The sequence below is a fragment of the Aethalodelphis obliquidens genome, unplaced genomic scaffold, assembly GCF_003676395.1.
Source record: "Aethalodelphis obliquidens isolate GAN/ISIS:26980383/991018 unplaced genomic scaffold, ASM367639v1 scaffold72, whole genome shotgun sequence".
Classification (NCBI taxonomy): domain Eukaryota; kingdom Metazoa; phylum Chordata; class Mammalia; order Artiodactyla; family Delphinidae; genus Aethalodelphis; species Aethalodelphis obliquidens.
The window spans coordinates 13184441-13254918 of NW_020838016.1; the positions used below are offsets into that span (position 1 = coordinate 13184441).

A 70478-nucleotide genomic window follows, 5' to 3' on the forward strand; every position below is an offset into this window, starting at 1 on the left:
ATCTATCCATTGATGAAAGCGGGGTATTGAAGTCTCCTACTATTATTGTATTCCTGTCTACTTTTCCCTTTAGGTCTGCTAATATTTGCTTTATATATTTAGCTGCTACTATGTTAGGTGCACAAATATTTGCAAATGTTATATCCTCTTGTTGAATTGACCTTTTATCTTTATATAATGACCTTCTTTGTCTCTTATTACAGTCCTTGGCTTAAAGTCTGTTTTTCCTGATGTAAGTATAGACAAAAACCAGGGCTTCAGACACATACACGAGCTTCTCTGAGACATATCAGCAACCTGGAGCAAGGTGGAGAGACAGCATGAAGAAGGGGCTGCTTTCCTCCTGGTCTCTGGAGAGTATTGCACTTAGCCTGTTTATATGTGCTAAAATAGAAGTCTGCTCCTCAGGCTACAGCTATTAAGATAAGAAAATAGGCCTCTTTTATGAAAAGAGTGGTTGTGTTTTAGTCTGCTGTCTCTGCTCTGGGCCCTAGAGTTATAACCACAGTGAGTCCACACTAACATTTTAAGATCTTTCTCTGTGTTTGCTATAGCCTTGTGGGTATCGTGCATGCAAGCCACATTGGCTTTCAAAGCTGGATGTTTTGGGGGCCCATCTCTCTGGTGAAAGTATTAAAAGGTGGGGTATCAGATGTGGAGTCAAACACTTTGCTACTCAAGAAGATACAAGGAGTTGTGAGTTCCCTCCCAGTTGTGTGTAGCCAGGATGCGGGTCAGGTTTATGTGTCTCAGTATCTCCTGCCTGTTTTGATTTGGGTATTTTCTTGTTTGCCTGATATGTACGAGTCACTCATCTAGTTTCTGTATTTCTTTCAGAGGGAATTTTCACATTTATAGCTGTAGATTTGGTGTGTGTGTAGGATAACATAAGTTCAAGGGTCTCCTACATCATTACCTTGAACTGGAACCCCTCATCTTCATCTTTTTAATCATTCTATTTCAAATGTCCTCCAGTGTTCTTGAAGTTTGAAATACATTACTATAGTGTTTATAAAACCCAAGGGAGAGGATTTTTGACACATACAGTGCCATAGCTACCACCTTTGTTATAGACATTGTACTTCTGTCAAATCATCTTAGTAAGATTCTGACTTTTTAGTAGTTACTTGAGCATGTAGTTAAATAAAACCCTTGTTCTTCATTTACATGAAATGTTGGCACACTCTCCATTCTGAAAATTTGAAGATGATTTGTAATCAGGTGTGAGAATGTAGATTTAACTGTTTAAATTTTTCATTTATTCCACCACAAGAAAAGAAATACTTATTGAAATTAACTATATGCAAGGCAGTGTTCTTGGTATCACTGAGGATAAGTACAAAAATGGTTCAGAGGCAGACCCTTCCAAGAAGGAGCTCATAGTCTAGGAAAGAAGATGAATCACAGAGGATCCAGACCAAGATGGTGGAGTAGGAAGATCCTGAGTTAACCTCCTCCCATGGACACACCAAAACTACAACCACATAGAGAGAAACTATCTCTGAGAACATTCTGAAGATTAGTAGAACAGATTTTCCACAACTAAGGATATTTTTAAAAGGTCACATAGAGAAGGATAAGAGAGGCAGAAACACAGTCTACTCAGAATCCATACCAGCAGTGTGGTGACCTGTAAGTGGGAGTGATATCACAACTGTGGAGGTACCCCCTGTCGAGCAAGGGGTCCAAGCCCCATGTTGGGCTCCCCAGTCCAGGGGACCTGTACCGGAAGATGAACTCCCAAAACATCTCACTTTGAAAACCAGTGGTGCTTATATTCAGGAAAGCCAGAGGGCTGTGGGAAAGTGAGGCTCCACTGTAGGAAAACTCACACACAAACTCACTCTGAGTCCTAGTGCAGAAGCAGCAGCTTGAAAACTGCTGGGTCATGCAAGAAGGAAACTCACTGACTAATTTTAGGGTGTGCATGGGAGAGGTCTGATGGGAATTTTCTCCAGGGATGAAAGCACTGGCAGGTTCCTTCTTCCTTTTTTTTTTTTTAACTCTCCTTTCACCTAGCTGTCCTGGTGCTGCCAAGAGCCATTTTTGTCATTCTCTGTGAACATAGATAATACCATGCACCCCACCCTGACATTCCCCTGAGGATCAGCCCTGTGCAACCTGCCTGCCCTGGCTGGCCCCTCTGAAATGGCTCCCTTCCTGCCCCACCCAGCAAGGAGCAGGATCCCTCCAGAGGAAGTAGCCTCACCAACTCAGTAGCTGAGCTTGGCCTGCACTGGTACCCCACTAAAGTGGTTTCTGCTCTGGGGAGCCAGCCCTACACACCAGCATGCCCACAACACTCACAGCTAGGTCTCACAGACAGCTGGGCTGGGGATCAGACCTGTCCACTAGGACATTAACAGTAGTCATGGCTGAGCCACACATCCAACTGAGCCAGGGATCAGCCCTGCCTAACAATGTGCCTGCAGCAATTGTAACCCAACCACAAGAGGCCCATACAGCCTACATGGGGGGCACCCCTGGGGTACCTGGATCTGGTGAGCAGGGGGAAGTGTGTCAAGTGTATCATTGGGTCCCTACATAAGGCCACTCTTCCAAGATGTAGTTGATATACCTAATACGTAGAAACAAAGACAGAGAGCCAAAATGAGACAAAGGAATAACTTCTAAACAAAATAATAAAACCTCAGAAAAAGAAGTAAATGAAATGGAGGCAAGCAATTTACCAGATAAAGTGTTCAAATAGTCATAAAAATGCCACCAAACTCAGGGGAAAGATGGATAAACTCAGTGAAAACTTCAACAAAGAGGTATAAAATGTAAAAAGTAACCAATTAGAATGGGAGAATACAATAACTGAAAAGAAAAATACACTGGAGGCAATCAAAAGCACATTAGAGAATGCAGAAAAATGGATCAGTGATCTGGATGACAAGGTAGGGAATCACTTATCAAAATAGCAAAAAATTTAAAAAAAAATTTTAAATAAGGATAGTTTAAGGGTCCTGTGGAACAACATTAAGAGTACTAAACGTTTGCATTATAGAGCTCCCAGAAGGAGAAGCAAGAGAGAAAATGACAGAAAAACTATTTGAAGAAATTATTGTTGAAAACTTCCCTAATTGGTTGAAGGAAGCAGACATCCAAGTCCAGGAAGCACAGAACATCTCAAACAAGATGAACCCAAAGAGACCCACACCAAGACACATTATGATTAAAATGTCAAAAGTTAAAAAGAGGATCTTAAAAGCAGCAAGAGAAAAACAATTAGTTATATACAGGGGAACCCTCATAAGACTATCAGCTGATTTCTTAGCAGAAACTTCTCAGGTCAGAAGGGAGTGAGATGATATATTCAAAGTACTGAAAGGAAAAATTTACAGCCAATAATACACTACCCAGCAAGGTTATTATTTAGAATCAAAGGAGAGATAAAGTGTTTCCCAGGCAAGCAAAGGCTAAAGGAGTTCACCATCCCTAAACTGGCCTTAAAAGAAATGTTAAAGGGATTTCTTTCGATGACTAAGAAAAGACCATAACTAGAAAGGAGAAAACTGAAAGGAAAATACTCACTGGTAAAGGCAAACATATAGTAAAGGTAGTCAATCAACTACCTATAAAGCTTCTATGAAGATTAAAAGACAAAAGTAGTAAAAATCGTCTATATTTAAAATAGTTAAGGAATACACAAAATAAAAAGCTGTAAAATATGACATCATAAACATAAAACATGGGGGGAGCAGTAAAAGTGTAATGCTTTTAGAATGTGCTTAAATGTAAGCAACCATCAACTTAAAGTAGATATATGTATGCTATATATATAGGTTGCTATATATAAACCTCATTATAAACACAAACCAAATCTATGACAGATACACAAAAAAAGAAAGAGAAAGAAATACAAACAGCATTAAATAAAGGTATTAAATCACAAGAGAATAATATAACACTTGTAAATATATATGCAGCCAACATAGAAGCTCCTAAATATATAGAGGAAATATTAACAGACCGAAAGAGAGAAAATGACAGTAATACAATAATGTTAGGGGACTCTGACTCCCTACTTACATCAAATAATGGATCATGCAGAGAGAAAATCAGTAAGGAAACATTGTCCTTAAAGGACATATTAGACCAGATTGACTTAGTAGATATATACAAAACATTCCACTCAAAAACAGCAGAGCACACATTCTTTTCAAGTGGACATGACACATCCTCCAGGATAGATCAGATGTTAGGCCACAAAACAAGTCTCAATAAATTTAAGAAAATTGAAATCACATCAAGAATCTTTTCTGACCACAATCTTGTAAAACCAGAAATCAATTACAAGAAGAAAACTGGAAAAAATGACAAATGTGTGTAGACTAAATGATTTGCTACTAAACAACCAATGAGTCAACAAAGAAATCCAAGAGGAAATAAAAAAATACCTTGAGGTAAATAAAAATGAAAAAAAAATAATGTTCCAAAATTAATGGGATGCAACAAAAGCACTTCTAAGGGGGAAGTTTGTAGCAATATAGTCCTATCTCAGGAAACAAGAAAAATCTCAAACAATCTTACCTTACACCTAAGGGAACTGGAAAAAGAAGAACTAACAAAGTCCAAAGTTAGCAGAAGTATGGAAATAATAAAGATTGGAGAGGAAGTAAATGAACTAGAGACTAAAATAACAACAGAATAGATCAATGAGACCAAGAGCTGGTTCCCTGAATAGATAAACAAAATTGATAAGCCTTTAGCCACGTTCATCAAGAAAAAAAAGGAAAGAGGGCCAAATAAATAAAATCAGAAATAAAACAGGAGGAGTTACAAACAACACCACAGAAATTCAAAGAATCATAAGCGATTACTATGAACAATTATATTCCAACAGATTGGACAATCTAGAAGAAATGAATAAACTCTTAGAAACATATAATCTTCCAAGACCAAATCAAGAAGAAATAGAAAATCTAAACAGACTGATCACTAGCAATGAAATAGAATCAGTAATAAAAAAAAAACTTCCCACAAACAAAAATCCAAGACCAGATGGCTTCACAGGAAAATTCTACCAAACATTTATAGAAGAGTTAACAACTATCTTCTCAAACTATTCCAAAATAAGAAAGAGGTAGGAACACTTCCAAACTTATTATGTGAGGCAAGCTTTACCTTGATGCCCAAACCAGATAAAGACACTACAATAAAAGAAATTTACAGGCCAATATCCCTGATGAACATAGATGCAAAAATCCTCAAGAAAATATTAGCAAACAGAATTCAACAATACATTAAAAGGATAATACACTATGATCAAGTGGGATTTATTACAGGGATGCAAAGATGGTTCAACATCTGCAAACCAGTCAGTGTGATATACCACATTAACAAAATGAAGACTAAAAATCATATGATTATTTCAATAGATGCAGAAAAAGTATTTGACAAAATTCAACATCATTTATGATAAAAACTCTCAATAAAGTGGGTATAAAGGGAACATATCTCAACAAATAAAGGCCATATATATAACAAACACACAGCCAATATCATACTCAGTGGTGAAGAGCTGAAAGCAGTTTCCCTAAAATCAGGAACAAAACAAGGATGTTTACTCTTGCCACTTTTATTCAACATAGTACTGGAAGTCCTAGCCAGAGATCAGACAAGAAAAAGAGATAAAAGGAATACAAATTGAAAAGAGGTAAAACTGTCACTGTTTGCAAATGACATGATACTATATATAGAAAATCCTAAAGATGCTACCAAAAATCTGTTAGAACTAATAAATGAATTAGTGAAGTTTCAGGATACAAAATCATTATACAGAAATCTGCTGTGTTTCTATACACTAATAACAAACTATGAGAAAGAGAAATTAAGAAAACAGTCCCATTCACGATTTCATCCAAAAGAATAAAATACTGGAAATAAATTTAACCAAGGAAATGAGAGACCTATACTCTGAAAACTGTAAGAAACTGATGAACAAAACTGAAGATGATACAAAAAATGCAATGATATACCATGCTTATGGATTGGAAGAATTGATATTGTTAAAATGTCCATACTACCCAAAGCATTCTACAGATTCAACATGATCTCTATCAAAATACCAATGGAATTTTTCAAGGAACTGGATCAAATAATACCAAAATTTGTATGAAACCACGAAAGACCCCAAACAGCCAAAGCACTGTTAAGAAAGAACAAAGCTAGAGTTATCACGGCCCCTGATTTCAAAATATACTACAAAGCTATACTAATCAAAAACTGTTTGGTACTGGCACAGTAAACAGACACGTGGATCAATGGAACAGAATAGAGAGCCCAGAAATAAACCCATATTTGTATGGTCAATTAATTTACAACAAAGGATTGAAGAATGTACAGTGGGGAAAAGACAGTCTCTTCAATAAATAATTTTGGGAAAACTGTATAGCTACATGCAAAAGAATGAAAGTTGACTACTTTCTTGTACCATATACAAAAATTAACTCAAAATGTATATTAGAGTCAAATACTAAAGAGTTTTATGGAACCATAAAACTCCTAGAAGAAAAAATTGGCAGTATGTTCTCTGACATCAGTCTTAGTAATATTTTTTTGATCTGTCTCCTCAGACAAGGGCAACAAGAGCAAAATTAAGTGGGACTAAATCAAACTAGAAAGCCTTTGCAGAGAGGAGGAAACCAACAAAATGAAAAGGCAACCTACTAAATGGGAAAAGATACTTGCAAATGATATATCTGATTGGGGGTAATATCCAAAATATATAAAGAACTCACACATTTCAATATCAAAAAATCCCCCAAACAATCTTGATTAAAAAACAAGCAGAGGACTTGAATTTCCAAGGAATACATACAGATGACCAACAGATACATGAAAAGATGCTCAATGTCACTAATCATTGGGGAAAGGCGAGTTAAAACCACAATGAGATATCACCTCACACCTGTTAGAATGGTTATTATGAAGAGTACAGGAAAAAACATGTTGGTGAGGACGTGGAGAAAAGGAATCCCTCATGCACTGTTGGTGGGATTGTAAATTGTTGTAGCCCCTATGGAAAGCGTATGGAGATTCTTCAAACAATGATAGAACTTCTGTACAATCTAACAATTCTACTTCTGGATGTTTATCTGAATAAAATGAAAACACTAATTCAAAAAATAATATGCACTCTATGTTCATTGTAGCACTATTTTCAATAGCCAAGACATGGAAGCAACTTAAATGTCCATTGATGGATGAATTGATAAAGAAGATAGGGCATATTTATACAATGGAATATTAGACATAAAAAAAAAAGAAATCTTGCCATTTGCGACAACACTGATGAACCTAGAAGCTATTATGCTAAGACTATAAATATACATACCCTATGGTTTCACTTATATGTAGAATCTAAAAACAAACTCACAAACAAAAACAGAAACAAACACATAGATACAGAGCATAAACGGGTAGTTGCCAGAGAGGAGCGGGTTGGGGGTTGGGAAAAACAGGTTAAGGGGATTAATAGGTACAAACTTACAGTTATAAATATGTCACAGGGATATAATACAGAGGATAGGGAATATAGTCAATAATACTGCAATAACTTTGCATGGTGACAGATGGTTACTAGGCTTATCATGGTGATAAACTGGTAATGTATATAAATGTCAAATCACTATGTAGCACTCCTGGAACTAATGTAATCTTGTATGTCAACTGTACTTCAATAAAAAAAGAGAAATTAAAAATGAAAAAAATTAAAAATAAAAAAGATGACTCATAAACAGAAGATAAATACCTCTAATGTACAATAGAACATGCTAACTTCCATAATAATGTTATATTTTGACACAAAGAGAATGAAGAAAGTAATATAAACTGAACAAAAATCAGAAAAGAATTTTGAGGCAGAAGCAATTTTGGCATTAAAAAGATGACAGGCCTGTTTGGATAGGCAGAAAAATATGAAAATATGCTTGGGGGGGACAAGTATAAATAAATGTAGGGAAATAGAAGTGCTTGGAGCATAGCTGAATTTGAATGTAGCATATCACCTAAGATTATGTAAAATCTAGATATTTTCATGCTTTTTGCTTCAAAATTCATCTTGAAAAGCTTCATTATGATGTTTTAACTTTTTAACAGTGAGATTTCACTGCTTCCAGCCCTTGTGAGGCTAATAGATGTGCAGGCTTGTTTGGTTTTGGTTTTGTGTTTTTGTAATGTTCACAATGTCCCATTTGCTGTTTGAATCATTGAAGCATTCCATCCTGCCAAAAGAGTTACATTTTGGCATTCTCTGGAAGCTACAACTGGCATAAAGCATTGAGTGATAAACCCGTGTAAAAAATTTTGCATTCATAAATGTACATAGTGAACCCAATTTTATTGGCATAAACAGGTACTCTAACATGCATCTCTAATCTACTGCAATGTACATATCAAGGATAAAATTGTTTTACTTCCTACAATAGTCATAAGACATTGTAGTATAGTATTTATTTGAGTTAATCACCATATCTCTTCTTATAATTATTTAATACATGACTTTTTATCTATTATACTTTATTCTTGGTATTAATTTTTGAAAATGTATGTTAACTATAATATAAAGAAGTACAATAATGCTTTTATACAATTTGACTCATGTAATAGTTGCATAGTTCATTATAATGGTTATTAAAAACTGTAGGGTAAGGAGAGAACGTATTAATTTCCTGTAGGCTGAAAATTTTTTATAAGATACTTATTTGTTAGAATTTGGCGTTTGTTTCAGTAACATTAAAATCTAAGAGAAGAACTAGCAGTTATTTATGTGGATTATTTATATGGATTATGCATTTGTAATTTTCTTTTATGTTCTGTGAAATAATACATTAAAAATTAAACCTTTTTCTTTTTGCAATATGGCTCCTAAATTTTGTGCCAAAGTGCACATGAATGATACATTCATTAAGGAAATGTAAACAAAATTTTCAGCAAGTGATTATATACTTGGTTTATGTATAATCTATGTGTCTTTGCATACCTTTTCTCTTTTTGGTTAATGATATCTTTATTGCTGTTATTTTCCTTCATATGAGACTGAAAAGGTTTACTATTTAAAATTTGCTAATTATGCTACTTATTAGTAGTTCTAATAAATATTTCCTGGAAAGAGAGCAAAAACTCTTAAATAAAAAATTCAAAATTTTTTTCAGAACATGATACTAAGTCACAGGGGTCCCAGGAATGTAGTAATATATTATTTTCCAAGAGTTCTTTTATTTGTTTTTACAGCCTGCTGTTCTTCTTCAGTGGATGTATTGATTTTTCAAATTCCTCAACATACACTGGAGTTTTGTTTATAAGAGTTCTCTTCTGTTCCTTGGCTTATATTTGTTTCTTTTTGGTAAGTAATTCTTTATTAATTTGGTTTTTTGTTTCTCCATATATTTGGTGGTCCTTAGTTCATTCATATTTGAGAATAGAAGGCTGGTGACTTATTTCCCTCTGCTCTTGTATGCCTGTTTCTCTGCTAGCTTTCTCCCAGCTATAGGACTAGGATTGGAAGCTCAGGTGTGAACAGTGCTTGTTATCTTTAGGGCGAGTAGATGGGGAAACCACTCTTTGGATGCTAAAATGGGGAGATCTTGAGATCTTTACTCTGTGGCACTGGAGACCGTTCCAGCACCATTAGAAACGTTATGCTCATGCAGTTAATTAAATTATTTAAGAGTACTATTTTGGATGCCTGGGAGTATAATGTTGGGCTATTTTGCTCAGTGTGTGTGGAGAAAAGGGAGAGGTTAGGGTGAGGTCAGTGTGGGGCACTTGACTAGTGTAGCATTTCAGTAGACAGACTTTCAATTAACTCTGTTTTTAAACCTTCTTCCTAGTCCCACCTTGCATGACACTGTGGTCTGTGAGCCAGGTGCCTCCCTGGGATAAAGGCTTTTCTCCTTTGTAGACCATTCATGTGTACTGGCCTGCCTTTTGCTGGTTCTGTCTTATTCATTAATATCTTCATTTACTATAATTTTATTAGAGATTTAGGTGAAAGGGGAGGTCAGTTCTCACTTTTAGTTGTTTGAACTGGAAGAGATGTTTTGAGACTCTTGCTTTAAGAAGTCAACCTATCAGTTATATGGAGAATGGATTATAGGAAGGAGAGGTTTGTGCCAGGGATGTAAGTAAGGAGGTTCAGAAATAAGATAGTGACAGTAGAAAGGGAGATGAAGAGAGAGAAGAAAGGTAAAAAGAAGATAGACTTTATAACATTTGGTGACTAATTAGTTTGTCATTGGCAGTTGTGAATACACAGGAGGAAATAATTTTTTTCCTTTTGCATGGCCAATTAACATAATTTTAATATAAAAACAATATATAAAACTCCAGGACGCATGTCTCTTCAGAACTGCTTTCTAACTGTATAATTAGGTTCTAAGTAATTAAAATTTGATCTACTGACTTTAACTGATATATTTTCTGAAATCTGTCATGGAGCCATGATGTCTGGATTTATATGTAAACAGTATAGAGCAATTCACTGAAAAATTGGAAGCCATAATTCTTCATTGTTCCTCGTCTTTTACTGTCACTCCATAAAATGATATTTGAGGCTCAGCCTTTTAACTCAGACTCATCAAACGTTTATGTTCTTGATTCTGGAAGAACTACCTCACTCTTAGCAGAATAACAGATTTATCCACCTGTTTTGGGCATATTATTCTCTCAGCTTCTCTTATGTAATTTCCTACAGTGATTTTGCAGCATAATAAAATCCTCCCTGCCCAGTTAAGACCTGACATGGCCATCCTCTTCCAGATCCTTGTGATTGCTGATCTTTGTTCTTAATATTAATTGCAAGTTAGTTTTGTTACATAAAAAAAAATCTTCACTCACTTTCTGTAATCTTTCTTTTCATCATGCCCAAATGCACTAAATTAGGACCCTTAACAAAATTCATTTAATACTATTTCTCTAAGGCCTAATAATATTTGAAAGCCTAAATCCAAAGGAAATAACTAAACTCGCTGTAGCATTTTAACTCACTGTAGCATTGAATGTGGTGAATTACTACACACCTCATAGAAATGTCTTCTTTCTTAATTTCTGTATCATCATACTTTGTTGTCTGTCCTGCTAGGGTCTAGGCAGTTCTACTCTGTCCTTTGTGGACAATTCTTCCTCTTCACAGTTTTAAAGTATAGTGTCTGAAGGCTTCCCTCCACTTTTGACACTTTTCTCTTTTCATGCCATATATTTTTAGTGGGTTAAGTCATGTACTCATGGCTTCAATTCCTAAGTTTAAACCTTTGAGCTAAAGCTCTCTCCTGATCGTACCTGCCAAATTTCTTCACTTTGATGTGTCATAAACACCTCAAAGCCAGTCCAGTAAGAGATGAACTTCCCTTCCCAATTTATCTTCTGACCATTTCTTATGTGAGTGGAAAATAAACTAGTAATGAAAAAAGGTTATAATGTGTATTAATGATAAATTAGATACCAAGTGATTTAAGAGTGTAAATTTTGTCCTATTTAGTATTTTGACAGAAGGATATTCATTCTTCCCATGTTGAGTACTCATGTCCATTGATGCTATGTCAAATCTACTTCTACTAAATTATGCAAAGGGGAATATTAACAGGCTGGAATTTTAAAATGTTGGGTAGTGTCATAGAGCCCAGGAAACCTGGTACATGTTTATAGGCTGGACATTATGACAAACAAATCAATTGAAAAAATAGGAATAGATATGCATAAAAGATGGACTCATTTAGAACACAAGTGAAAATATTGGAAGTAGTCATAAAGAAAAAAGACATTATTTTTCTTAAGTTTATCCTTAATAATTGCTTTTCTATGAATTCAAAAAATGTCACAAATGTTCCCTTACGAGGCAAATCTGGATAATTGTTTTTAAAGATATTTGCACTTTAACCATTGTATGTGGGGTTGATGTGTGTGTGTGTGTGTGTGTGTGTGTGTGTGTGTATGTAGGTATGGAATGGGTTTATTGTTCAAACATTTCAGAAATATATAAAATAGTAATTTACTCCCTCCTTATGCCTGTCCCAACTCTGAAGTAATCTCTATTAAAATTTTGGAATGTATTCTTCCAGATTTTTTAATTTAAGAATATCCTATTCTGGACAAATCATGCAAGAATGTTCCTGAAATAAAAGGCAACTTGACACACTATGCACCAGGGGAAATAGGCAAAGAGTGTTCAGTACGTGCTGAGACATATTAGATGTTAAAAATAAAGACACAATCCCCTTTCCTCTTTCTCTTCCTCTTTCTTTTCCTTTTCCCTTCTAGTCAATTCAGTCCCAAAGACATTTGGTGACACCAAGCAAAACAGGCATGCATGGAGGGAGGGGAGAAAAGCAGTGGTGTTGGAGCCTCAGCAGAGTAAGGGGACATCTGGGTAGAAGAGTGCAGTGGACTGAACGTGTCCCCCGAAATTGACATGTTGAAATTCCAACGCCCAATGTGATGGTATTAGGAGGTGGGGCCTTTGGGAGGTGATTAGGTCATGAGGGTGAAGCCTTCATTAACGGGATTAGTGCCCTTGTAAATAAAAGGGACCCCAGAGAGGTCCCTCACTCTCTTTCCACATGTGAGGACACAGCAAGAAGTCAGCAGTCTGCAAACTGGAAGAGGGTCCTCACCAGAACCAACCCTGCTGATACCCTGATCTCAGATGTCCAGTCTCCAGAACTGTGAGAAATACATGTCTGTTGTTTATAGACCACTTAGTCTATGGCACTTTGTTATAGCAGCCTGAACTAAGACAAAGAGTGACCCATCCTGTGAGGTTGGAGTAAGGAAGATGCCACATGGGGAACAGCTGGCTTGCAAAGGGTGTCACAGCCTGAGTGGAGTGAGGACTTCAGTAGAAGCTGCCTCTAGTTGATCAGAAGCAGATGCTCTGAGCCTCCTGCAAGAGTTAATGATTACAGCAGCCCAAGGGCGTTTGAACCAAAGGACAAGCAGACTCTGAAGACCTTGGTTCTTGCCCTAGGCTCTGTGTCTGTCACCTTACTGCCTCAGACTTGTGTAAATGCAGGACACATGTTCCCAGGACAACTCAGCCAAGTTCCAGAAAGGAGAGGTTTTCATGCAAGCTCCTAAGATTCACTCTCTAAAGCCGTCGGTGTAGAGCTAGTTGAAGAGGATTCTGCACTTAAAATGTAAACTCCAAGCAATCGCAGATGGAAAGACAGAATTCTTTGTAATGAGCAGATCAGCAAAGATATCAAGAGTTACTCCTTGTGGGTCAGACAGCATAGGATGAGGGTCACAGGTAAGAAAGCTTCAGAATTAATGATGAGGAACATATGGACAGGACTGGACAGAACTGTTTTCATCAGTCACACCTGGATAAGGGTTTCAGCAGTTTCAGAGATTGGATGACTGTGGAACAGAGTTGTAATATATTTTCTCTGCCATGGTAGAAATGTTCTCTATCTGCACTAATACAGCGGCACTAGCTACATGTGGCTATTGAACACTTGAAACATGAATAGTGCAACTGAGGATCTGCATTTTTAATTTTACTTAATTTTCATTAATTAAAATATTTCAATAGGCCCATGTAGCTAGTGGCTACCACAGCAGACAGTGCAGCCCTACAGAATTTTTGATCATTGTATAATCGAACGTTGGTGTACTGTGTGAGTTATTTTGGTTGTTTTTAATTGTCTCAGATAATCAAAAAAATATTTCTTGTATAAATAAAAGTCTTAGTTAAAAAAAGAATATCCTACATAATGTATATGTATTTAGAATATATTTTTTACCAAAAAAATGAATTATAGTTCTGCATACTTCTGCAAAGTAACTTTTCCTTTACTTTCTATAGTGTAGATATTTTCCATCCTCCTTCCCTATCTCCTGCCCCCGTCTCCTGTCCCCCATCTAAAAGATCAATCTTTGTAATTTTAAGAAAGAAAAATTCCCTTCCCTTTGTGAACAATTATTTATTAACCAATCTACCACTGGCGAACCTTTAGAATATCTCCACTCATTTTATTGTGAATATTAAAACAGTTTTGTAACTAGCACCATGGTACATATATCTTTGAAAACTTTTGCAGTTATTTAGCATATCTATAGAATAAATTCCAAGAAAACAAAATTGCTTGCTCAACTGATATCTACATTTAAAATTTTTTATACTTGATACCAAATTTTCCTCTTTATTAATATCAATTTACTCTTTCACCAAGAGTGTATAAAAAGTGCTGCTTTTTTGAGCATTTGATAACAATGGATAATTTAACTTTTGAATCTTTTCTAACCTGATTCCTTTCTTTAATAGACTATTTGAACATGACTGTATTTTTACTGGCCACTAATATTTCCTTTGTAATGAATTTTATATTCATTGTTAGACCTGTTTTCTTTTAAAATATTTGTCTCCATACATTGGTAGAAGCTCTTTCCTCATTATAAATAAGCACTATCTGTGTCTTCTTTTGTGTCGCAACTTCTTTTTCCTTTGTCTTAATTTAGGTTGTGTTTTGCAAAACAGAAAATCTTAGTCTTCTAAAATTTCATGGTTTTATTTTTATATCTAAAGTTCTGTTTGTGTGTGACTTTAAGTCATATTTTATTTTTTCTAAATGGATATATCATATAGCAATATTCTCAATTTCATGTTACAGTCTACCTAAATACTAGTGGCTTAAGCAATAAATGATCTCCTAAGCACAATGATAATCTCACTTAAGAATTTTGGAGATAGATAGTACACGAGCTACATCATATCATTAAAGACCTATATTCTTTCTATTAGAGTTGCCATCCTTAGACTATTGGCTTGCTGACTCATTAAGATTGCTGCTATATTTCTAGGCATCATATAATGTTCCAAAAAGGAAGAAGTGGGCAGAAAAATAACAAGCCATATTTGCCCTTGTTAACAGAACAGCAGATAATTTACTGGAAGCCCTAAGAGACTTCTAGTTATGCTTCACTGACAAATCTGAGTTACATGGGGACCCCTAGGTACAAAGAAGTTGAGAAAACAAATTAGTTTTAGAACAGACGTAAGTCTATAGAATAGACCTATATTCTGCCTGTCACGCTTTTAAACATATATCTAAAAACATTTTATATGGATTTTATAATTGCATGCTTCTTCTGCTAGAGCAAATAGACAATTTAACCTTTTGTACTTCTCTTTATACCCACAATCCACATGTAATTAGTTTTGATTTTACAAAAGGTGATCATAATTCTGCATGCTTCTGCAAAGTAACTTGCTTTTCCTTTACCTACTATAATATAGATGTTTTCTAGTCTGTCTGTCCATATATCTATGTATCCTCTCTCTTGTCTAAATTACAATCTAATTTTAAGAAAAGAGAATACCATGTGATGTGTGAACCATAATTTATTCATCTCTTCACCATCATTGAGCATTTTACATATTTATTAATAGTCTTTTATGTAAACTCTGCTATTATAAAATTGACCTGTAGACATGAAGTAGAAAAATGTCATTTTTCTATGTCTCATTTTCTATAACTTCAATGTATGGAGGTTGTACCTGGTCATCTACAAACCGTGCACAATTGAAATTCTCTTGTTTTCTTGTGAGGTTCTGCTCAGGTCATTCATATGTGTGGAAGTGCTTTAAACTACTGTAAAGAATTCTACCAGGATATAGATGACACCACCGTTGTTGTGATTTTGCAGTCACTCAGTATTTTGGAAACATGGGCAATAGGCTAGGGATCTGCACAAGAATCCCAGAGGGACATGAGTGTACTATAAAGGGCTTATAGGCTACTGGGAAGTTTATGTAAGTAAATGAGAGCCAAATTACTGAAGGTTTTGAATGCCGAATTTGGGAACTGGACTTAAAAATAAATCGTATACTATTTTGTCAGCACTGAATAGGACATTGTTTGCAACATAGTTGAGCATTTGTATTACTGGGAATATTTTTAACAAAGAATGCAGTGACCCAAGGACACTCCAAGGGGATTTTGATTTAATTGATTTAATTGATCTGGAATGAGGCCTGAGAATTGATATTTTTAAAAATCTGTCCACATTGAACATTCAGGCTGGATTGAAAATGACCCATACAGGATAAAGCTGATTTGTCTATATTTTACACTGCATTTCTCCTACTATTGCTCTTCCTCCTCTCACCCTTCTGGATAAAATATTAATTACAGTTTTTGAGTTCCTATGGCTTTATCATCTTAAAAGCCTATTTTGAAATAGTGGGATGTTCCCATCCACAATCAGACCGACTCACTCTTGCTTGATGACCTTGAATCACCAATTCTGGAAGAGGTTTGACCCCATGTATGTGCCTCAGCTTTGCCTATACATTACCTGTGATGATCAAGATGCAACATACAAATGACCAAAGTGAAGAGATTTCCTGCATGATTCTGAATAATTTTAGATCTCTTAAGTGAGAAATAGCAAATCAGAGGTGGGAATCTATTTTTAATTATATGCTTAATCTTTACGGTTGCCTATAATTAACTATTTGATAACACAGTGTTACTCAGTTTCCTTGGAAAAATAGGAATACGTACATTCACTAAATTGATTGAAATTGTGAAGTTGTATTTTGTCATCAAAAATAGTAATTACTGAACTTTTATGTTGGGCATAATGCAACCATAATGGTTTGTTTCTTGTTTGATAGGAAAAATAACATCAAATTTCACTCTCCTGCATACAAAATCAGCACGTTTTCTTTTCCAAATTACAGAAAGAACAAAGTGAATATTCAATAGACATTTGTATTTCCTTGAGTTTGCTGGTGTAGCTAAGCAGAGCTGATAATGTGAAGTGTTGCTGCCATCTGCAGCATGAAAAACATTAAAAGTGTATGTTATCTGTACGTATGTAAATAGGTTTTGAACAACTTGCTTACTTAAGAACTTTAATTTCTCTCAGTCTTTTGATGTATTTTCAACTGCTAGCTTTCAATATTACTTAAAAATGTAATATATTTTAAATTTTACATCACAAAGTACTTATGAATATAGTATAGGTGCCAAAATGAATCCTGAGATTATTTTTATTGATTATTTGATTATACTAAAATTAATTTAAAAAACAATTAAATGATAGACTAAAATAGCCTTTATGATTTATTGATACCAGGAAATATTTTCTAAATCGATTATGTTTGACAAAGTTTTAAAAACAAATTACTCCAATAAAATTTAAACTTTTTCTCAAAGAGATTTTTTTCAGGTTTACCCATTACCTACTTAATCTGTTATATAGAATAGTAACCACAGAGACATCCACAAAAATGACACCAGAGGTATATTGTCAATGGATGAAAGATTTTAAGTCGTTTATATGTTGTTTTCCAAATAGAGATAGCTCATGGGGTTGGTGAGAATATTACTTATTCAGGTCTTTAAGGGATGAGAATACTTCTGTCCTAGGTTTCCGAATTCTCATTACATGTATTTTAAAAGTTCTTCTCCTCTTGCCATTTCTTGGCCACTGATATTCTCATCATAGAAGGTAGACAAAAAGCTACCAGTTCTGGAGAATTTGGCAAGTTACTTGACTTTCCTGAGCATTGTTTTCTTCATCTGTGCTTTTGGGCTTATAATGATCACCTTGTCGTGTTGCATTGAAACTGGATGAGAATTGAGTGTGGAAAGTGTAGTACAATGTCTGAAACAGACCCATTGATATTAGCTTTTATATATTCATAAAACAAATTGTTTCATCATGTTTGGTTTCAGACAAAATGCCATATTTTCATATGTGAAATCTCTTATATTTCTATTGTAACAGATCTTTAAAAACCAGATATTTATAATTAAATAGAAAATGCCCAGAAAATGCATTTTCAATTATTTTGATAATATTCAGCAGATAGTCATAAAATAGTGGTTCAGTCAGCAAGATCTAATGTGTTTTTTCTCTTTTTCTTTTTTTTTTTTTTAACATCTTTATTGGAGTATAATTGCTTTAAAATGGTGTGTTAGTTTCTGCTGTATAACAAAGTGAATCAGCTATACATATACAAATATCCCCATATCTCCTCCCTCTTGAGCTCTCCTTTACTTTAACAAGATTTTAATTACTGTGTTTTTTCTCTTAAAAATAAATCATAGATTCCTTAAATTATTTAATTTAAATTATTTAAATCTGGGATGTCTAAATTTAACACCTGGGCAGTTGGATGAACTATCATACATGTCACTAAGGACAATGCTCACTTGTTTTTATGGCAAAAAATGTCATAGTATAAGAAACAGACAAAATCCATTTGCATTTAGAGAATTTTTATTAAAAAAGCCTTTTTCTTTTTAAGATAATCTGCAGATTCTAAAACAAAATGTTAGGATAAAGGACAAAATCACAGTTTATAGTAAGGGAAATTGCTGAACTTGAGAACTCAAATTATTATAAACAAGAATTTCTTCCCTCCAATTTTAACAATTAAAGAATACGACAGAACTGAAAAATATGAGTAAATGGTAAAATTTTATGTTATTTCCTAGGTTTATTCTTATTCTGATTAAAAAAAACAACAAATCTAAAACAAATGTATATAAACCTCTAATTAAGGTTCCAAGAAATCAGAATTTCAGTGAACTGCTATGTATGCTGTCTGGGCTATACTTTGATTCTTCAGATCATCTATCAAAACCTCTCTTGTAGCGAAATATAGGTGATTTATCTGGTGAGTTTTAGGTTTTCTCCTCCAGAATATTCTGCATAGGGACGAATATTCAAGGTTTTTGCTGATTTGTTTTGTTTTTCTCTGTACCTGTTGGTTCACTCAGACTCAGCTTCTGAGTTCAATCTAGTGTCTAGATCATTTTTCACAGCCCTTAGAGGATGCTTTGGTCAAGTATAGACATAGAACATACATCCAGGAGAAGAAGCTATTCTTTGAATCATGATCTAGTGCTACCATTTGGAGGAGAGCTGAGTGGGAAAGTATGGCCTCGTTGTCCAAGAAAACTATGAACTTACTAGGTGCATCATGAACTCCTGGGTGCTTTTCATTCTTGGTGCTGAGAATGACGTTTCTCACTTCTGTGCCTTAGTGCTGTGCTCTTGGCTTGGAATGTTCTCCCAGACATACACTTCCTGGCTTTGACCCCACCTGGCCTGGAGGACACAGACTCATCTCAGGTACTGTTATCTACTCTCTAGGGGTTCTGACTTCCCACCCTAAATGTATTTAATTCTTTCTCTTTTTGTTCCTTCATGTATATTCTTTTATCATAGCACCTGTAAAACTAAATTGCACTTGTTTTGGTGAGTGTCATGGCCACAATAGAAACTGGGGCTTTTTCCATGAGTTCTTAATATTCCTTACATCCCACATGCAATCAAATTCCAGGGTTTATCAATTACCCTTCCATACCTTGCTTAGCAAGACTCCGTATGATCCAGCCCCTGGCCACTTTTCCTACTGCAGCTCAAACCTCTCTTCCTTTGTTTTAATATACTCCAACTGCCCTGGCTTCCAGTATTTCTCAAACTTGTCCAGCAGCCTCTTGACTCAGAGCCTTTGCACTTGCTTTTCCATCTGCCTAGAATTCTCTTTTCCCAAATATTCTTATGAATTGCTGCCTTATTTCCTTTTGCTGTTCAAAAGTAACAGCAGCTTCATTTCTCTCTATTTTTTTTATCTTGAATTATTTTCTTCATGGTTTTGGGGAATATAAAGTTTTCACCCTCCTGGGAAATAACTGCTTGTTCATTATAGCAAAGAATAATAATCAAAACCTAGGCAGGAATACCTTGGAGATATTGTGGGTTCAGTTCCCAACCACTGCAATATAGCAAATGTTGCGGTAAAGTGAGTCACACAAATTTTTTGGTCTCCCAGTGTATATAAAACATATGTTTGTACTATATTGTAGTCTAATAAGTGTGCAATAGCATTATGTCCAATAAAACAATGTATAGACCTTGATTTTAAAATGCATTATTGCTAAAATTGCTAACCATCATCTGAGCCTTCAGCGAGTTGTAATCTTTTTGCTGGTAGAGGGTGTTGCCTCAGTGTCTAGGGTTGCCGACTGTTCAGGGTTGTGGTTCCTGAAGGCTGGGATGGCTATGACAATTTCTTAAAAATAAGACAATGAAGTTTGCCACATCAATTGGCTTTTCCTTTTACAAACGATTTCTCTGTAGCATGCCATGCTATCTGATAGCATTTTACCCACAGTAGAACTGCTTTCAAAATTGGAGTCAATCTTCTCAAACTCTGCTGCTCCTTTATCAACTAAATTGATGTAATATTCTAAATCCCTTGTTGTTATTTCAACAATCTTCACAGCATCTTCACCAGGAGTAGATTTCATCTCAAGAAACCACTTTCTTCGCTCATCCATAAGAAACTTCCTTATGCTCCTTATCCCTTAAAGTTTGATTATGAGATTGGAGCAGTGCAATCACATCTTCAGGCTCCACTTCTATTTCTAGTTCTCTTGATGTTTCCACCACATCTGCAGTTAATTACTCCACTGAAGTCTTGAACCCCTCAAAGTCATCCATGAGGCTAGGAATCAACTTCTTCTAAATTCCTGTTAACGTTGATATTTTGACCTCTTCCCATGAATCATGAATGTTCTTAATGACTTTTAGAATGGTGAATCCTTTCTGAAAGATTTTCAGTTTACTTTGCCCAGATTCATCAGAGGAATACACTATCTGTGGTAGCTACAGACTTATGAAATGTATTTCTTAAAGAATAAGACTTGAAAATTGAAATGCTTTCTGATCCATGGGCTGCAGAATGGATGTTGTGTTAGCAGACCTGAAAACAACATCTATCCCATTGTTCATTTCCATCAGAGCTCTTGGGTGACCAGGTGCATTGTCAATGAGCAGTAATGTTTTTTTCTGAGCAGTAGGTCTCAACACTGGGCTTAAAATATTCAGTAAACCATGTTGTAAAGAGATGCACTGTCATCCAGGCTTTGTTGTTCCATTCATAGAGCTCAGGGTGAGTCGATTTAGCATAAGTCTTAAAGGCCATAGAATTTTCAGAATGGTAACTGAGCACTGGCTTCAACTTAAAGTCACCAGCTGCCTTAGCCCCTAACAAGAGAGTCAGCCCATCTTTTGGAGTTTTGAGCCAGGCATCGACTCCTCCTCTCTAGCTGTGAAAGTTCTAGATGACATCTCCTTCCACTATAAGGCTGTTTTGCCTATGTTGAAAATCTGTTTAGTGTAGCCACCTTCATTAACGATCTTAGCTAGGTCTTCTGGATAACTCGCTGGAGCTTCTACATCAGCACTTGCTGCTTCACCTTGTACTGCTATGTTTTGGAGACAGTTTCTTCCTTTAAACTTCATGAACCAACCTCTGCTAACTTCAGACTTTTCTTCTGCATCTCCCTCACCTCTCTCAGCCTTCATAAAACAAAAAAGAGTTAAGGCCTTGTTCTGGATTAGGCTTTGGTCTAAGGGAATGTTTTGGGTGGTTTGATCCTCTGTCCAGACCACTAAAACTTTCTCCATATCAGCGGTAAGGCTGTTTTGCTTTCTTCTCATTCATGTGTTCACTGGAGTAGCACTTTTAGTTTCCTTGAAGAACTTTTCCTTTGCATTCACAACTTTACTAACTGGTGTAAGTGCCTAGCTTTCAACCTACCTCGACTTTCCACATGCCTTCCTTGCTAAGCTTAACCATTTCTAGCTTTTGATTTGAAGTGAGAGATCTGCAACTCTTCCTTTCACTTGAACACTTAGAGGCCATTATAGGGTTATTAATTGGCTTAATTTCAATATTATTATGTCTCAGGGAAAAGGGAAGCCTGAGGAGAGGGAGAGAGATGGGAGAACAGCCTGTCGGTTGGATCAGTCAGAACACAAACAACATTTATCGATTAAATTTGTCATCTCATATGGACTCTGTTCATGGTGCCCCAAAACAATTAACAATAGTAACACCAAAGATCACTAGTCCCAGATCACTACAATAAATAAATAATAATGAAAAAGTTGGGAATATTATGAGAATTACCAAATTATGACACAGGGGCATAAATTGAGCAAATGCTGTTGGAAAAATGACACCAATAGACTTGCTCAGCATAGAGTTGCCACAAACCTTCACTTTGTAAAATATACAATAAAGTGAAGTGAAATAAAGTGAGGTGTGCCTGTATTAAACTTGTTTAATCAGTCTGACTGATTACAAAAGTGCACGCACTTCTGAAGGGAAATCAGCAACATCCCCTGCAATCAACTCCTGAAAATCAGACTGAAAATCAGATAATCAGCAACAGCTTCCATCCAGTGAACAGATGTCTGAGAGTCAGCCAGTGAGCAACAGTCTTACTCTGGTAAACCTGCTTCCATAGCTAAAGCCAATACTCCAGATTCTAAACTCCACACTTTTCCAAAACCCTTTGTAAGTTCTCTGCTTATAAACTGTGTCTTATAGGCTCAGCCCTCCCTTGCCTTAGCAAGAAATACATTCAGTTTATTATTTTAGATATTGAGTGATAGACTCTTTATTAGTATTTATGATCACCTATAATTACATGATATTTTTGTTCCCTGTTGGTTTATTATCTATCTGCATTAGGATGCAAGCTCTAAGAGGGCAGGTACTTTGTTGCTTTGTTCACTGCTGCTGCTATTGATTACATAGGTGCCTAGCACATAATATGAACTTTACAAGTATTTGTTGAATGCATCTTTAGAGTAGGAATAATGGCCACTTAGCATAATATCCCCACTGCTAATACAGTGCCTAGTACACAGAAGTAATTCCATAAAGTATTATTTAGATGAATGAATGAATTCATTGTCCATGCAGGTTTCAAAATATTTGTTAGGGATATCTTAAAGTAAACCAGAGATTACTCAGATCTCTGTGGGTCCATATAGTTCTCATAAACTCATCTCTCTCTCCAGAGATACACTAGATGAAAAGATGCCCACCTGGCTATTTGACATTTCCTTTTGGAAGACTTAGAGGCATTATTGGTTTAATGTGTTTAAAACTAACCCACACTCTTTCTTTACCACCAAACCAGATCCTCTTCTAATGTTCTCTCTGTCACTAAATGTTATAGGCCAGAAATCCCCTTTCTCCCTTGAAGGTCCATTTTCAACCCAGCATCAAGTAAGGGTGATTTTACCTCCCAAATATATCTTGAATCTGCTGACTTCTCTCCCTTTACATGAGCATCACGTTAATCAGAGCTACCATTAGCTGTCATCTAAACTACTTTAGTAACACTAATTGGTCCATGAGCACCTTCTCGAGACCTCTCACCAATCTAATCTTTCATCAGTCAACTCTCTCCTTATAAACTTTTATCAGATGGTTTGCTAATAGAACAGAGTTTAAAATCTTCAACATGGCCTCCAGACTCCGTTCATTCTCATCTTGTACCGCATTCCTCTTCATTGTCTGAACTTGCGTCACTGGCTTTCTTTAAGTCACTTGCGATTATCATGTCCTCCTTTTCCTCCATCAGAAAGCTTTGCAAATGTTAGTACCTCAGCCTAAAACATTCTTCCTCCTGCTCTGACTTATTCTACACATATTAAATCCACCATCATTCCCTCACTCCCTGACCAAGTCACATACCCCTACCTTACTGACAACCTTGTCTATCTCCTGTAAACACTTCTCATGTTGAAAATCTAAGTTCTGTTTGTGTCATTATTGGATTAATAGCCATCTCTTTAACTAAACTGTAAGCTTCATGGGGCAGGGGCACTCTATTTTGGGCATATAGGAGGGAGTCAAGAAGTATTTATTAAATTAATGAAAAAAATGAATGAAAGGGAAGAATTTGAATCTGGTCAAGACTTTCCCAGCATATTTCAGAGTAAACAGGGTTGGAACCTGTATTCTGAGAGCATAGTGGGCCAAGGAAAGGCAGTGAGGAAAAATGTCATTCTAGAGCTGCTTTCTTTTCATTAAAATTTTCACTGAAAAGCAAGAGTCTCCCTAGTCTTTTGTGGGCTCATGTTTGGTGGTAAAGACAAAAGTGGTGCATAGAAGACATTCAAAGATCAACTTCATCTTTAACAAAGAAGGAGAGAAAGGATGGGTCCTAATCTGTTGGAGTGAGCAAATACTGTAGCAGGTTTTCATTTAATACGGCCAACTTTAAAATGAGTGTTATATTCTAAGAAGGATTTTGATTCTTGGGGAGTCTCCATTAGATGTAGGTATTAAGTAGCTCTTTTCACTAGTTTTAGGGTTCATTTAAATATTTTAAAAATCCAAAACATTGTCATAGTAAAAGGCAGTATTTACAAATGCTGTTTTCTTTCTCCAATTCTTGCCTCACTGTGAGAGTCTCAACCACTGCTGTGCTGCTGTTGTAACATCAGTTACAAAAATCTTTCATTTTGGAAATCAAAGTGAAGGACAAGAAAAAGCCCTGAAAGCAGGATCATCTTTAGGGAGAACATTTGGGACATGGAGGGCAGGGTAGCATGGGGAAAGAGAGGTTGCCAGGCAGCCTTCCACATACTGCCTGATTTTTCTTTGTTTTACTTCGTTTTGTTACCCCACCAGAAAGTCACAGCAAACATAGTGTCTGGCATGTTTGTGTAACTCTAAAGTAGAGTCTACATGCTGCTTTGCTTAAAACAAATTTGTTTCCTCATTTTGAAAAGGGAGAGGACTATTGTCATTCATAAAAAAAAGATTTTCCTTTTGAATGGACTTTGGAAGTGTGTGGACAACTAGACATAGTAATCTGGAGGACTATGAAAACATTAACATGGAAGGCGTTAATTGGTTGAATTGGCTGTGTTTCCTGACATCTGTATTTGCCTCATGTATTAAGGCTTTGTTTCTTTTTGTTTGCTTGTTTTTAAGGCCTGGAGTTGTCTATTTTTCAGAGCCTCAGATCCCTTTTTTGACTGAACTTCTACTGCAAATAGATAAAATTCCTGCTCTATACCACTGCTTTATTGATACTAACTTAGAAGTCTATTAATATGCTTATTTAAATCCCTAGCATGGGTATGTATTTAAAACATGCTTTGATTTGTAAATATTATCTTTTTTATGGAATGTAACTGTGCTTTTTGCCACTAGAACAAATTGATTTCATCTATCTTCCATCTCACCTTTAAACGTGTTATTTACTCAAATTTTAGCTTTTCCAACATAATGTAAAAATGTCTCACTACAATAAGAAGATTAATAAACAAAGTAAAAAAGACTATTTATGAAAAAATACTTTAGAAATCCAGTCCTTTTGATTAGTAACCAGCCCTAGTACCAGAAAAACTTCAAAGTGCTCTCTAAACATTGAATTTTCATCAGTGATGCTGCAAGCCTTAGCTCTCATCTTTCATGCTTACCATGCAATAACTTCAAAAGGATAAAAAGAAAGAATGGTAATCTCTCCAAGCGACACTCTGCTAAGGCCAGTCATCTTGTCTTTAGCTATCATGCATTCACAACCAGATAATTGCTTCATTACATTATGCTTTAATAAATATAATAATTAACATTTTGTTACCCAAAAAAAGCCAATACTCAAGCCATTCAGAAATGAAATCCAGAGCCCAGGGGATTTCTAGAAGAAAATGAAAAAGAATTAGCATCAAATATAGACCTCTTCAAAGGGAAAGAGATCATTTAAACTTGTCTTTTACTTACTGAAATCTGTTCTGCATATTTTATTGTTTTTGTCATCTTGCTTGTTATAATCCAGCTAGCGAATGTTCAAAGAACATAAAATCCTACAAATAAATAAATGGAATATGAGTGAATTTACAAAAAGGCAACAAGAGTCTCACATGTAAGCTTTGATTACATAAAGCAATTATGTTTCCCAGTGGTGCTCCAGGAACAGGTGATTTATCAGTAGGAGAGAAATCAAAGTTTTTCGCTTCATGACACTTAGATGTCTAATTTACAGAGTACAAGTAACTTGGAAACCTTATCTGAATCAACATGGTATCACCAGTCAAATTTGGGGTGATCAAGACTTTTTAGAATTAGATTGTAGGGCAGTCTGGGTCAGCGTGGGAAGTTGTAATAGACTCTGACCTTTAAACAAGAGGTAGACATATCATTATGGACTTTGTGGTCAGTAACTCGGCAGTTATCTGAGGAAGTATACCAGAGGGAACTTTGGCGGGGAGGGGTCAGAGTTGTGTGTTGTGTAGTGGTAGCCTCAAACAAGAAGAGACCAATAATAAGATTACACTTGTGAATTTTGCTGTTTGGATCGGGGAATATCCTCACACCAACAGCTTTCTAAAGATCTCTCACCACAAGGTAATAAAATGGAGACAGCAATAAAGACAATTCTTGGTGACAAATTATCTTAAAAGCTATATTGTCCAAAAAAGTGCAAATATTTTATGATATTATGGTAAAAAGGAAAGGAAAAGCAATGGATAGGAGCTGTCTGATAGTCTCAGTGAGTGTGTTTCTCCCTCAGACACTGGAGTTAAAAAGTTATCCTTTCAGATTATTTGGATGTTATCTAGATCAGTACTTCTTCAGTTTATAGGCATAGGGAATTGTTGACAGTGCATTTTTGCCATCAGCTTGTTACATAAAATAGGTCAGTAGGGCAGATTAAAGATAATCTATTTTTAATATAAATATTAAGAAAGGGGCTTAAACAGGCCAAATTAAGGTTTTGGGAAAAGGGCATGTGTGTGTGTGTGCATGCGTGCGCACCTTTACGTGCATGCCGCACATGATCGCTGGCATGTTTGGTGTCGAAATGCAGAAATCATCAAAAAATAGAAGGGGTGAGCAGGAAGTGGCAAATTAAAAGCCTTACCAAACACGTAAGGAGAGTGGGAAATTGAAAAAGTATTAGGTGACAGGCAAAATTGACTGGACTTGGTTAGATCTGTAGATGAAAACGGGAATTGAGGGTAAGTGATGACTTAGTAAGTATAGAAACCTAGCTCTCTACGTATTAATTCTATGTCTACCAATGATAGGGAATGAATAAGTTAAAATAGTTTCTCTAAGCTGCTGGAGAAAAAAATCCTAATATATATATATGGTTTTTTGTTTGTTTGTTTTTTTGGCTGCACTGGGTCTTCATTGCTGTGCACGGGCTTTTTTCTAGTTGCAGCAAGCGGGGTCTATTCTTCGTTGTGGAGCACGGGCTCTAGGTGCCCGGGCTTCAACGTTTGTGGCTCATGCGGGGGCTCAGTAGTTGTGGCTCGCGGGCGGTAGAGTGCAGGCTCAGAAGCTGTGGTGCACCAGCTTACTTGCTTCGCGGCATGTGGGATCTTCCCGGACCAGGGATCAAACCTGTGTCCCCTGCATTGGCAGGTGCATTCTTAACCACTGTGCCACTAGGGAAGTCCCCTAATATATATTTTTAATTAAACTCTAAGTATCCATCAGTGATGTCACCGGGGAATTATTTTTAGTTAATATAATTCCCAAGCGTCTCTAGAAGAGACTAAGTAAATAGGACCATTTTTTTTTTCCCCACAGCAGCACACGTTAATATCACCATAAGATTAGGATCCTAAAACCCTGAAGAATAACAAAATATGAGAGGAGGAATGTACGTTTATTTTATAATTCCATGAGCTTTTGTGAATGCACTGAAGATGGTAAGCAATGAGGGAGATATCAGAAGGAAAGTCAGGAAAACCAGCCCAAAGGCCAATACCTTTGGCACTGGTATTACTTGACTTCTGTTCTCCTATCACCAATCTAGAAGAAAATGTTTTTTAATGAAATTGGAAGTTGACAAGAAAGGACAAAGACATCTTATCTTTGTACTAATAGAAACTGATACATCTTAACTCATCTCTGCCTACTCATGTATCTATGTACATATTGGAAGGGCAAGAAAACAGTACTTTTCACATTCTGAATATCACCTAACTCCTTGGTAAGCTCTTAAGCAGTCCTGAACTTTACACAGGATAAATAATATGATATTTAAGTTTAAATATTTTTCAGTGAAAGTGAAAATAAGCCAAAAGTCTAAATTAAAGTTGAAAGAGAAGGATAACTCATGTTTCGAGAAATGATGAGTAGGATGTTGACGGGGTATCAATCCTCGAGGAAGAGGGGGTATGAGGGCCGCTGGAGGACACCTGCCTAATAGAAATGCAGGCTTGTACATTCTGACTTCTGAAGAATGTTGGCCCCAAACTAACCTTCTATGATTAAACTTACTCTTTGGAGTAAATGCTGTGTAAAACGGGATTGGCTCTATAATAATCAACAAGGGAAAAGGAAAGAAGTAAATCACCTTTACTCTTTAAGACTGCACTTACAAAGAGAAAACAAGCACCAATCATGGCTGCTTTGACTGTCACATCTAGATCTGCAGGAACGTGAATTCCAAAGTTGTCAGCATTGGTGAAGACATCGTTTACGAATCCTGACCAGTACTTTGAAATCTTCCCAATTGTAAGCTTTTCGTTAATGGTCTTCACCTTTGAGAAGAAAATAAGAAGTTGTAAATTTGAAGGTGATACAGATGGTTTTACATTTCTTCATATATTTACTTCATGAGAGATAGGAATTATTTTATTCATCATCTTTAAATGACAATTCGATGGTACTCATTCCTTTATATAAGCATAGGTTTGTAGATTTAATTTTCCAGTTTACTCTTCAGGAATTTTGCTTTTCTGACATTTTTTAATCCATTGTAATTCATTTATTTATTTTTTTTCTTTTTGTTTTTGTATGCAGATTGAGAATTTAATAGCCTCAAGTAATTGAGGACAGGCTACCACAAGATGGCAGCAGGTACATAGTCTCAATTATATGGTCTAACCATGATTCCTTTACCTGAAGTCCAGATTTTAAATCTGAATTCTTCATCAAAAAAGAAAAATATGTGAAATATTTTAGAAGAATTTTTTTAGAAAAAAATAATTTCTAAGTACAATTTATAACCTTTTAATTTTTATTGCTAAGATTTTATAATTACTAATATGTTTAAATATTATCAGTCATTGCTCAATTTCATTTTTATATTATACTCAGATATTTACTAGGTCATTCCTTTATAACTAACCCTAAGTCCTATTTTTCATTCGAAAAATTCTCTGGGCTAATGTACCACACAGGAAATTCAGACTAATTTGACATCAAAAGTCTATAGTTCTTTTTAGCTAGAAGGAATCTACAGTTAAACTTTATCCACTATTCATTTGCTTGCCCTGTTTCTCATTCAAAGGCTGAAAGTGATTCAGTATAAACTTTCACTTTCTGTATGGGAGTAGAGGATAGAAAATAGAGAAAGTTACTTAGGCCATGTCTATACCATGACTAATGAAACTCTTAAGCTCTCCTCAATCATAGGGCATATTTTTATCCTTTACTCTTAGGAAAGTTATACCAAGTCTTTTTGGCGTGGGCTGGAGTTATGACAGCTCATTTTGCAAAATGTACATTGTATTCTAGGTGAATAATGTTCCCTGAAATCCTGCAACCTTAATGTCTTATGTGGGGTATACATGAATGAATGGACTGAAATGAAATGAAATGAAAAAGAAATACATACTTTAAATTAGACTATATCCTCTAGGAAAATCTGTTAAGATAGTTCACATTCTTACACATTGCATTTGCAAGTAATTAGTGTTTTTTAACATTCAATTTACACAAATATGTTTACATGAGAATAGATTGTTTTACAAAATGAAGTTAGCAAGTCTTATGAGCATAGCTTTTGAATTAATGGTATTTTAATGGAGTGTGCTCTTGAGATCAGGACTGGATATGTTACCACCAGGGATGTAGGAAAGAAGATGTAATTTTGGTGATTCTGAACTAAATATATTTGCTTTATACCATAGGCACTATATTCCACATAAATCAAATTTTTGTAGTATGTTTTAAAAAAATTCTTGAACTTACTATCTCTGGAATTATGAGTTATTATTGGCATGTACAATATTACTTGTTACATTATTTCACAAATACATAATTTTCTAAATTTATTTCAGAGATGTTTCATGATTTGAACATTTTAAAAATTGAATTATGTTGCAAAAAATCAGGACCTAAGTGAAAACGGTCCTTCATTTTGTCAATCATACCTCAAAATCCACATCGCCAAAACAGCCACATGTTGCACAAGGACCAACAATTTTCAAAATATCTTCTTTGTCTGCGTTTTGGATTGCGAATTTAGGCAGAAAGGGGTCCCACTTCTGTGCAACATAACCAACTATAGTACCAGGAGGGGCTTGGATTTCTAACTGTAAGAAGAGATAATAAAATAAGATTTCCTAAAGTTGTTGTATTTTAATTTTACTATAATGTCAGCTTACTTCTAAACAGTATATAAAAGCTTCTAAATATCTGCTTCTATCTTATACTGTTTTTTTTTTTTTATAATTTATAGAAACAAAGAAATTCACTATATAGATATGTGTTCTGCATTATACGCTAAACGTCCATGTCTTTGATCTTCCTTCCCTAAGGAGAACCTATCCCAAAGCTGTTTTCTGACCCTGGGACACTGGCTTCTTTGCCATTTTGTTCCAAGTACAGTAATTGATCAAGCATTGAAGATGTTTCCATCCCCTCTCAGTTGTGGCCACAACACACATCTATTTTTAAGTGTCACTTACTGATTATTATGGACTTTTTTCTCTTTGGATTGCCAACTTCTAGCTTCTCTGTGCTCAGTTAAAAACAAATGCTTCTTGCTCAGTTAAAAACAAATGCTTCTTGCAGAGTTACACACCAATTTGATTTGTTTCATTTTGTCCAAAGTGTTAAAGACTAGCACTTGCATTTTCAGGGCTGACTTTAGTATTTTACTCCATCATCCTTTATTCCCCTGATTTCTTTATTGTCCATAATATTCTATTTCAACATATTTATGTAACCAAATCAAATACTTTGTAAAATAAGCTGGAAGTGGGTGAAAATGATGAACATTGTTTGCTTTTAGATCAAACCAGCGCTCATCATCTGATCTCCTTTTGTCTTTCCTTATTTGTTAAGTTCATAGTCTTATGTGTATGTCTGTAGTGTTTTCAGATGGACAAAGGTGGTTTCAACAAGTCTTCTTAGAATTATATAGATTTGTTCTAGGATAACTTTTAAAGTAACTGATGTGATTTTAACCAAATTTAAAAACATATTAATCAGTATTAGGATGCGTCTTATGGTTAAGTTATATGACATGGGGCTACTTTGAAATAAAACATCAATTATCAGAAATTTTCAAATGGGCATATATTCTGGATTATACTAAGTTTAGCATCTTGGGGCATATTAGATCTTGAATATCCCCAGTAAAAGTATAAAAATTCTTGGGCTCCGTATATAAGTACCTTAGCAATCCTATCACTTAGCCAGGTAATTGCCTATAAATGGAGAATTAGCTTCAATATATATTGTGAGAAACTTCTCTAATTAAGGAGAGTTCCATATTACTATTTATTTCCCTTTGTGCTAAGTAGATTATTTATACATAGGTCCTCAATAGAGAAGCTTGGGCTTGAATAAAGACACCTGGATCAAGTCCCATTTATTGTATCTTCTAGATGTGTGATCATAGGTAAGGCACCTCCACTCTCTAAGTCCCAGTTTCCTCCATTGCAAAATGTAGAGAGTAAAATCTATTCCTTCTAACTTATAGAGGTGTTATGATATCAAAAACATCAAAGTAAGTATATTTTCCATATCAACTTAGCTGCATCATGTCAATGAAAGTTATTACTATAGACCTATTCGTGATGAAAATCTATTATATATTAAAAATATAAGAATCAGATGATTCCCTCTATAACAAGAACATAGTCTTTGCTAAACCTTGAAGTTTGTCATAAATGGGTGAATGGAACCTGAGATTCTGTACTAAAAATAATACCTACCCAAGAGAATACTTTAGAAGAGTTTAGTATCACTCAGCACTCCCTGAACTTTGCACCAATAAGAGAAGAAAAAGGGTAGATTTGCTTAATGGTGGAACTTATAGCTATTACGATTACGTGGCTAATACAGAGATTCAGGAGGATGTATCTCATTTACATGATGCATGAGCTGTCGTTACCGATTAACATCACAGAAGCCACTATAGTTTTTGGTTGGAAAGGAAAAAAAATTTAGTGAATCACCAAATCCTCAAGCTGTTCTGATCCTAAAGGAGCAACATTCTAATTCAACCAATTGAAAGGTTAATTGCCCTATATCTCCAGATGAATGCCATTTATTTAAGAAATAATTGCTGATCTTTCCAAACATGGAAAAATACAAGCACACCCAGAACCAAAGACTAACCTCTTGTAGGTAGCAAGGGCACCAGCAGCTGTTACACCTCAAGGGCCTGTTGACTGTAATCACCTCTCGACCGGAGTTATCGGTGATCTTCAGAGTGCAAGATCTCAGTGTGGAACAGAAAGTACGATTGAAGCAGATGCTTTCCTCCACTGCAAAGTAAATTCTTTGTCCCAAGCTGTTTTTAATCTCATATTTGTTGGAGGTCTCAGTGCCAAGTATCACTAATGGAGCAAAAAAATAATTATCAAAATCATGCTTATTGCTTACTATCAGAACTTTATATGGGTAAAAATTGTTGTGTTATTAAAAGAAAACAGAGTGTGTGATCAGTTATTAAGTATATGGTATCTTATTCAGACAAATCTACTTCCGTGCTCGAAATTTTGAGGATTTAGGCATAGAAATCAAAGTAAACTCTGAGAACAAAGTTGTGCAATTACTAAATTTTGATTACAGATATATGACCTACTTGGACACATATAGTACCACTTTTCAACTAGGGAAGCAACGTTGTAAAGAAGAATCAAATACTCAGATAATAATTCTATCACTGTTATGGAATTTACTGGGACAACTCACACTGATAGTAATGATTTTGTCTAAAATCTCTATCTGCTATTATATCTACAGCTGCATGCTATCTATTACAATTTTGACATATCTTAGTTAAGGACAAAAATACTTGATTAATTTGAATTCAGTTAGTCATCATTGTAAATTTGTGTATTGTTAAATGATTTGCCCATTTGACGAATCACTGACACTATGATAAAACATATTTTGTTTTGATGATTTTTTGTTATTTAGTCTCAACCTTGATTTCCATGTCTGAAATTACAGCATTAAGAAAATTTAAACTATTAACAGCCATGGAAATGACCAAATAGTTTTTATTACTTTAAGATTAAAAATAATATTAGATTCCTAATGACAATATCATCAAAGACTTGGGGAGTTTTATGCTTTTATGTTTATCTATATCAGACTAATAATTTTACTTTCAATATTTATTTTAAAAAATAAGCCTAGTGCTCTTTTTAATCTATCTTAAACATTTAACTTTATCATTTATAAAATATTTAGATGTAAAGAAACTTCTGAAACTTAAAACATTTCAACAGTTTTAATAATTACAGAATATAATATACTTACTTCCAAGAAGCTCCACCTGCTGGTGTATAATTATCAGGTCTAACTGTTAAAAGACGACATAAAGGAAATAAAAAGTATTACATCACAGGTCTTTGAAAACCTTTGCACCTATTACTATTAACTTGTTTACTAGACTACCTGAAATTAGATGATTTTCATGTTCTCTGTGAGGGAAATGGTTGAAAACAGCTCACATTTTATAATGAAAAAGAAGTTAACATGGTTTTTATTCAAGTAAAATTTAAAAATTACAAGAACCCTGAAAATTTCAAGGCAGAATTGCCCAGAATAACATTAGCAATTGTGATTAGCTCTGTGTTTTTTTCTGTGGTAATCAGATAAAAGTGTAGCTCTTGGAAACAATATCTTTGAGAATATTTTTAAACAATCTGAATAAGAATGCCTATAAGGTTTTAAACCTCTCTCTCTCTCTCTTTCTCTCTCTTTTTAAAAGAAATGAACCAAAATGAAACAAAACAGTAATGACCTGCATGCATGGCCTCTCCACTCAGCCTTATAACTCTACTTTCACTCTGTCATGCAGTAACTCATTCCTCACAGTGATGAAACGTCTTTGTTAAAGCTGAAAAAAGCTATTCTTTAAAATTTTCTCATTCACATCTTCCTTTGAACTCGGGGAAGAAAACCCAGAAATCCTGCTGATGCCAGCAAAGTACCAATTTAAGCAGAAAAGAGTTAAGCCACTAAATGCATGACACATTAAAACTTGCCTATGTAATTAGAAATGAAGTTAATTTACGAGATAAAGTAGCCACAGTTGAGGAGTGACTTATTAAACAGAATACAGTACAAACTGCTTTTTAAAGGAAATATTTAAAATATGTTCTTAGAGTGAATTTTATTTGTGTATGTTTTCATTTTGATATTCAATACTTGAAGATTCACTAAGGCAAAATCACTGAGTGCAATGCTGATTATTACTTTTTTAAATGCTTCATTTTCTATCTTGCCTTAAAATTTTCTTCACTTTATTCTCCCTTCACATTAATATACTCACTGATAACTTTTAAATGAAAGTAATCGATACTAACAGTTGGAATTGATTGGGCATCACAAACGCAGAAAATATAACATTACCTTATTTCCTTCACTCTCCTTGTATATCCTGAGGTGGAGGTAAAAACTAATATCATTTCTTCTAGTTAAGTCTTATTATTGATAAACGTACATGTGACCTCCATTTTAAGATTCACAAAAATATTTTTTCCAAAATTTATGATTTAAGATATTCTAAAACATATTTTAACAACTATGACAAAGTTTTTTAAAAAAATTTGAATCGGTCTTTGTTGTGTAGTATTGTTAGTTCTGTTCTCCTCTTTTGAGGAAAATGGAGAGTTGAGGAAAGAGAAGGGGTAAGCTTCAAAAGGACATGCACGATTATTAAGCAGTGGATCTATGTAGGAGTAACTTAGAGACAGAGAAGGAGTATGGGGGCAGAAGTTAAGTTTGAGTTTAGGAGCTTTGACTATTTGTGTCATGGATCAAGTTTTCAGCCTTGAAATTTAAAGACTATTGGTTGAAAAGGGAAGTTGTACCTCTCTAATACCTAATAATAGCAGTTGTTTATTTAATGACTACCATGAGGTAGTCACTGTGCCAGATTTTTTGACATTGTGTCTGATTTAATCCTCACACACATCAGAGAACTAGATATCATTCCATTTTACATGTGAGGAAACAATCCCAGAGAGAGAAAGTAGTTTGCTCAACGTCACAGAGCATGTATCAATAAGTGGTTAGACTGGGATTTGAACCCAGGCAGTAATGCCGCTGATTTTGACGTGCTCTTTACTCTGCTGTACCACATCACTAAACTAATCTTAGGAACTGGGAGAAACAATTCTTAAGTGATGCTATGGGACTTCTGAGTACCTTTCCTCCCTATTTACTCTTATACTCACCCGTCCTCTGTAATAACATTTGACTTAATCTACCTCTGTGGGCAAACGTCCTGGATTTGAGGGTCTTGGTTTTGGTTGTTCTTGTAGTTTCCTTTAAATCGCCCCAGGCCACTTATAAACCATGGTCCAAAAGAACCCTTTTCATCTTTTGCTATTAATTGATGAACTAGGAATTGTTGGAAAGTCTAAAGAGATTGTGTCATGTATTCGGGTGTCAGGGCAAGTAAAGGACTCCTGAAGTATGAAAGGTATAGAATGGAAACCTAATTACAGCCTTGGATATGTAACTAAGAATCAATTCTTATGTATAATTTATCAGGTTTACAGGTATCATTGATTCCATTTAATACATGTAGCAAAATAAATGTGATCTTTACATGTGTCCTTGTAGACTTTGATTCACTACTCTTAGCTATAGGTGACTAAATTATAAATAGTTATCCTTTGACGCTTATAGGATATAATGTTATTGACTATTATGAACATGTTAATCCATCTGGAAAGAGAATGTATTGGTTTTATTCTTAAGTTTAATCTACATGAACAACATTTATATATGCATGTCTAGACATATAAGTATGTGCATGTACATATGTATGTATACACACACACACATACACACACACACACCGCTTGGGAGTTTATTTTCAAATTATTAATGGAAACATGATTTTCAGTAGTAGTCATTGGATAGTCTTGATTAAAGGAGAATAGATGATTTTTTTTTAAATTTTACTTTGAGTTTTTTAACTTAGAAGGATTTTTATTAAATATTTTCCTGTTTGTTTATTGAAGCATGTACTATTTTCAAATGTTCATAGTTTTATTTAACCTTATGGTTTTAGATAAAAGTTAACTCATAAAATTCTTTATATATATGTTTCTTAACAAACTAGTAGTATTAAACTTCCAAAATGTGCATTCATCCTTTTCTATACGCACCACTTTAAAGCAAATTAGTGTTCTTTTAGTATAAAGATTATAAATTTTCTTTCCCTTTGAAGTAAAATGTCCATCAATTTGTGGCATGTTTTTGTTTTCTGAAAAAGATTGCCAAAGGTGTACGTTTGGAAAATTGACTTCATTTTAGAACTGCAGCCAACGGGTTCATATCTCTATCAAATATGAAAAAAGTGTATTCATGTCAAGCATCTGGCTCCGGGTGTGTCATCATTCATGGATGGAAGAAGACTATGTGATGACCATATGTGATCATCAAACCTCAGCCCTCTGGCACTGGTATATCACTTTTATACTCGGCGAAACCTTGTCTGACAACATTCCCAAACAGCTTGCAGCAGTTAATCAACTCTAGTCAGCTATTACAGCTGATCCTTCCTGCAGATGGAAGATGGTAGGTTAGCCTTTCCAGCTCTTTTACATATCTCCCTGAGCTCTCCAGTCTCTAAAGTACATTTGTCTGCCAGTGGGTTTCTGGAGAAGGCATCTGCAATTATAAACATTTTCCCGGGAACATATGCTGCGTGCAGCTTAAACCCTATCAGGCATAACAGAAATCTCTTGCACCTTAAGGGAATTAACACAGAGATTTGATTTTGATAAAGGAGATAGACTTTATAGTTTGAAAGAGTGCCAAACAAGCTGAAAATTGCAGCAGATGTGCTGACATCTCAGTATTAGTGTAAGTGTATTTCTAATCTTTTGTAGGATAAATACAAAAGCAACAATAATATACATAAATATCAATTGCTATTTATGTGCCATAGAATTCAGGTGATAATATTTCTTGATTGATTTATTATAAGGCTTGAATCATTGCTTACCCTCCAATGACTAGAACAGTGGCTATACCTAATGATAATATGATCTTTCAAGCAAATTGGCCTGGAGATGCAAGAGCATCAGAAGACAATGCTGACTTGATAGGCTGATTTTCTCTTGGATTTCCATCCACCTTTTTGAGCTTCAGTTGAAGATGTTGAGCTCTCAGCTCATTGCAGAAGTCTCTCCTGAGTACTTTGATCTTTAACAACGTTTCTCTTCTCTGTACACCTGCGCAAATTAAAACTGTGTGCTTATCTGGCTCTAGTACCCAGCCTTGCATTTTTTGTCATCATTTTTTGTCTTTGCCAATGAGGTTGCAGAACGCTTGGGTGAGAGGGACTAGGTTTTATACCATTAATGTGCCTTGATTAAGACAGGTACTCAATGTCCTTAATTAAATAGCTGTAGGTGATTAGACATATTAGACAGTTTCTCCAGGCCAAATGTGCTGACACCTTGAGCAATGAGCAGTAAAATGATAAACGTGCTAAACAGCTCAATCGAAAATGTTTAGTGTTCTTCCTCTGACAATTAAATAAGGAAATTAGAAGTGACCATAAAAGAAAAATGTTTCTTCCCAAATAACAGAAATAAATAAAAGACAGATTTTATAATTTCATGATTTATAATGCTTTTCTCACTTCAGTAAGTTATTTGTTGAAGTTCTTCAGCCTTGATTGAAAGGCAAGAAATCAAGTTTATATTCATTTTAAGGGCAAACACTTAGTAGAAATAGATAAAAGCACCTGGCTTAAATATTCTAGACCAGGAGGGAGACTCCCTGGTGGAGGGGGACCCTGCTGCCACACTTGGTTCCCTGGATTGGAAGGTGAGATGTGAAGGTCGTGGTCTGGGTCTGAAGCTCCCGGAAGAAAACCAGGCAGACTTCTGCTTCTTTGGTTCTGTGCATCTGCAAGAGAATGACCATCCCAGTCCGTATTTAAATGTAGGCCATTTTATTTAGTTTGTCTTATAATATTTGCTTCCTCTTAATTCAGAGGGTAGAGTATCTCCCACAGCAGCCTCTCACTACAGTGCCCTTTCCTTCATTTTTCCTACTCACTGTCAGCACCACTTGACCCCAAAGCCAGAGATAAAGGACTGTGGAAGACTACCAGAGGTAGTTGTGAGAAAAGTTGGATAATTTGGGCAAAATAAATTATTTTAGAAAGTATATTTTTTGAAGGCAAGTGAAACTTCTATTCAAAGAGCTAAAAGATTATACACTTCAAAAAGAAAATCAATGGCAAAAGAAACTAGATGTTCTCTACTCATAAAAGGATAACCTTAGACATAGGTTTTAAATCATAACTATGACTTTCAAGCATATTCTCCCTTCCTCAAATATTATGAAGGTGCCTCATAATTTCCAAGGATATTTTGTCTCTTTTTATCAATCATACTGCTATGGCTAGATGTAATTCAGGGCCCTTATACTTTAGCCTGCACCAGAACCAGCTGGGGGGCTTATTAAAACACCCATTGCTGGGCCACACTCCAGACTTTCTAATTCTGTGGTTGGAGTGGGTGTGGAGCTTGAGAATTTTGCAGTTCTAACTAGTTCCCAGGTAAACTAATGCTGCTGGTCTGACGATATATACTTTGAGAACAAATGGGAATATTTGTAACTAATTTATGAGCTTCTTAAGGGCAGTGTAATAGTTAATTTAGCTTTGATTTCTCAGTGTTTGGTATAAAAGCATCCGAAAAAATTTTGACAGTATGAATCCCTTTGTAGCTCACCCAAAATTACAAATGATAAAAGAATTACAGAGTTCTAAAATGTTTGGCTTTGATTTTTTAATCACCTGTTTATATTATATTATATTATTGCCAGGTAAAATTGTTACTATTTCAATTATCTCTTCGATTGAAATTCGGAGATTTGCTATTTATATTGTCTTAGTCTGGAGCCTAATATTATGCATAAGACATGTACGTGGTGCGTGCAAAATTCTTCGTTAAAAATATACTTTATTACCTTTCTACTATTATTTTTCCCTTTTCTTCTCACGTGAGTGCCATTTGGCTGTCTCCCTCATTAGATACCATTATTTCTTTCAAAGACTATCAGTGTTTTTACTTCTCATCTTTATTAAGCCAAATTGTCAGAGTTCTCACATGTGCATTCATTTCGTTTACACTTTGCTGTCTTAGCTTGAGTGTAGGTATGGAGCAAGCAAGGTTCCTGACGGGTGTTTTCAAATATCAGAGAAGCCATTATGAAGAAAAGTAATTTAGACTATTTTAAAAACCTATGGGGCTTCCCTGGTGGCGCAGTGGTTGAGAGTCCGCCTGCCGATGCAGGGGACACGGGTTCGTGCCCTGGTCCGGGAAGATCCCACATGCCGCGGAGCGGCTAGGCCCGTGAGCCATGGCCGCTGAGCCTGTGTGTCCGGAGCCTGTGCTCCGCAGCGGGAGAGGCCACAGCAGTGAGAGGCCCGCGTACCGCAAACAAACAAACAAACAAACAAAAACGATGAATGGGAAGGACAAGGAAACTGGCTCTGGATTAATATGAGGAAGAAATTTATAACAGATGCACAAAGATTTGGATAAGCACTCATTGTACATATACTAAAATTGGAGTGACAGCTATATAATTCACAGTAGATGAGAATGGTCTCTCTTCAGCACTGATACCCAGGTCCATGTAATATGTGTGTGTGAAGGGGGAGGAGGTATTCTTCTGAATCTTTTAAACCTCTACAAAATAAATCTGAAGAAAGGACTGATTTTCCTTTGGAGATTATAAATTCCTCTTCATTCATTGCTTCTCAAGCACAGCCTGGGTGAGCATCTGAGAGGGATTAAAAAAGCCCAAGCAAACCTGGTGAAGGAACACAGGCACCTAAGGAGTGGTCCTTTGGACACTGACATAAACTGTTTCTAGTAACAATTGGCTCATTAAAGTCATGTGTACATTTGGTGTTAATGAGGGACATTAATTGCCAAATGATTCATTTATTCATTTAACAATAAGGTTGTGGGAAGAGACCAATATGGATTTCTAAGATTATACTGGTCTGTGACATTTAGAATTTGGACACACTTTAGGGGTAGGAATGAATGGAAGCAAACTTGTCATTTGGCCCCATGAAAAGAGAGCTCCACACTGATAATATTATAACAATTTGCTTCCCCAAAGGCCCCCATCCTGAACTCCTCTCAGATTTGGGGCAGACACAAAGGATATAGACTTTAGAATTCCTCTTGCTCTTAGCCCTTCTCGAGAGCTACTAACTGAGTAAACTGAGAGGAAGACTAGGTAACACCATGTCAAATGTGGGAGAGGAGCAAATGGCCCCTACCGCAATAACAGCTAGAAAATAATAAAAGGCAACAAACATCCTTTCTTTGGCATTAGTGCCAAAAACACTGTTGTCATTGACTTTCAGAGAAGCAGAGACAAAATTGTGATCTGCGGAAAACTAGTTCATAATGATAACATTCAGAACAGTGCTTCATCTTGGGAGTGGAGGTGCATGGCTATTGACCAGAAAGGGAACTTTATGAGGTGCCAGAAATGTTCTGTATTTTGATCTTGGTGGTGGTTACACAAGTGCATCCTGATTTTTAAAATCATGGAGCTTAAGTTTGGTGCCTTTATGCACTTAACTGTACACATGTTATCCTTCAATTAAAAAAAATGTGTAGGGATTAATTTCTAATAATAGCTGATAGAAGACTATTAGATTCTCTCTCATTGCCAATTTTATTGTTGAAAAGATTAGCAAATTACTCCAATTTTATCTTGTAAACTACTTTGCTGTGACAAAACGTGGTAGATTCTTGAGTGTCTGGCAAGTGGCTCTACATTTCTGACCCAGGTCTTTAGGTCCTTAGATGTCATGGCATTAAGAGATGTTAATGCACTGGGGCCCAGAGCAGATCATATCCAAAGTCTTTACTGGGGAGTAGAGGCTCAGTTAGAGACTGCTGGGATCACCATTCTGAGATCACTTGTTTTCTCTTCTGGGATTTCAGCTCACGTTGGAGCAGCACAGCCTCTGAAGACCTAAACTGAAGCTTCTGTTCAGTTTAGATCATCCTGGAAACTCCTGTTTTTCTCAAACTTAAAGTCTGAGACCAACCTGTTCTTAAATTGTGTTTATTTATACTAAACCAGGGGACTCCAGACCACACAAATATTTCCTCAGTTCTAATGGCATCCAGTATCCAGACTGTCCTTTGATTTAGTGGTGCTGATTGACCTTCCTACAAAATGTGTGAAATGTCTAATTAGCCTGTATTCCCTGGAAAAATGCTAATTGCCAATACAGTTTCATGGGCCAGAAAACATCATGACATTATAAATAATGTCTTTAAATATATTTGAATAAAACTCCACAAAAATATTTTAGGTAAATAATGATGTTAAACCAACTTGCCCCCTAAAACCAGATTTCTAATTCAAAAGGAAACTTCATTTTTCACTTCTTTTAAGTAGTATAGGGTCTCTCACAGATGTTTTACCCACTTCATCTGTTAAATATTTTGAGTGAGATGGAGCAAGAGTGTTAGTTTTCTACCGTAAGTTTTGCCTCTAAGTTTAGTCTTGAGCCCCTATCATTACTGAACATCACTGCTTTTTTGGTAGATTAATCATATTTTGATCATAATATTGCTTTCTAGTCACAAGTTTCTTCAGAGACTCAGACCACCAAATGAAGAAGGAACTCCTTTGAATTTCTATCTGGCTTTGAATTTCTATCTACTCTTTTAAAAATGTATAACTAGCTTATAAATATTTCACATACTCTGCAACTCTTTACCTTACAGGCTGCAGTTGTTGCTGTAACTCTTACTTGATAAAGTGATGAAGTGTTTTGGACTAAGTCTTAGTGTCAGTCTTAAATGAAAGAAAGAACTTGCCAAGATTTTTTTTGTCTGTCTTCAAATATAAAAATGAAGTACACATGTATTAAAATTCATAATTTTGATGTTTCACGTCTATATTTTACAATTTGTTTGAGCTTTCCCAGTGATACTCAGGGACTGGTGTATGCTACATGCTGACAAAAAGTGAAAAGATTACTTCCTTTGTTCCAAATTAAATATCATCCAAAGTCTATTTTGATAAAGGAAGCAAATAAGCATACATGTTTCTCTGAATGGATCATTAATTTAATTTAGGATATTTTAAATTGTGAACTCTATTATCCTATTTGTAATTAGGTTAAAAGGTTTCCACCAATTATACTAATCATAATTCTTCACTTTCATTATAGCCTAGAGTTTAATGGTTTCTTCTGATAATGGAATGAAAACACATTATAATTTCATTTTTATATCATTTCACAAATATTTTTTGTGAGATTGCAACCCATTACCTAAAACAAGCACATCCCTTGTCTTCTGAGAAGTTCTTTAAGTGAGACAACACTAAGGATATTTGCAGTTTTAGGGATTTGAGGAAAACTTACCAGTTCCCCCTCCCAAAGTCTTTAATCTGCTTGCTTAGTTTCTGTTTGCTTTTTAGATATAATTTACCATCAAAGAAATTTTGAAAGATTTTTGCTTCATAGTTCAGAAATCTTTACTTCTAGTCCATTAAATTTACTAGGATTTCCTGAAAACACATGTTTAATTCTCTATAAGAAATGGCTGTGTCACATATTTTAAACAACAAATGGGAAATTTTAAAATATTGAACTGTACTTTAACACTTTTTAACTTATGTGTGAAAAGTTTTCTACAAATCCCTTGAAACTGGGAATATCAACTTGTCTTTGTGTTTGGCATTAAATATTCCCATTCTAAATTTTATTCTGCAGCTTTTCACATCAAGTCACTAGGTTTATATTTATGATAACAAAAACACTGTTTGCATCTTAACTTTTACATTCTATCAGATAGAGGGTTTTTTTAAAAAATGTAATGCAACATGCTCCTTGGAGTTCAAAGTTAAAAATTCCAACGTTGAAAAGCACTAAATGACAGGTTTTAAAGTATCAATCTCACCATTGTAACACCCTTAGAACTGTGTATTTTCAGTCATAATATAAGGAAATATTTATTAGCTGCCTATATTTACTCTTACCTTTAGAGGCCATGAATATGCTGAGTCAGTTCTTCAAAGGCATGCAGGTTAAAAGAAAAGGCTCCTCTTGCAGCAAAGAGAGAAACACAGCAGGCATAAAACTTCAGAGGGTATCTGTATACTTCTTGTCAGCTTACAAATACCGGAGGAACGGAGAGCCTTGCTGTTTCCAGAGTGCTGTATTTTATCATTTTGAACAACAGGGGGAGACAAAGCTATCATCAAAAGTAAACACTATTCAGAAACCATCATCCCACTTGGTGGCTGAAGGACCAATTTCAAAATAATAAAAACCAGGAAGGAAAATATACAACATACAACATTCATTTTTATGGGCCTTATTTCCACTTAGTGTTTAAAAATTACTTCTTGGAATATATATTTTTGCCCTCACTACTATAATAGAAATATTCTACTTTTCTAATTTCTAGAAATCTCCTGTACCAGAGTCTGTGATAAAACATTCTTATCACATGTAAGTTTCTGACAGTTATAAATAATTTTTTTTAAAAATGTTTGAACGGCAATATTTTTATGTTTACTCTGGATTTCTCCCCACTTTCATCTCCCCGTAACAAGAAAAGGATTATTTCCTACTTTTTACATACATAAATGAATATTTATTTTTAGTTGAATTTGATTAATCAGGAATTTGGAAATAGAAACCTTCAATAATCTCATAGAGTTAAATGAAACATACAGGGAATATTTAACTGCACTGCACACTGAGGGGAAACAAAAAAGCACTGTAAACTTGACTAGACAGTTCATATTTCTAAATGACCATGGAGGTTTTGCTCACCAAGTCAGTTGCCCTGGATGGCGTGATTTGCAAAGGTTGAACTTGTAGGATATACTACATTATCAGCGACACTGTCTGCTTCTAAAAATAGTTAAGTGGCCTGAGAAGGCATGGATAGTGATGAAAAATTATGAAGTCAGCTCACAGGCTGTAGACAGCCAAAAGTTTGGGTTCTTCTTATGTGGCAAAGAGATGTTTCTTTTTGTTGTTGTTTTGAAATGTTCGAGGTTAAAATGAGCTGCCATTATTTGAGTTATCATTTTGCAGAAAATGTGTATAAATATGATTAGTATTTTTAAATTAAATTATATGTTTCCTAAATTTCTTAATGTTTGCCACAGGCATTTGGAAAAACTTTGATCCAAAGAAACTAAGTTGTTATTAACACTATCAAACATGGTATTTTATACTGTAGAGCACAGGGAACTCTACCTAATGCACTGTGGTAACCTAAATGGGAGGGAAGTCCAAAAGGGAGGGGCTATGTGTATGGCTAATTCATTTTGTTGTGCAGTGGAGGCTAACACAACATGGTAAAGCAACCATACTCCAATAAAAATTAATTAAAAAAACATGGTATTTTAAATTATTGTCATAACAGACCAGTTAATTTTGACTTTCAACAGAGCACCAATTTTGGAACAAAATATAGAAACCTAAGTGAATTAAACATATGTTTTGGCCTATAGAAGGCCAACCATCTATGCATTTGGACATGGCCATTTGACTCACTGAATCTTTCAATATTTGACCTACAACAAAGACTTTCCAGGCCATCTAACTTGATGATGTGTAGGTACTGCCTATTTCTTCCTTTATACTTTCTTCTTCTGTCCTGCCAAAGACAGGACCAACGTCCTTTTTTCTTTTTAAAAAAGGCCCAGCAGATACCAACCTGAGGTCTCCCCTTCCCTTCATTCCTTTCGGTTTCCCAGTCTTTCTCAAGGAGGGGCTTGCAAACCCTCCTTAAGGGACCTCCCAGAGGTTCAAGTGTCCTGTCACTGAGTGTTCCCACAGACAGGAGATGGTGCTCCACAAGTTGCCCTCAGCCCCCATCCTGCTGCTTTCCTGCTGCCATTCACCTTCACAGTGCTCTCATTCCAACTCCCCTAATACCTGCCGCCTCTATGGAAGAACCGGGACCACTCTCAATACTCCAAATGGTCACACAATCCTCCTACCCCTGTGCTATGAAGCCCTGGGCTTTTTCAAGCAGCTTCAGTTTTATTTTGCCAGCAGGCTACAGTATTTCAGTCTGCTCCCTTGATTCCATGAAATATAGACAGTACAAGTTGGGCATGTCCAACAGACATAACCCAGGGCTTGATGATAACATAGTGGGATTGAAGTACACAAAAGGAGACGCGAAAATGAATATCAGGAAATCTAGTGTCAGTGGGCCTGCCCCTTCCCAGGAAACTCCCTACCGGTCTCTCTGTCATGAGCCTCAGCTCTGCTGCTCTGTTGTTTGGGCGTGCTCATCTACTCAGGATGTCCTGCCTTGCCTGTCCTTGTCCCCCCCTGAAAGAAAAGACTCTATATCCTCCATCTTCAGTTTCAGCCAAAAGGAAATGAAAAAAAATTCCATCATAATCTTGACACAATCATGCCAGCCCATGGCCTTTTCCCAGGACCTGTCAAAGCTATTTCAGAAGGTCCATCCATTCAATGTTACATCACTGTTCAGAACTTCCCCATTATTTAATTATTTAGTTGTGAGATGTTTGACTTAAATTTTCATGATTGAAAAGTCTCACCAAAATAGTTTCTCTCACTACAAAGGGAGAGACTGCCTATTTATTTAAGCCTATATAGTGACAAATAAGTGCTACCTGTTATACAACGAAACGAAACAAAATCAGCAATATGCTCCCGATGACATCCTTTGCGGAAAGAGTATGGAGTGCGTTAAGATGTAAGCCTACAGGTCTGGGGCAGGACCAAGGACCAGGACTAGTAGGAACTGACTTTTAGGCTGTTTCATCAGCTTAATAGTTATTCTGCCTCTGGTTTTACTATCAAAGTATGTGTTCCTAGAAATTATATACATACATACATACATAAACATATATATGTAAATATATAACTAAATATACATATACATGAAGTGAGAGAATTACTTGTTTTTCTTGATTTATATAAATATTTTAGGTATAACTCAAACACATTTTAGTCACTTAAAATTATGTTTTTAAAAATTTATGATAATGCATAGCATTACATTGTTTTCAGCCACTGCATGTTATTACATTTTATGAGTATAATGAATACAATTTTTGCTCATTGCCATTTTAATGGATGTTTATTTGTTTCCATTATGTAAGGCAATGGTTCTTATGCACATGTATAGCAGTCCTTTGGAAGATATATATCCAGAAATAAAAATGTTGGCTTATGGGATATGAAGATCTTCATCTTTACTAGGTATCACTGAATTGATCTTCAATAGTCTTGTACCAATTTACATTCCCAACAGTAAGGGATAAGAATTTCCATTTCCACATATCCCTTTCAACACTGGCTTGGTCACCATAGTGGGGAATATCTAGTGGACTCCTAAGTATTAATTTATGAGAAGGCACCATCTAGAAGTCTTAATTACATTATAATCTGATATATGTAAACATGATTGCATGTATTTATATTTTCAGTTGTTCCTATCATACTATATCATGCAAGAATAATTAATAGCAAATTTTACGAACAGCTTATCATACAAGTAACTGCTACAGGTGAGGAATGGTATGGTAATGGACTGCAATTTAGTGATAACATAACTCCTTTCATTCAGTGAGGCTCACGGTCTGATCTCCTAAAACGTGAATCCACTTTTAGCAAACTTGCAGCACTTAAGGCATGCATTCCTATGCATAAATCTTATCTCTGGATATATAATTTCCCATACTAAAATTCATTGTGAAACAATTCAGGGTGGGTACTAATTAATTAATTAGTTAACACAATCATGGGAAGAAATATCATTAGTATAACTGTTTTTTCCAGAGTTATTTGATTTGCAACTACACTGTGGATGTAAGATATCCAATCTTTTTTTTTTTTTTGCGGTACGCGGGCCTCTCACTGCTGTGGCCTCTCCCGTTGCGGAGCACAGGCTCGGGACGCGCAGGCTCAGCAGCCATGGCTCACGGACCTAGCCGCTCCGCAGCATATAGGATCTTCCTGGACCGGGGCACGAACCCGTGTCCCCTGCATCGGCAGGTGGACTCTCAACCACTGCGCCACCAGGGAAGTCTAAGATATCCAATCTTTTAATGCGAACTTGGATGTGTCTTCCCTGGGAAAGTACAACTCCTATTTCAGCAGCCATCTGTCCACATGTTGCAAACCTCCTATCAAAGTGCTTTTCTTTGCTATCTTATTCAGACCTGCCCTTTTGATACAATGCTTCATTCATTCTTTCAATAATTATTATTAACTTTTTACTGTGGGCATATCATATGGAGTCTACGGACTGTAATGATATGACCTCCACTCCAGTGGAGGATCACAGCATAGAGACGCAATACTCCTTTTGTTTTTTTAAAAGTAAGAGTCAGTTACCACCTCCTGAAAATAAAATGATACAACTCATACTCTCTCTGAAAAACAAAGCTAATCAGAATCAGTAATGTATCACTCAAATGAGCAATTCTTTGTTTCACATGTACATGTCTAATTTTCCTTTCCTCTGTTACTTTAAAACAGAAAAATAGTAACTATTAAGATATTATTTCTTAAATAATGAAAGAATAGTATACTGGATCATGCTTCTTGGTTGCTAATGAGGGATAGATTTCTTGCATTCTCTCTTTCTGCCTACTTAAAAAGAGATTGATTTAAAGGACTAGAAGAAAAATGGAAAAGAATCCTAGATACAGAGAAGAATCTGTCTGAAACTAAGAGAAGCTGGTTCTGGAACAAATATATCTAGAGGGGTCCCCACTCACCAAGATGACATAAAAAAAGACTCTTAATTTAGAGTCCTGTGCACAGACTCCCTGGGACAAAGGGTATCGCATAATCAGTAGATTGTAAAGCCCAAGGCAGAAGCAAAAGTTTAGATTGTCCATAGAAGTTCTTTTTAAAATTTTCTGCCTTGTACGTTTTCTTCAGGAAAGATGAAGTTAAGCTGAATGGAGTTCTTTGAAGTAGTCTGTCTTTACTGTACTTTGTCTTCTGGCATTTTTCTGACCTTTTATGCATAATGTAAACTTTTAACAGTTCATAACGGCATTTTTCCTTTAAAGAGTCTAAAAGTAGTGGGAATCTTCTGAGAGGTTCTGGCTCATTGCAAGCTATAGTACTAGAAGAAGAGCATTGCAAGCAGAAAACTGTACAGACATATGACATATCAATAATTATTTATTTAGATGTCCTTCAGGGTGTATGTTTGTGTCTCTGAGAGAGACAGGAGGAGAAGGAGAAGGAGAGAGAGAAAGAGAACAGAAGGGAATTGGAGCTACCAAGTAGACTGATGGGGAGAATTAAGAAGACATTTAAAATCATCAGAAACCCCAGTGCCCCCCATCAAGAACTGCTTTACCATTTTGAAAATCTCTTTATTTCTACCATTATTCTAAATATACTTACCTTGTGCCTGGGTTCTTGTGCCTTGCTCAGTGTGGTTGCTTTGTCCTCCCAACATTTGCCTGCATCTTCAGACATCACCAAAATACTGCAACAAGCCCTTCCGTGGCTGCAGCCGACAGCCCAGCAGTGCTCTGCATGCAATTGCCTTCATTGACAGCAGCCATATCGCACACAGCCGGTGCAGCTGCAGCTCAGTGCCAGCCAGAGGACACCAATTGTTTTCTGCAATACATTCCCTTCACATTTCCAGCCTCGAAAATAAGCTTCCCCAAGCTTGGATCCCCCCAAGAGCAAAGTTCCCAAGAAATTGAGATAATTATTATAACAAATATACATTAAGTGCATAGACAACATACATTAGAGTATTTATGCTTAACGGTGCATATCTAGTGTTTTCTTCTGGTGCTATTTATAGGCTAGATCATCCTGAAAATGTTACTGCATTTAAATGCATGCTTTGCGAAGTGGTGGCTAAAAGTGTGGGACGTGTCCTATAAGCCATGGAGAATGTGACTTCACTGAATGGGTTTGGAAAAGGAAGGCCTGTGTTTATTAGTGAACATCCTTTTTCTTGTTGTTGTCTAATGCAGGTCCTGACCCATTATAGGCATTCATGAAATGTTAACTCCAAAAATGAGGGAGTAGATGTTACCAAAAGCATTGTTTGTGGTTTGGGACTTCTTTCCGTGTTTTGTCTACAAGCAAATGTATGAACTGTAAAAATTGATGAGAATTATAATCTTGCACCTGACCTCAAATTGTAGTCAGTTGTGATTTGAATAAGATGTATCCAAGTATGCTTTGTGTTTTTGGCATAACTAGAAATAATTCTGGGCTGGCTTAAAGCGAAGTATATTTATGTTTTGCATAGTTGTATTTTTTCTTTGGCAATATCCTTAGTCATGTTTTTCTCTAGTTACTAAATAGATTCGAGTGCAATGTTGTCAATAGAGATATATTTTGAGCCACATATGTAACTTAAAGTTTTCTAGGAGCCACATTAAAAACTTAAAAGAGGGACTTGCCTGGTGGTGCAGTGGTTAAGAATCCACCTGACAGTGCAGGGGACACGGGTTCAATCCCCAGTCTGGGAAGATCCCATATGCCACGGAGCAACTAAGCCCATGCACCACAACTGCTGAGCCTGCGCTCTAGAGACCGCAAGCTACAGCTACTGAGCCCGCATGCCACAACTACGAAGCCTGTATGCCTAGAGCCTGTGCTCTGCAACAGGAGAAGCCACTGCAATGAGAAGCCCATGCACCACAACAAAGAGTAGCCCCCACTCGCCGCAACTGGAGAAAGCCTGCACACAGCAATGAAGACCCAATGCAGCCAAAAAATAAATAAATAAATACTTTAAAAAAAATAATTTAAAAAACTTACAAGAAACAGGTGAAATTAAATGATTTATTTCACCAACTATTTCAAACATATAATTTCAACATGTGGCATTAGTCAGTTTTCGAGTGCTCAGTAACCATATGTGGATAGTGGCTACTGTACTGGACATGGAAATTCTAGCGTATTTATCCAGAAAACGGCTTGGCTGGTGACAGATTAAAAGTTGTGTGTTAAGCTTATGTGTTTGTTTAAATACATATGTGCTTTAAGATAATTTTGAACTTCAATTTGTAATTTATAGTTTTTAAATAAAAGTAACATATTGATAGGGCAAACAAATTGAAATTATACTGAAAATGATAAATGAAAAGTAAAAGATTATCTTCTCCCCTGATACCAGTTCCTTTCCTCCCCAAATCATTACTGTTAACTTTTATGTGTATATTTTTAGGTTAAAAAAATTCTTATACTTAAAATATGGGAATATAAAGAATTTCTAAACATATGAAATCTTATACAAACAGACCTGTACTGTGCTCAGCTTCTGTAGTAAACAGAGAAAAATTAAATAAGATACCATGACACACTTACTAAAATGGCAGAAGTTAAAAGTACTGACAATACTAAGTGTTGACAGGACATGGAGCATGTTAGCTCTTATGCACTGCTGGTGAGTGTGTGTATGGCCACAAGGATGTAGAAAACAGTTTGGCATTATTTAGTACAGTCATCCTTTGGCATCAGAGGGGATTGGTTCCAGGAGGCCCCAGGTAAACCACAGATGCTCAAGCCCCTTTTTTTAACATGGTGTAGTATAGTGGATACAGTTAGCCCTCCATATCCATGGGTTTTGAATTCATGGATTCAATGAACAGCAGATGGAAATTTTAACCTGTCATTGGTTGAATCAGTGGATGTGAAATTCTTAAATACAGAGGGATGACTGTATATTATTGAAAAAGAAATCCATGTATAAGTGGCCCCAGGCAGTTCAAACCTGTGTTGGTCAAGGGTCAACTGTATATTTGAAGGTATATACAAAGAAACCCTTGCACATCTCGCACATGAGAAATATGGAAGACTACTCGTTAGAAGCATTGATCATTATAACCCCCAATGGGAAGCAACCTGTTGGTTTGCAAACTGGCCCTTGTACATGGAGGACAAAGAGAGACCAAAGAAAGAGGCAGACCACTCCAGATTGGTAGGTGGTAGTTTTAATAAGCAAGGGAACTTAGGCAGCTTGCTTGGGTGTCTGCAAAATGAATAGATCTCCACAGCTGCTCACTAGAATCTTAAAACTTATATAAGGCTTTGAACTGGATTCAGTCATGTATACTGTCCAGATGTTCTCAACAACACCTTGTATCTCAAGGCTGTGTCCGTGGGGCAACATCTAGCTTAGGGAAGGCAAGAAGAACACACATTCCAAGGACAGGGGAGGGATTGAGGAGCCTCTGATTGCCTGGGTCCAGCTTGAGGGTCAATTGGTGGTCACATCCTCTCAGTTACTTGATTACCTTCTCCAACACAACCAAAATTTCCATTCACAAAAAATGTGACAAATAGTTGCATACTTATATAATGAATACTCCACATAAATGAAGATGAATAAACTACAGCTACACGCATGCAATATGGTTATTTCTTACAATCATGATATTGAACAAAAGAAGTGAGTCATCAAAAAGTGCTTGTATAGGGCTTCCCTGGTGGCGCAGTGGTTGAGAGTTTGCCTGCCGATGCAGGGGACACGGGTTCGTGCCCCGGTCCAGGAGGATCCCACATGCCGTGGAGCGGCTGGGCCCACGAGCCATGGCCGCTGAGCCTGTGTGTCCGGAGCCTGTGCTCTGCAACGGGAGAGGCCACAACAGTGAGAGGCCCGCGTACCGCAAAAAAAAAAAAAAAAGAAAAAGAAAAAGTGCTTGTAAAGAGTGATTCCATTTCTATAAAGTTTGAAATGGGCTATAAACCAAATGCATACATAAAAACTAAAAGTATACATTTTTAGAAAAATAAAGTGAATATCAGATTGTTAGTTACCTTTAGAGAGATAAGGAAGATATGTGAAAGGGAGAGACCTACAAGTAGATCCTTAAGTCATGGCAACATTCTAATTTTTAACTGGTGTGATGTGTGGATAGGTGTTTCCACTCTAGAGAGTAATCTGGCAGTATTTGGGTATATACCGAGGGCAGATATCTCAGTGAAATTCTTCTGTTGGGACCATAAGGGACACTCATGATAGCTAGTGGTGGTGAAGATTTGTAAGCAGCTTAGATTGTCCGTAACTGGGACAATGAATAAACAAAGGGTGGTGGATACTCACTGTGGAACAGCAACCAGCTATTAGGAATAATGAACCAGATGCACACAGATTAACCTGAAGAGACAGTGGTAAAGATGTTTATTAAAAAAAGAGGAACAGAACAATTTACTCTCTTGTTGGTAAAATCACTGCTTCTCAGTGATTTTAGACCCTGACTCTCTGTCACCTGTTTCAATACTACTTTTATCTTGACACTTGGAAAATACAATATATACATAAATGATCCCAACAGTGCCTGCCCTTTTACTTTCCTCTGATGATTTTGTTTCCTCTTCAACCTCAGCCTACATTTTAAAAAGATATCCTCTTTATAGGTGTATCTTAGATATTTTTGGTGACTAGTGAATGCAGTCCTTCCATCATATTAAATTCATGTATCTTATCCTCTACTTCCTTCCTCTATTTCTGGCCTGCTGTCTCTGACACTTTCAATGAAACAATCTTTTGATGCACCGAGGCCTCCCATCCTGCTTACCATTTGCCCCCGCTTGATGTCTTCATTTGCTTGTTTATTCAGCCTAAGGTCTATGGAGAGCTGTTATAATCACACCCCTGAATATACATATTTCCTATTTTGTAGTACTTATTTAGCAAAAACCAACCAACCAGCAAAAAAAAATCCTGGTTAATTGCAACACTTTTACTGCAGGTCTGTACCTTACCATGAAAAAAGGACACAAAACAATGCATATCAGTCTCAATTTTATATTCATGACCTCAAAATCAAGTGGTTCCTCAATGCTGCCAGATTACCATTTCATCCACTAACCTAAACAACAATTTCATGCCTTCTCTCTAAACAAGCATCAACACCTCCTATCCTATCCTTCTTCTCAGCTTATGACTTTGCATCCTACTTCACTGAGAAAATACAACAATCTGAACATGACTTTCAGAAACTCCTACCACCATATCATCCACCTGTCAGCAACTATACAAGCACATAGCCTGCTTTCCCCTGTGTATCCATACATGGTTTGTCCATGCTGGTCACTTCTTGTGTGCACTGCATCTCCTCCTCTCAGGCACACTTAAGGACATTGTACCAGCAATTCTCTCCTTTCTCTCCTACATCAAGTTTCACTCTCTGCAGGATCACGTCCATCAGTGTACAAACTGCTGTTATAACTTCCATCTGAACTTTTTTTGACCCCCTCTCCTGTCAGCTACAGACCAATTTTTTGCTCCTTTTAGTAACAAGACTCCTCAAAAGAGATTTCTGTATTTGCAGCCTCTGACTTCTCTCCTTCTGTGTTCTCTTCACTTGCCCCACATGGACTTTTGCCTTAACCATTCCACAAAAAAACTATACTTTTGTTAAGGTTAATGATAATTTCCATGTTCTTAAATCCAGTGGTCAATTTTGTTTCCTTTTGCTTGATCTACTGACAACACTTGACACTGTTGATCATGTGCTCCTCCTGACACATTTTTCTTTTTTAAAAAAATTTTATTCAAGTATGGTTGATGTACAGTGTTGTGTTAATTTCTGCTGTACAGAAAAGTGACTCAGTTATACATATATATTCATTCTGTTTTATATTCTTTTCCATTATGGTTTATCCCAGGATTTGAATATAGTTCCCTTTGCTATACAGTAGGACCTCGTTGTTTATCCATCCTATATAAAATAGTTTGCATCTGCTTATCCCAAACTCCCAATCCATCCCTTCCCCACCCTCCTCCCCCTTAGAAACCACATGTCTCTTCTCTATGTCTGTGAGTCTGTTTTGTAGATAATTTCATTTGCTGACACACTTTTCTTAATAGGCTTTAGCATATCCCTTTTTTGTTTGTTTGTTTTTACTGGTCATTCTTAGTCTGTTTTGCTGGAGACATTTCTTCTTTCAAATGTTTATTTTGGAATACTCCAATGCTCAATCCTTAGTCCTTTTTTCCTATACATTCACTTCCTTGGTGATCTTGTCTAGTCTCATGGTTTTAAAAATGTTGATTACTCCAAAATATATCTCTAGCTCAGGCTGCTGTTCTGAACTCTCTACTTACGTAATAACATCTCAAACTCAGCAGGTTCAAACTGAACTCCTAATCTGCTTTACCCGTCTAGTCATTGGTAACCCTGTTTTCCCAGTCAGGTCAAATCTTGTGGGTCATTCTTGATTCCTCTCTTTATCTCACACCTTATATTTCACACAGGAAGTTCTTTGGCTCTTTCTTCAAACTACATCAATAATCCCACCAGTTCTTATTACTTTCACTGTTTCCATCTTAGCCCAGCCATGATAATTCCATGCCTGGATTATTGCAGTAGTCTCGGGAATAGACTCCCTGTTCCTACCCTTGCCCCCTACAGTTAATTCTCAAATGCAACAGCAAGAACGACTCTTTGAAAATGTAAGTTAGATCATATCATCCTGCTCCTGAAACTTTGGAATGAGCTCGATAGACCCTATAGTATCTGGTCTCTATTATCCCATCTTCTGCTACTCTTCCCCTTAGTCTATTTTGGTCACACTGGCCTTCTTACTATTCCTAGAACATGCCTGGGATTCTTCCACTTTACGACTTGCTCTAACTATTCCTTCTATGAAATAGCATCAGCTTAAACTGACTTCGCCTCCTCAAATAGGTTGTTGAAAAATCAAACCTTGAGTTGTTTTACAGAGACAGCACTGTGGAGGTGCAGGACAGGAACCCCTGTCTCCAGCCTGACCCCAGAGCCAAGAATCTTCAGTCTATGGAACTCAAAGAATAGAAGTGTTGTCACTGGAGCCCTTTACAAAGCAAGAAGTCCTTCCTTAAGGAAAATCTAGCTTCCAGCAGATGAGTAACTTATATGTACGAATTCAATATTAGCCAATCAGCTTCCAAGTTTGAGATTGCCCCAGCCCCTTAAATTTTACCCCTAACCTTGGATCAGCAAACAGATTTGAGAGGTTTGCCTCTTGTCTCTTTGCTCGTCAACCTGCAAATAAGGCAGCAAGCCCTTGCTGAGTAACATCTATCTGGAATGTTCTTTTGCAAGATATTTACAAATAATCTCCCTCATATCATTTACATTTTTGCCTAAATATCACCTTTTATATGCAGTCTATCTTAATCACCCCATTTAATATTCCTATACAACCCCCCTTTCTTCAGCTTCTTGGCTTGAAATTTATAGATTCTTTTTCTATTCTATAAAGCCTAAACTTATATATTGATCACATGTATATAATAAAGTCTAAAGTTATCTTCTATACCATATCTTAATGTTTGCTCTTAGTTCTATACATAAAATTTTCAACGTTTAACATTAGCTCTTTACCACAAGGTCAGTATATTATTTAGGGCTACGTTTGTCACGATGTTGTGTTTTCAAAAAGGGCTTGTGGGCTCATGTTTCCTGAAACCATGCATATCTGAAAATTTCTTTCTGTTGTCTTTATACTTGCTTGACAGATTGGCTGTGTATAACATTCCTGGATTATACTTGATTTCCTCTTTGAACTTTGTAGACTCTGCTCCTATGGCTTTTTCAATATTTATGTGGTGGTCTGAGGACAACGACATTTCCCACTTTATAAGTGACTTACTTTCCTTACCTAGATGAATGAAGAATACTTTCTTTAGCCTTGAAGTTCAAGAAGTTGACTACCATGTTAGAAGCTAATTGTATTGTAACACTTTTTTTTAGTACTTTTTTTTTTTTTCTAGTCGAGGCAAGTGGGGGCTACTCTTCGTGGCAGTGTGCAGGCTTCTCTCATTTCGGTGGCTTCTCTTGTTGCGGAGCATGGGCTCTAGGCACGCGGGCTTCAGTAGTTGTTGTGTGCGGGCTTAGTGGCTCCGCGGCATGTGGGATCTTCCTGGACCAGGGATTGAACCCGTGTCCCCTGCATTAGCAGGTGGACTCTTAACCACTGCGCCACTGCTTCTTTTAGAAACACATAATCTTGGGAATTCCCTGGCAGTCCAGTGGTTAGGGCTCCACGCTTTCACCGCTGAAGGCCTGGGTGGGGGAACTAAGATCCCGCAAGCCATGTGGTGTGGCCAAAAAAAAAAAAAGAGAGAAAGAAAGAAAGAAAAAGAAACACATAATCTTTTGATCCATGCATCCATTTATTCTTATATAAGAAAATTTTTCTTTTAAAAGAATTTTTCTCTTAAAAGTATTTTTCTCTGTTCCTTTAGTTGTGCTCTCTACTTCAAGGGTTATCCTAGGTTTCATCGTTATTACCTGCTCTGTATCTACTATTTTTTTTTCTAAGTGCTTTCATAACTTTGTTCATCTGCATTCACATTATTATCTCAAGAGTTTCCTATATTATCTTTTATGTTATGCATTTTACCTATATTATCTAGTATAATCTAGTTACTGGAAGTACCTGTTATTTTCAGATTATTTCTTAGTTCTGTAATGCTATTTTTGCCCCTTCAACTTGGTCCTTAGTTCTGCATTTGAATTTTATTCAGCTATTTTAACACTGTAAACTTAGTATTTTGTGTTTGTGTTTTCTTTATATTATTTTTTGTCAAGGAACAGTAAGAAATTTTTATTTATTTTCTTAGATAATTTTTCCTTTGGGAGTTAATTTTTTACTTCACTTTTGTATGCCATCATTTCATCCAACTTCCCTTTCAGCCAAATTCTTTTTTTCCTTCTTCCCTTTCTTTCATTCTCTCTCTTCTCTCATTCTTTCCTTCCTTTTTCCTTCCAATAGCATCTTTGCAGTATTAAAATGTTTTATCTTTCATCCAGCTCTGCCAGGATCTTCTAATCTATTTGAGGTAGTGTGGATAAATCCTCCATGATTTTCTTTTCTGGACTGATATATAATTCACAGAGCTCCAGTTTACCATCTTGTTTTTTCACAATCTATTACTATTATGTAGCCCAAGACCATGAAAATCAAGAGTAGAATTCAACCTGGACTCTGTGTTATCTTATTTGCAAGATTTGATCTCTGTACTCCTTTTTCCATTTTTTGTGAAAGATTTTATATCCATTTCAATGTCCTAAGTTGGCTGTGTATCCTGCTTCTGTTTGGTGGATACCCTTGTATCCAAAGTCAAGTGGGATCCTGGAGCCCTCCTCTGCTTCTGGCAAGGTTTGGCTGGGTAGTTCTTTTGTCACTTCTTCCAGCTGCCATTTCCACATTCTCACCAAGCAGGGGAACAGAAACACAATTGGAAACTGTTGCTTTTGCCCACAGAATTTCCAGAATGACTAGTCTACAAACTGGGGGGTTAGAGTTTGAGGGGTTGGGGAATTGCCTGGTAAAGGGGACTAGGAGACCGCAGTCAAGGTGTCTAGACCCATGGCCTTTAGTGCATCCATTTCTATGGGCCTCATTCCTCTCTCAGTGGATCTGCCTTGCTTTTTAAGTTCTTTGTCTTTGACTGCTTTGCCTTCCGGCTGGAGACAATTAACTCTGGGAAAGATTGTTCATTCTGTCTTTCCTTTAAACATCCTTCCTGCTGGGAAAATCTAAATGAAGAGTCTTAGACATTTTTTCTTCTTCTTATGAGGCTCTGACACAGTAGGGAGGGGCTAAGTGTCTAGAGCTTTTGTCCACGTTTTTCCTAGCCTGCCCACACATCTCTTCAGTGTGCTTTTCAATTGGGAGGAAATATTTTAAAATCAAAGGACTCAAGGCACAGAAAGAGATCTTAAAATCATGTATTATAGTATTTTCCAACGAGTAGCTTAGATAGTTTTCAGTTTCTGTGTTAATTTTGATAGTAAGTACTGATAATTGCAAATAAAATGATATGCCTAAGTACATGCAACTAGCTACAGAGATATCCCTGACTCTGATTTCTTAATGCCCTTATCACTCACTATACTTCTATTACACCATATTATTTTTTCCTACTCAAACCCAGAAAACAATAAAGAGAAATCAAAAATATTTATTTTAGTCTTTTGAATCATTTACATTTTTAAGTCAATTAGTAAATTTTTAAACTAATTTTTCAAAAGTTCTTCATAAACCATCTAACATATTTTGACCAGTTAATCAGGAGCAGGAATTTGGGTTTGCAGATTCATGCTGTTATAAATTGAGATAGTCTGTCCAATTTTTTTATGAAGAGGCGAAGGGAGATTTCATTAAATTTCAAAGGCCTGTCTTGTGTCTGAGCATCAGTGTGCTATTATGACACTTAATGTCTCTTTCCTCATGAGGGAAACCTTTTTCTTTTTTTTTTTTAATCCCCTGTCACTTTCCAAATCATCATTTTTGAGACTCTACCAATCAAAGGAAATTGTGATTCTTTGAGCCTCTCAGCTGTACTCTTTGTAACCATGGAAACCAAGCCAAACTGTTACCAAGGTAACCTTCCTGAAGCTATGATCTCACTTTCATTAACAATTTTTCTTAGGATTAATAAATCTATTGAAAGTTGAACATCAATAATACTGTATTTGTACATAATTTATGGATTTGAGTATGATTATTTTTAATTCTCATTTAAAATTATATATAACTGGATTTATGGTTCAAGATGGAGGAAAAAGCACAGTCACGTGACAGTGTTTTGAGCAATTCATTGAGTATCTGAAAAGAAAATTAATTTGACCTTGATGCTGAGAATATTTTCCCTTTGGCATATATTTAGCAGCTAAAGGTTACTTGTATCCGTTTTTTCCCCATATAACTTGATTCTGCAGTATTGTATGCCATATGATAAATGCTGTTATTGGTCAGTTTGTATAATCAACCTATGGATAAAACACAGAGGACATGGTTATAGATAAATAACAGAAGGTAAATTTTAGAAACCTTGAAAACATAAAAGCAATTGTATACATTTATCCATATAATGTTTGGTGAAACCAAGTGTGATTTTATTAAATAGCTAACCTAATATTGTTGACTCAAGAGGTACTATTTAAATGTATAAGTCAGGAAGCTAAAGCATAAGCATATTTTAGAATAATTTTATAAATATTTTCGTATATTAATATTTAGATATTTGAATGTTTTTAGAATATTTTAAGCATATCTTCTGATATCCATCTTGAAAAAAATGTAAATTGTTAAAAAGAAAATGGAACCAGGAGTTGGAAGTTAGTTTATAAGACTCATAGTTTAAAACTTTTATGTGGTTTGACATTTATGTTTTAAGCACTAAGCATTTTAAATAAATAGCAAATCGAGATTTTTGTTGTTCTGAATTTTGGAATGGTGTTTTTCACAGTAAAAAGGAATGTGTACGAATTTTTTTATCTCTCCAGATTGAATTTGAACATAAGCGTATGCCCTAGATTCTCTAGGAGGGTCCTTTTCCCCATAAACATTTCTCTTCTTCTGAGATTTTCCCTTTATTTCCTTTTTTCTCTTAGGGAGAAAGTACAGAGGCACATATCAGTGGACCCAAGGCCCTGAATTTGGAGCATGAGCACAGAGAAGGGCCAACACATGCACTGCTTGTATATGAATGAGGAAGGGACCCCCAGCGGTCAGGGTACCAAGAGGAAACGGAAGCACTTTCAAAATAGAACAAGGTCAGAAATATTTATTTATTTATTTACAAAGCCATTATTTCTAAATTTGTAGGTGTGGTGACCTAGGACGAATACCCCTCAGTCTACTAGTCAGCCCCAAAGGGACAAGTGTGTGACTTACAACAAGAACCCAGAAAGACAGAGGTGGGTGGGGTTGGCTGACATGAGAGGTATGTAAAAGGAATATAGCTACTCTGATTTCTCCCTCCCTTGACCTTCCCATCTCCCGGCTCGTCTCTGGCTAAACTCCAACAAGAAGACAGGGGCTTCTATTTTGTAGAACAAAGAAATCAGTTTTTCTGAGTAGAGAGCAAGGCAGGAATAGGTGGAGATCGATAGAGAATGGATTTTTAGGGACAAAAGGGAAATACCTGCCATGAAACCCCTACCTTGAGACCCTTTTGTGATTTTGTTAGAACTGGGATTTTACTCTCCTCTGTTAGAAAAATTGTTGTAATCAATATACAAATCTGCCATATCTATAATATGTATGGCCTTCATTAGATATGGCAACACTGTGCACTGTACCACCTGCTAAGCCATGGGTTGCTGCCTTCTGTTTGAGTAAAAAGACTCCAGTATTGGTATCTTTTGTTAATAATGCAACACTAACCCCTAAAAGGGAGCTACTATGAGTTTAAATTTCATTGCATCACTAAGGACACACTGATGGAATTCAACAGGTGGGAGCTGTCCCCATCAAGATGCTTCAGGTCCACCATCAGAGAATTCCTTTGAATTCCATTTTCTATAGCCCTTATTTAGAATACTTCTTCCCCTGTTTGCAGAAACACACAGAGAAAATGATTTTCACTGCAGAAATCATGACTTTAAATAAAATTTCTTCTTTTAAAAAATCTAGGGCATCACTAGAGTCCTTGGTTCATTTGAAAAAGGGAATACTTGAAGGAGGTAAGGGGAAGGAAGGAAATTCACATGGTCTTGTTCACCTAAAACAAATAGACTACCAGTTATTTTTCCAGCAGAAAAAGAGTTTATTCAGGATCAGCAAAGAATTGCAGTTTGGGGTCTGCAACTATGGTGAGCCATGTGGAAGTAAGTCCCTAGCATGAATGGAGAGGACAGCTATTTTATAGAGGGAAAAGGAAGTTGGGAGGGCTACAGTAAACAAACAGTCCATGGCTTTTCATACTCTGATTTGTGACTGTCTCTCACTGACTAAGCTTCTTGCTGGGCAAGAAGAGGGAGTCTTTTTTCTTCCTGCTGGGCTCTGCTATCATGGAAGAGCATGAGAGCTGCCCCTCTATTTAACTGAGGTTTTTATTTATTAATTTTTATACCCTTATCATCTTTGTATCAGATGCTATGAGAGAAATTAAATATATTTAATTTAATTTAGTTAATCACAGTAAATTGATAAGGCAAGTAATTTTCTCTCTGTTTTACAAGTGCTGTGTATGTTTTTCACAAAATTCAGTTCCAGTAATGTTCTTTGATTGCTCTACAGTTGAAGGTGATTATGAGGCATAAAATAACCAAAGTTAGGAGAGGAAAGGAATGTGAGAAGGTAATAGTCTAGATCAATGAATTTCTGACTATGTCTCAGGAAATCCTCACATTCCAAGAGCAGGCCTCAGGGGCTTCTGAGTGTGAGGGGCAGGGTGTGGGATGCAGAGTGCAGCCAGGGGTGTATGTGAGGCTGGGCAGAGAGACTTTGGACTCCTCTTCTCTCCTTTCAAATAGAGCAGCTTTTTTTTTTTTTTTTTTGCGGTACGCGGTCCTCTCACTGCTGTGGCCTCTCCCGTTGCGGAGCACAGGCTCCAGACGCACAGGCTCAGCGGCCATGGCTCACGGGCCCAGCCGCTCCGCGGCATGTGGGATCTTCCCGGACCGGGGCACGAACCCGTGTCCCCTACCTAGGCAGACGGACTCTCAACCACTGCGCCACCAGGGAAGCCCCAAACAGAGCAGCTTTGATTTAATCTGCTTTCAAAATTTTCTTAATATTAATTATCTTAATATTCTCTCAAAATCACTTCTAATATATTAGTGGCATAAAGCTTTCAAACGATATTACAATTAAGGAGAAATGAAGCAATGATCAGCTTGCTATTCACATAAGAACCAGCATTGCCTAGTTTGCTCTGCAAACAAAGGTTCATTAACTCATTTAAAGCCAGACACTTCATTAAACAAACATGCGATCAGATACAAACAGTTCTTTAGGAAAGTGAAAGTGAGAAAGAGTAGAACGTGACCCACCTCCCAGACTAAAGATTCGTTTCATCATCCTTAAGAGCTGGCATTTGTCGATTCTTTTGGGTCTCTGTGATCACCCTGTTACATTTACCAAGAGAACGGTATTTACTGAGATATTTACTGAATTAATAAGCAACCATAACCTGTCCAGTTATTGTATGAATATTGCCTTTTTATGCCTCTGCTGGGTCTAGAAGGGATCTGTAATTTTGCCCGGGTAGGTGGAAGTGTGAACTCTGCCTATCCAGTTACACAGAAAGCCTTAAGTCACTCTGTCACCAAGAGCTTAAAGAAAGAGTGAGGGAAAAAGAGTTCCAAACCGTTTTTATTTCCTCAAATAATCATCTTTATTAAATGTTTTTAAATTGTAATATAATTGACATAAAACTTTGTGCAAATTTAAGGTATATAAAATGATGATTTGATATGTGTATATATTGCAGTCTGATTACCAGCAAAGCCTTAGCTAATACCTCTTTCATGTCACACAAATATCATTTCTATTTTTGCAGTGGGAACAACTAAGATCTAGTTTCTTAGCAACTTTGAATATTATAATACAGTATTGTTAACTATAATCATTATACGGTACATTAGCTCTCCAGGACTTATTTATCTACTATTTCCAAGTTTGTACACTTAAACAGCATCTCCCCAGTTCTCCCCCTCACCCTACCCCCATCCCTTGGTAACCACCATGATACTTTCTGTTTTTATGAATTCAGGTTTTTCAAGTTCCACATCTAAGTAATATACAGAATTTCCCTTTCTCTGTCTGGCTTATTTCACTTAGCATAATGCTCTGCTCTCAAGTTCCATTCATGTTTTCCCAAATGGCAGGATTTCCAAAACAGCGTTTTCTTGAGTTTGTAACTAAAATGAGATTACAAAGTAGGAGGCCATAGGGGATCTCACAGAGGCCCACCTTGTCCCTTTGGTTAGTGTGCCAGAGGAAAGGAGAGGATTAGACCCTCTATTAGTTTAAAGTAAACAAAGGGGAAAAGCTAAATTTGAGAGTTTTCAGTTTTAAAAATTGTTCTATTTAGCAAAAAATGCAGAGGGAAGGAATCACACGTTATCATCTAATTTTATTCTTCGGCTGATTTAATTCATTTATATTCACATGCATTACTGCACAAGAGAAGTCACAGAACAAAACCAATTATTTAAGTGAAGTAGAAATAAAACAATGGCAAGGAAGGAAAGTGAACATTGTAGTTGTATTTGGCTGCAAGTATTTGTAAATAAGGAAATCGAGTTAAGGGCTTCTATGTCATCTGTGTTTAATTTTTCCCCTCATATTTTATATTCTTTATAACTAGGAATTATCTGAGAAATGGTACATTGGCCTTTCTAAGTTGCTCCTCAGAAGGCTAATTAAAGTTAAAAAAAAAAAAAAAAAGAATGACAGTGCTACAGAGTTGCAAAAAGTCTCCAGGTCTCAGGTGCTTCATTTCCTTAGCCTCAGGCACATTTTACAAGTAATTAGGACAGATAAACCTAGAGGAAAGGTGATTCCAGAAACCATTTCTCATAATTCACTGTAATGTTTATTTGACCTCCCCTTCCTGGCAGAGAGTTCTTAAATCTGTGTGAAATCCTTTGGGCAGGAATCCATGTGTCACATGAAGGGAAATCTGGAGCATATTTCTCTCATTGGTGTCTGTGTCAGTTGCAATGCCAGAGTCTTTGTCTCCTTTGTTTGAATAAAAGCTTCCTGAAATAAACATCACTATTTGCCTTCTCAGCTTCCTTTCCCCACCCACTACCCGACATTCTCTACCTAGACAAGCGCAATCTGGCTTTTGCTTGTTTCAAAACACTTTCCTTCTTTGACTTATTTGATATTATTTCTTCCTGGTTTTGCTTTTATGACCCTGAGGGCCTTCTTGCATTTACCTAACTTCTAACTTTGGTGTTACCTATGCTGCATCCTTGGTCCTTTTTTTTGTGTTTCATTCTATACTCTCTCCCTGAACAATCTGATCTACATGTGCACTCTAATTTCTATCAACTCTCAAATTCATAATATTAGTCCATACCACTCTTCTGATCTTTCGATTTGTATAACACATTTTGTAAAACATGTATAAATAACTATACATATTGATTATTCAAAAAGCTCTGATGTTTTATAAGTTGTACGTACACACCACCACCACCATCATCAACTCCATGACAAATTGAATTTTCAACACAAAATCTCTATTACGTGACTTTCTGCTGGCCGGTCATCACGCTGGACATAAGAATTAGAATCAAACAAAACACACATGTGGCCCTCCAGGAGCTCTAGGTCCAGCGACCCTGAGCATCACCCAGGTTTACCTCTTAAGGACTACTGTCCCATCTTGTTGCTCCCCCCCATGGCTTATCCCATGCTGTACTAGAGCTGCTTGTTTCCACATGTTCATCTCTCACTCATTGTGTTAAAAGGACAGCAACCCCTTCTATCCTGTTTATGTCTCTTTCTAACTCAATACAGATTAGTTGACTTAAACGAACAGATATTTTCAAGCGGAGTATACCCGCCTTAATATTATATAAATTTGATGTACAAAGAAAATTCTTGTTTTCTCTCCTGAATTTCATTTTCATACTTGTGTAATTATTCTTCTCACAGGTCAAGGGCATTCCATTTAATCTTTTAGAGCAGGTATTTGATAGTTATAAACAAAATGGAAGGCCTCATGTAAAAGGCAGTGACTTGTAGTTAATGTATAGCCTATAGGACCAAATAAATATATTTATAGAAATATAGCCTCAGACGTTACAGAACTACCAACCTAAGAAAATGTTGGAATTTGGGGGGTACCATTCCAACTAGCATATGAAAGAAGTGACAATTGTATCGAATCTTTTTATTTAAAAATTCTTACCATGTATTTTTATTGGGCCTATTATTGTAATGAAGAAATTTCTTTATTGAATTTAGTCTACACATCACAGTGAAAAGCTTGGTCATAGTTTCTAAGATCTTTCCCTTATCTTAGGATAACATTATTCTGTAAAGTCTTTGACGTTGTATGTAAATGTTGGTATATATCCATCAATTAATTTTATGGGGTAAGCTCTTGTAGCTTTTATCAGATTCTCAGAAGGGTCTGTTTTCCTCAAAATGTTAAGAACCATAATGACATATGTTTTACTCTATATTATATCAAAAAATTGCTAGTGAAAAAGAAGAATTTTTCAGAGAAAATGTCAAATGAATACCTAAAGCCAGAAAAAAACCCCAATCTTTTGTTTTTGAAATTTACACTACACAGAAACGCAAGCTCTCTTGATGCTGACCCTACAAGGGCATTTCTATTTGTATCTGAATAGATTCATTTCCAAATTTGGAGAGTAGCCCATGTTCCATTACCATGCAGCCCACAACACGCTTGAGATTGCTAATTAGGGTGCAAATTGTGGTGGTATTTCTGGTGACCTGGACATGTGTTCATTGGAAACAGAAATGAGCCCCTCAACTCATTTCACATAGGCCAGAAAACATCTGCCAGATGGTTACAGCTTTCAGTAACTATTAAACTGGATCTCATTTGAACAAAAGACTTAGATATATAGTGTTTGAAAGCTTATTCTGAAATTTCTAACATATCCATGGAGATTAATCTTAATGAAAAACTATATTAATCTACCTCATGCATTGTGATTAGCTAAAATGGATAATTCCCTCTCACTTTCTCCAAAGTCAAGCTAAGAGTGCCTTTATCCACTTTCATATAATGCTAACAAAACATCTGGGAGATTTATTGATATGAGAGTATCTATTAGGACTTCAAAATTAATTTCAATTCCCTGAGGTATCGTATTTTAATTAACAAAACCATGATCCTGTTCTATTAATTAGCATGCGGAAGGAATAAGTTTGAGATGAATGAATTCTAACAAAGCATTTATCTTCTAAAATAGTTTTTTAAAAAAACATTAACAAACTGGGTCTAATTTGTTTTATAATTTTAATAACACTCTTGAAATTCCATTCTGAAGAGTAATATAACTAATATTCATTATTTTTCATTTAAAGCTTTATTTTGGGTGTGCATATTTTTTAAAAACTTCATTATTAGTGGCACTATAGTTTTAACATTGAATCTTAAAGATTATTAATGTGAGCACAAGTACATTTAATATTTTCATTACATTTTCTGTTGAGTATAAACTGCATATTTATCTCACTCCCAGTGTTTTTCTTGCCAGCTTATGAAAATATCTGGGTATGCCACAGGGGATGACCACAGAGTAAGGCGGGTAGAATCTGTAAATAGCTTCCTGCACTGCCCAAACATATAATTTCTGCATAGTCATATATTTTACCCTAGATCACAGTTATTGGTATATTCTTATATTTTGAAACTTAAATACAGCTAAAACATTTTAGGTACCAGTACAATTTACAAATTAGATTAATAGTGCATCTGATATCATTAAGAATACTACTATAATGGAGCATGTTGAACAATTTCAAATAATTTTGTCTTATGTCAAGCCACAAATGATGACTTCAGGCAGTATAAGATTAAGGAAACTGGGTTGTGAAAAATCTAAATGGCATCATTCAAAACTCCTCATCGACATTTTCCCCTCACATATCTGCTTTGCTGCAAACATGTTTGTATTTGAAGGCATCAGAGAATTGTTCTCAAATAACACTCTGGAAAATAGAGTATATTTAATTAATATCAAATGCAAGGAAAAACAATCAAGGCTTTGCATACGGTTTCTGTTTTTGAACCTTTCATACTCATAACCTACACTGGAAAGGATCAGCTAATAAATACTTTAGGCTTTGTGGGCTAAGAGGCAAAATTGAGACTATTTTAGAGGACATTAAATAACAAGTGAGAAATCAGGATTCCATTGATGACATTCAAAACATAATAATTGAAGATAATTTTTGGTAATATAAGCATATTAATCAGAAAAGTGGAATTCTCCTTTAGGAATAATATTCACTAATTGTGTTCCAAGTCAGTGTTTCCCATCATCAAAATCAATTGCAAGTATTCATCACAATGCTGATCAGTAATGAGATTTTATTATTTTATCTTTGAAAATATCTTTTCACAGAGCTAAATTCTGCCAAATACTGATATTAATCCTTGAGCACATGAAAGGCACTTATAGAATTCCGTTAGATTCTTCTGTAGACATTTGCCTTTTAGTATGTCATTACATTTCAGATTATTCCTTTTCAGTTGCAGGTTAGGTAGAAGCTCCTCACTTACATAGTTAAATGAATTTTGAAACATGGAAATTTCCTTTGAACCTGGAACTATTAGAACTTAGGTTGAGCTTGAAAAGTATATCTCTTTCAAAATTGTGTGGTAGTGGAGGTATTTCTTTTTATCTTAACTTTTGACAACCTAGGTGGTGTATAAAGCAGCTTGACCTTACTTATGGTTCAAACAATATTAGTTGTCATCCAAATGACACCCCTGCAGTGTAAATTTTGCGTATAAGTACTGATATCAGTACTTATAGATTTGCCTTGTAATTTTAGGTCAAATTAATTAAGAAATGTTATCAAGTCTACCACAAATGGTAATCTCCAAATTCATTCAACATTCAAAAAGAGTGTTTGAGGACATTTCTTCTTGATCACAGAAAGTTTAATCTTGGCTCTGACCTCAAGAAAATTACAATACAGTGTCACTTTTGAGTTATAGAATTGCTGTAAGGTAGAGTACTCAGCTTCTATTTCTGACGCATATTCACAGAATCCCTGATGATTACATCTAGCAGAGCTAATGGAGGTCACTGTTGACACTATTCATAGTGGCTTACTTAGGAGTTCCTTGTGTGTTCAGTCTTCGGCTAGAAGCAGCATGTGGGAAGTGTGGCCTCAGCACAGTCATGTTGGTGGATTCCTAATGTAACAGCTTGGGCCACCAATCAATTACACTTCATTCAGCAAGATATTTGAATGGTCCATTTTCATGGCTGCCACAGTTTAGCACTTACTCTACACAGATTTACTTCTCCACACTTATTTGGGGAGGAGCTCCTCCATGGTTCCCATGGATCTGTCTTCCTGAGGGGAAACTTAAAAGAGAAATTTATAGGGTGAACTAGAGCCTTGGTCACTGTGGTTGATCTCATTGGTTCTTATCTTTGTCCACCTATATGATCCATTCTAAAGCCCTCAGCTATCACCTCAGCATATCTTGATTACTTACTTGGTGGTGTCCTGAGGGTCTGAATGCTTGATTATCATGCCCTTATCAGGCCTGAGTTGCTGCATATATCTGTTCAGTGGAGCAAGGGAGTACTAGGAGGTACCCAAGTGGATAAGTTGGGTTCCACATGTGTTCCTTCTTGCCCCCATTGTGTAAAAGCAGCCTCACCAGTACCTGCCACTCAGAGTCAGTTACCCTTGTTAGCATGGAAATTTCTATTTTTGTCTGCTGGCTGGTCTCTGGACACGAGGAGTCCTGGTGGACAAGGCGTCTTGGTGGCAGCTGTAGCTTATAATATAATGGAATTTTTGTTGATGACCTTGATAACAGTATAATCCTTTTGGCTTTCAAGAGCTCCATTTCTGCACAGCCCAGAGCTGTAGGATGGGAAGCACAAAATACCCATTGGGTATTTGGGAGAGATGCTATATATGGTCACTCTTACTTCTACCTTCTGGTCCTCAAATTTTTGTATTTTTCTATTGGGGACAAAACGCCATACTGAGGCCTCTAATTTAATACATACCAAAGTGTGGCATGCCATACTTTCAGAGAATTGCCTCTGAACTGGTGCTGAAACTGAGCCTTTAAAGCTGTCCCAGCATTCTGTGAGGTTGGCTGCTTCTGGATGGTTTGGCATGTGATATAATTATTGGATTCTACAGTCATGGGCCCACTCTCATACCTCTTTCACCACAAAGTAGGTTACCTGATCTGATGCTATGCCATCTGAAATCCATAAACCCTGAAATATTGGTGCTCACTGAAACTAAGCAGGTAACAATGGCAAATCCATACCCAGAATAGGCATCTATTCCTCTAAGAGGGAAGGACTGTTGGCCTTTCTAGAATGGAAGGGGCCAATGTAGTCAACATGTTCCAACTGGTCTATTGGTCTCCTCAAGTAATAGTGACATATTGTTGTCAAGAACTGTGAAAGAGCTGAGATTTTACTCTATTTACAAATTACATTAGCCTGCCATAGTTTCATAGATCTTGCCAGAAGACATGAGACTCCTGAATCAGAGAAAACAGGCCGTTTATTATGTACAGCAACAGCAGTAGTGAGAGTATCATCATCTTTGCTCCAGCCCCATTTCCCAAAAGGGGTTTGTGAAGAGGAATACACATGCAGTGAGTTGGACAGGACAGGAACCCCAACCTTAGGGAACCCAGATATTTTATAATGGGAAGTAGGTTTGTATCTTTTCCCCAGAAGGAGGTGCTATCACTATAATAGTGGATAGTAAACAAACCTGCCCCTTAACTCCAGGGGAAGACACAACCTCTGTCTTCAAAGTCTATTCACTACAAACATCCTTGAAAAGATAGTCCTGAACAAAAGTGGCCAGTGCCTCTGCTGGTAAAGCCTTCAAACGTATGAGAAGCACATGGAGACTTGTTTTCAACAAATCAGATGCACAGAGTTGGTCTCTGTTACTGAACAAGTTACATGTTCAGAAGCAGAAGTAGCTACATAGGGCTTGGTGAGAGTCCATGCGCTTGAGACATCCATAACCTCCATCTATGCCACTGTGACCATTCCTTTAATATACCCTTTATGCTAAGTCTGAAGTTGCTGATAATGAGATTAGCTAATATCTGTTGGTCAAGTAATTTTGTGTACTTAGTTATCCAGGACCTTTTCTGTGGTGCATGTTTTTTGATGGGTATTAAAATTGCTACAAAGTATTTATACTTTCTGTCCATTCCATATGTCCAGACATATACCTCTACCCCATACCTTCTTATTTCTGAACTTTTGGTCCTTTCCAATGTCCTGACCAGAAGTTCATCTGTTTGGTTACTGCCTAGGAACCTATACATAGTCTCACTTTTGGCCACTTCTCACACAAACTAGATGAGCAGGTACACTCCTTGTTGATCTTCCCCTTGAGAAGATTTTCATCCAAAATATCTTTCAAGGCCACCCATGAATATGGTAGCCACATATTCTCCTTTTCCTCCTTCTTCTTCTTCCTCTTCCTCCTCCTCCTCTTCTTCCCCTTCCTTCTCCTTCTCCTCTTCCCCTTCCTTCTCCTTCTCCTCTTCCCCTTCCTTCTCCTTCTCCTCCTCTGTAGTATAAAGGTTTACTTCATCTACCAGGAATCCCATAAGATTTATTATTTGTAGCTAGAATATTAAAATATAACTGTTTTAGTTCTTAGAGAAAGAGAATTTATACACATTTCACAAGGCAAAAGATGGCAAAACAAACAAGAAGAGAACAAAAGGAAACAACAACCAAAAAAAAACCGGGCTTCCCTGGTGGCGCAGTTGTTGAGAGTCCGCCTGCCGATGCAGGGGATGTGGGTTCGTGCCCCGGTCCGGGAAGATCCCACACGCCACGGAGCGGCTGGGCCTGTGAGCCATGGACGCTGAGCCTGCGCGTCCAGAGCCTGTGCTCTGCAACGGGAGAGGCCACAGCAGTGAGAGGCCCGCGCACCACAAAAAAACTAAAACAAAAAACCTTTGTTCTTTAAGTCACTTAAAAAAAGAAA

General features: G+C 36.3%; 1 protein-coding gene across 1 annotated transcript; it reads right to left on the bottom strand.

Annotated features, from left to right (window-relative positions):
• Positions 1-25608: 25608 nt before the first annotated feature.
• PLSCR5 (phospholipid scramblase family member 5) lies at positions 25609-43070 on the bottom strand. The gene is made up of 7 exons (XM_027091722.1): positions 43058-43070; positions 37761-37924; positions 33305-33347; positions 32153-32373; positions 29956-30117; positions 28177-28338; positions 25609-25647 (listed from the first exon to the last, which is right to left on the bottom strand). Exons 1-7 carry the CDS (start codon positions 43068-43070, stop codon positions 25609-25611), a joined length of 804 nt encoding a protein of 267 aa, XP_026947523.1.
• Between the last annotated feature and the right edge of the window lie 27408 nt (positions 43071-70478).

Excerpts from the sequence above, each read along its gene's own strand:
- PLSCR5 (XM_027091722.1), bottom strand. Across the intron at positions 33,348-37,760 it reads GTCTAGAATATTTAAGCCAG|TTAGACCTGATAATTATACA; the intron begins GTGCTTTTATCT and ends GTCTTTTAACAG. Across the intron at positions 32,374-33,304 it reads GCAGGTGGAGCTTCTTGGAA|TGATACTTGGCACTGAGACC; the intron begins GTAAGTATATTA and ends TTGCTCCATTAG.